Source organism: Artemia sp. Qi Xiang Cuo, chromosome 3, assembly GCF_049724085.1.
Source record: "Artemia sp. Qi Xiang Cuo chromosome 3, ASM4972408v1, whole genome shotgun sequence".
Classification (NCBI taxonomy): domain Eukaryota; kingdom Metazoa; phylum Arthropoda; class Branchiopoda; order Anostraca; family Artemiidae; genus Artemia; species Artemia sp. Qi Xiang Cuo.
This window is the reverse complement of record NC_142796.1, coordinates 90,283,327-90,351,430: the sequence shown is the minus strand read 5'-3', so window position 1 is coordinate 90,351,430 and position 68,104 is coordinate 90,283,327. Positions and strand designations below refer to the sequence as shown.

General features: G+C 33.8%; 1 protein-coding gene and 1 long non-coding RNA gene across 2 annotated transcripts; one reads left to right on the top strand and one right to left on the bottom strand.

The window, feature by feature from the left end:
- The first annotated feature begins 20,743 nt into the window (after positions 1–20,743).
- Positions 20,744–28,570, top strand: LOC148954732 (uncharacterized). Its single transcript, XR_016141588.1, has 2 exons — positions 20,744–20,960; positions 28,352–28,570. It is a non-coding gene; the product is annotated as an uncharacterized LOC148954732 (long non-coding RNA).
- Positions 28,571–29,006: 436 nt separating this feature from the next.
- Positions 29,007–42,021, bottom strand: LOC148954731 (uncharacterized). Its single transcript, XM_089086716.1, has 5 exons — positions 41,887–42,021; positions 37,561–37,676; positions 34,234–34,388; positions 33,041–33,179; positions 29,007–29,935 (listed from the first exon to the last, which is right to left on the bottom strand). The coding sequence occupies exons 1-5, from the start codon at positions 42,004–42,006 to the stop codon at positions 29,077–29,079; spliced, it is 1,389 nt and encodes a 462-aa protein (XP_088942842.1). The 5' UTR covers positions 42,007–42,021; the 3' UTR covers positions 29,007–29,076.
- Between the last annotated feature and the right edge of the window lie 26,083 nt (positions 42,022–68,104).

Here is a 68,104-nt window from a genome sequence, read left to right as displayed (position 1 = left end):
TTTGTCAGTGAGAATTTGAAAAAACAGGAACTTTGTCACATTTTTGTATGATTTTATGGACTTTGTCAGTGAGAATTTGAAAAACAGGAATTTTGTCACTTTCATGGATTATTGAGTCACTAACCGATCCGTTTCCGGGCAAAGTAAATGACACTTCCTTCCTGTTGTTGTTCGAGGCAAAGTTTGTTTTTGGCACGCTCTCAGCGAATGTTATGATCCGAGTATTTGTTGTTGTTGTTGTTTTTGGAACGCTCTCAGCGAATGTTATGATCCAGAAATAGGAAATAGATTGTTTCCGGGCAAAGTTAATTAATGTCTGACAGATGACGTCAAGTTAATTAATGTCTTTGGATTTCGACCAGAATTGTTTCCGAGGCAAAGTTTAGATCACACATGACAGATGATGTCATGATTGATTGAATTGCCTCCGGCGCGAAGTTTATTAATGTCTGGAGTTCTTCCAGAAGAACTGTCTCTGTGCGAATGTTTAGATCTTAGCGCGGGAATCAGGTTTCCAAATAATTTGAAATGCGCCAGCGCAGAGATGCCAAACAAGAGGAACTCGCTGAAATTACGTTTAGGGATAAATTTGGCGAAACCGTTTTAGCCATTTTATGGAATTATTTCGGCGAAACAGTTAGAGACATTATAAAAGATGATTTTAGAAAAGGTTTTAGAAGAGAATTTAATAGTAAAACTCTGTGGTCGTTATAATACACAAGTTCCATTTGAACAGTGTTGTGAGGTCCTCTACCCCAACCACAAGGGGTTACAATACCCCCCACCCCAACCCCAATAAAGTCGCCCCGCCGCAAATAGTGTCTGGACTTACAAAGGGCCCCCGGCGCCCCAAAAGCTCCTGAGCCCCCCATATAATACATTTTTAAGGCTTTATTATATCTTTTCAGAAAAAATTATTATTTTAGGGAATTATTTCGGTGAAACAGTTAAATACATTTTAAAATATGATTTTTGAAGAGATTTTAGAAGAGAATTTGAGGGTTAAACTCTGTGGTCGTTATAATACACAAGTTCCATTTGAACAGTGTTGTGAGGTCCACTACCCCAACCCCAAAGGGTTCACATCCCCCCCCCCCAAACCCCCAGGAATCCCCCGGGCCACCAAGGTTCGCTGGGGTTCCCAAGGGCCCCCCCGCCCCCCAAGGCCCTCCCCAGACCCCCAAAGGCCCTCCCCGGGCCCCCCAAAGGCCCATCGAGCTCCCAAAAGACCACCGGGGTCCCAAAGGCCTTCACCCGGTCCCCAAATGTCCCCCAGGCTCCCAACTGGCCCCCCGGACCCTCAAAGGCCCTCCCCCCGGCCCCACAGGGCCACCCGGCGCCCAAAGGGCCCCGGACCCCCCAAAACCCTCCCCCCGATCCCCCAAGGCCCACCGGGCGCCCAAAGGACCAATCGGTCCTCAAGGGCCTCCAGACCCACAAAGGCTCTCCCCGGGCTCCCAAAGGACCACCCAGCCCTTGGTTTAGTTTTAGTTAAAAGTATATAGTGTTTTAGCTTAGAGTCATAACTTAGAGTTTTTCTTGAAGTTCTAGTTTTGTTTAATTTTAGTTAAGAGTTTGATGTTTTAACTTTGAGTTTCAGTTAGAGTTTTAGTTTGGTTTAGTTTTAGTTAAGAGTTTGTAGTTTTAGCTTAGAGTCTTAGCTTAGAGTTTAAGTTAGAGTTATTGTGTAATTTAGTTTTAGTTAAGAGTTTAGAGTTTTACCTTAGAGTCTTAGCTTAGAGTTCTAGTTAGAGTGGAAGTTTAGTTTAGTTACAGTTAAGAATTTAGAGTTTTAGCTTAGAGTCATAGCCTAGAGTTTTACTTAAAGTTATAGTTTGACTAAGTTTTAGTTAAGAGTTTTGAGTTTTAGCTTAGAGTCTTAGCTTAGAGTTTTTTGTTAGAGTTCTAGTTTAGTTTAATTTTAGTTAAGAGTTTGATGTTTTACCTTTGAGTTTTAGTTAGAGTTCTAGTTTAGTTTAGTTTTAGTTAAGATTTTAGAGTTTTTATCTTAGAGTTTTTGTTTAAGTTCTAGTTTATTTTAGTTTTATTTAATAGTTTAGATTTTTATATTAGAGTCTTAGCTTAGAGTTTTTGTTAGAGTTCTAGTTTAGTTTAATTTTAGTTAAGAGTTTGATGTTTTACCTTTGACTTTCAGTTAGAGTTCTAGTTTAGTTTAGTTTTAGTTAAGAATTTAGAGTTTTTACCCTAGAGTCTTAGCTTAGAGATTTTGTTGAAGTTGTAGTTTAGTTTAGTTTTAGTTAATAGTTTAGAGTTTTAGCTTAGAGTCTTAGCTTAGAGTTTTTGTTTAGAGTTCTAGTTTAGTTTAATTTTATTTTAGAGTTTAGAGTTTTAGACTAAGCTAAAACTCTAAACTCTAAAAATAAAATTAAACTAAACTTTTTTTTGTTAGAGTTCTAGTTTAGTTTAATTTTAGTTACGAGTTTGATTTTAGCTTAGAGTTTTTTTTGTTAGAGTTCTAGTTTAGTTTAATTTTAGTTAAGAGTTTGATTTTTTTTTCCTTTGAGTTTCAGCTAGAGTTTTAGTTTAGTTTTAGTTAAGAGTTTGGCGTTTTACCTTAGAGTCTTAGCTTAGAGTTTTAATTTGAGTTCTAGTTTAGTTTAGTTTTAGTTAAGAGTTTAGAATTTTAGCTTAGAGTCTCAGCTTAGAGTTTTTTTTTAGAGTTCTAGTTTATTTTAGTTTTAGTTAAGAGTTTAATGTTTTTGTTGAAGTTTTAGTTTATTTTAGTTTTAGTTAATAGTTTAGAGTTTTAGCTTAGAGTCTTAGCTTAGAGTTTTTGGTAGAGTTGAAGTTTAGTTTATTAATAGTTAAGCGTTTAGAGTTTTAGCATAAAGTCTTAGCTTAGAGTTTTTGTTAGAGCTTTAGTTTAGTTTAAATGTAGTTAAGAGTTTAGAGTTTTATCTTAGAGACTTAGCTTAGAGTTTTAGTTTAGTTTTAGTTAAGATTTTAGAGTTTTAGCTTAGAGTCTTAGCAGAGAGTTTTTGTTAGAGTTCTAGTATAGTTTAGTTTTAGTTAAGAGTTTAGAGTTTTCTCCTAGAGTCTTATCTAAGAGTTTTTGCTAGAGTTCTAGTTTAGTTTTAGTTAATAGTTTAGAATTTTAGCTTAGAGTCTTAGCTTAGAGTTTTATGTTAGTGTTATAGTTTGTTTTTGTTTTAGTTAAGAGCTTAGAGTTTTTAGATGAGAGTAATAGCTTAGAGTTTTTGTTGTAGTTCTAGTTTAGTTTAGTTTTAGTTAATAGTTTAGACTTTTATCTTAGAGCCTTAGCTTAGAGGTTTTTTTAGAGTTGAAGTTTAGTTTAGTAATAGTTAATAGTTTAGAGTTTCAGCATAGTGTATTAGCTTAGAGTTTTTGTTAGAGGTCTAGTTTAGTTTACATACAGTTAATAGTTTGGAGTTTTACCTTATAGAACTAGCTTAGAATTTTAGTTTAGTTTAGTTTTAGTTAAGAGTCTAGAGTTTTTTAGCTTAGAGTCTTAGCTTAGAGGTTTTTGTTAGAGTTCTAGTTTAGTTTAATTTTAGTTATGAGTTTGATGTTTTACCTTAGAGTTTTTGTTGAAGTTCTAGTTTAGTTTAGTTTTAGATAATAGTTTAGAGTTTTAGCTTAGAGTCTTAGCTTAGAGTTTTTGTTAGAGTTGAAGTTTATTTTAGTATTAGTTAAGAGCTTAGAGTTTTTAGCTTAGAGTCTTAGCTTAGAGTTTTTTTAGAGTTCTAGTTTACTTTAGATATAGTTAAGACTTTGGAGTTTTACCTTAGGGACTTAGCTTAGAGTTTTCGTTTGAGTTGAACTTTAGTTTAGTAATAGTTAAGAGTTTAGAGTTTTAGCATAGAGTCTTAGCTTAGAGTTTTTTTTAGAGTTCTTGTTTAGTTTACATATAGTTAAGAGTTTGGAGTTTTACCTTAGAGACCTAGCTTAGAATTTTAGTTTAGTTTAGTAATAGTTAAGAGTTTAGAATTTAGCTTGGAGTCTTAGCTTAGAGTTTTTGTTAGAGTTCTAGTTTAGTTTAGTTATAGTTAAGAGTTTGGTATTTTACCATAGAGACTTAGCTTAGAGTTTTAGTTTAGTTTAGTTTTAGTTAAGATTTTAGAGTTTTAGCTTAGAGTCTTAGCAGAGAGTTTTTGTTAAAGTTCTAGTTGAGTTTAGTTTTAGTTAAGAGTATAGAGTTTTAGCCTAGAGTCTTATCTCAGAGTTTTTGTTAGAGTTCTAGCTTAGTCCAGTTTTAGTCAAGTGTTTAGTATTTTAAGCTTAGATCCTTAGTTTAAAGTTTTCTGTTGAATTTCTAGTTTAGTTTAGAGTTTTAGCTTATACTTAGAGTTTTAATTAGAGTTCTAGTTTAGTTTAGTTTAGTTTTAGCTTAGAGTCTTAGGAGTTTTAGCTTAGAGTCTTAGCTTAGAGTTTTTGCTATAGTTCTAGTTTTCTTTAGTTGTATTTAAGCGTTTGGAGGTTCAAACAATATGATTAGCTTTGAGTTTTAGTCTATTTTATTTTTACCTTAGATTTTAGAGTCCTATCTTTTGGTCTCAGACTAGATTTTTTGTTATAGTTCTAGTCTAGTTTAGTTTTAGTTAAGAGTTTAGTGTTTTTTAGCTTAGAGTCTTAGTTTAGAGTTTTTGTTGAAGTTTAGTTTAGTTTTAGTTTAGAGTTTTAGCTTAGACTTAGAGTTTTAATTAGAGTTCTAGTTTAGTTTAGTTAGCTAAGAGTTTAGAGTTTTAGCTTAGAGTCATAGCTTAGAGTTTTTATTAGAGTTCTAGTTTAGTTTAGTTTTAGTTAAGAGTTTAGAGTTTTAACATAGAGTCTTAGCTTAGAGTTTTAGTTAGAGTTGAAGTTTAGTTTAGTTACTTTTAAGAATTTAGAGTTTTAGCTTAGAGTCATAGCTTAGAGTTTTACTTTAAGTTATAGTTTGGTTAAGTTTTAGTTAAGAGTTTCGAGTTTTAGCTGAGTCTTAGCTTAGAGTTTTTGCTAGAGTTCTAGTTTATTTTAGTTTTAGTTAAGAGTTTAGAGTTTTACCTTAGAGTCTTAGCTTAGAGTTTTTGTTAGAGTTCTAGTTTAGTTTAATTTTAGTTAAGAATTTGATATTTTACCTTTGATTTTCAGTTAGAGTTCTAGTTTAGTTTACTTATAGTTAAGAGTTTAGCGTTTTACCTTGGAGTCTTAGCTTAGAGTTTTAGTTAGAGTTCTAGTTTTGTTTAGTTTTAGTTAAGAGTTTAGAATTTTAGCTTAGAGTCTTAGCTCAGAGTTTTTGTTAGAGTCCTAGTTTATTTTAGTTTTAGTTAATAGTTCAGAGTTTTAAATTGGAGTTTCAGTTAGAGTTCTTGTTTAGTTTAGTTTTAGTTAAGAGTTTGGAGTTTTTAGCTTAGAGTCTTAGCTTAGAGGTTTTGTTGAATTTCTAGTTTACTTTAGTTTTAGTTAATAGACTAGAGTGTTTGTTAGAGTTCTAGTTTATTTTAATTTTAGTTAAGGTTTTAGAGTTTTAGCTTAAAGTTTTTTCGTTAGAGTTCTAGTTTAGTTTAATTTTAGTTAAGAGTTTTATGTTTTTACATTTGAGTTTCGGTTAGAGTTATAGTTTAGTTTTATTTAAGAGTTTTGTGTTTTATCCTATAGTTTCAGTTAGAGTTATAGATTACTTTTAGTTAATAGTTTTGTGTTTCAACTTAGAGTCTTAGCTTAGAGTTTTTTGTTAGGTTTCTATTTTAGTTTAATTTTAGTTAAGAGTTTGATTTTGTACCTCTGAGTTTCAGTTAGAGTTCTAGTTTAGTTTTAGTTAAGAGTTTGGTGTTTTACCTTAGGATCCTAGCTTAGAGTTTTTAGTTAGAGTTCTAGTTTAGTTTAGTTTTGGTTAAGAATTTAGAATTTCAGCTTAGAGCCTTAGCTTAGAGTTTTTTTTAAAGTTATAGATTATTTTAGTTTTAGTTAAGATTTTAGTTTTTATCATATAGTCTTAGCTTAGAGTTTTTGTTTAAGTTTTAGTTTATTTTAGTTTTATTTTATAGTTTAGATTTTTAGCTTATAGTCTTAGCCTAGAGTTTTTGTTAGAGTCGAAATTTAGTTTAGTAATAGTTAAGAGTTTGGTGTTTTACCGTAGAGTCATAGCTTGGAGTTTTAGTTAGAGTTCTATTTTAGTTTAGTTTTAGTTGAGAGTTTAGAATTTTAGCTTAGACTCTTAGCTTAGAGTTTTTGTTAGATTTCTAGTTTAGTCTAGTTTTAGTCAAGAGTTTATAGAGTTTTTAGCTTAGACTCATAGCTTAGAGTTTTTGTTGAGGCTATAGTTTAGTTTAGTTTTAGTTAAGAGTTTATAGTTTTAGCTTAGATTCTTAGCTTAGAGTTTTTGTTAGAGTTTTAGTTTAGTTTAGTTCTAGTTAGTAGTTTAGAGTTTTATCTTAGAATAGTATCTGAGAGTTATAGTTAGAGTTGAAGTTTAGTTTAGTTATAGTTAAAAATTTAGAGTTTCTAGCTTAGAGTCGTAGTTTAGAGTTTTTTTTATAGTTCTAGTTTTGTTTAATTAAGACTTTAGAGTTTTATCATAGAGTCATAGGTTAGAGTTTTTGTTGAACTTGAATTTTAGTTTAGTCATAGTTAAGAATTTAGAGTTTATATATTAGAGTCATAGCTTAGAGATTTTGAAGTTAGAGTTTAGTTTAGATAAGAGTTTAGAGTTCAACCTTAGAGTTTTAGCTTAGAGTTTTACTTAGAGGTGAAGTTTATTTTAATTATAGTTAAGGGTTTAGAGTTTTAGCTTGGAGTCTTATCTTAGAGTTTTAGTTAGAGTTCTAGCTTAGTTTAATTTTAGTTAAGAGTTTAGAGTTTTACCTTAAAGTATTGGCTTATTGTTTTATTTATAGTTATAGTTTATTTTAGTTTTAGTTAATAGTTTTGAGTTTTACCCTAAATTTTTAGATTATAGTTTTAGTTAGGGTTGAAGTTTCGTTTCCTTTATTTATAGTTAATAGTTTATAGTTTTAGCTTAGAGTCTTAGCTTAGCGTTTTAGTTAGAGTTATTGTTTACTTTATTTTTACTTAAGATTTAAAGCTTTAGCTTAGAGTCTTAGCTTAGAATTTTAGTTACAGCTGAAGTTTAGTCCAAACTAGCATAACCACAAAATTACACAATATTGCATGGAAATACCAAAACCATAGGTTAGGCTAGGTCAGGTTAGAAGTTTGGTTTCTCCACGTCTAAGTTAGGTTAGATTAGGTTAGCTTATCATGAGCGCTCATGATAAGCTAACCTAATCTAACCTAACTTAGACGTGGAGAAACCAAACTTCTAACCTGACCTAACCTAACCTATGGTTTTGGTATTTCTATGCAATATTGTTTAATTTTGTGGTTATGCTAGTTTGGACTAAACTTCAACTCTAACTAAATCTCTTAGATACTATTCTATGCTAAAGCTCTAACTCTTAACTAAAAATAAACTAGACCATAAATCTAAACTAAAACTATAAGCTAAAATTGTAAACTCTTAAATATAACTAAACGAAACGGAACTCCAAATATAACTAAAACTATAATCTAAGACTCTAAGTTAAAACTCAAACCTATAAACAAGAACTAAAATAAACAAGAACTATAAATGAAACAATAATGCAAGACTTTAAGGTAAAACTCTAAACTCTTAACTAAAACTAAACTAAGCTAAAACTCTAAGCTAAGACTCCAAGCTAAAACTCTAAACCCTTAACTATAAGTAAACTAAACTTCAACTCTAAGTAAAACTCTAAGCTAAGACTCTAAGGTGGAACTCTTAACTAAACTAAACTAGAACTTCAAAAACTCTAAGCTATGACTCTAAGATAAAGACTCTAAATTCTTAACTATGACTAAACTAAACTTCAACTTCAACAAAAACTCTAACCTATGACTCTATGATAAAACTCTAAACTCTTAACTAAACTAAACTAGAACTATAACATAAACTTTAAACTACGACTCTAAGCTAAAAACTCTAAATTCTTAACTATAACTAAACTAAACTTCAACTCTAACTATAACTCTAAGCTAATACTCTAAGCTGAAACTCTAAACTCTTAACTAAAACTAAAGTAAACTAAAACTCTAACAAAAGCTCTAAGCTAAGAATCTAAGCTAAAACTATAAACTATTAACTAAAATTAAAATAAAATAAAACCCTAACAAAAACTCTAAGCTAACACTCTAAGGTAAAACACAAAGCTCTTAACTAAAACAAAACTATAACTCTAACTTAAACTCTAATTTAAAACACCAAACTATTAAGTAAAACTAAACTATAACTATAATTGAAACTCAAGGGTAAAAAAAATTAAACTCTTAACTAAAATTAAACTAAACTAGAACTCTAACAAAAAAACTCTAAGCTAAAACTCTAAACTCTTAAATAAAATTAAACTAAACTAGAACTCTAACAAAAACTCTAAGCTATTAACTAAAACTTAACTAAACTAGAACTTCAACAAAAACTCTAAGCTAAGACTCTAAGCTAAAAACTCTAAACTCATAACTAAAACTAAACTAAACTATAACTCTAACTGAAACTCAAATGTAAAACTCTAAACTATTAACTAAAACTAAAAGAAACTAGGACTCTAACAAAAACTCTAAGTTAAGACTCTAAGCTAAAATTCTAAACTCTTACCTAAAACTAAACAAAACTAGAACTCTCACTAAAACTCTAAGCTAAGACTCCTAAGGTAAAACGCTAAACTCTTAACTAAAAGTAAACTAAACTAGAACTCTAACTGAAACTTAATGGTAAAACATCAAATTCTTAACTAAAATTAAAGTAAACTAGAACTCTAGCAAAAACTCTAAGCTAAGACTCATCTAAAACTCGAAACTCTTAACTAAAACTTAACCAAACTATAACTTAAAGTAAAACTCTAATCTATGACTCTAAGCTAAAACTCTAAAATCTCAAAAGTAATTAAACTAAACTTCAACTCTAAAAAAAACTTTAAGCTAAGACTCTATGGTAAAACTCTAAACTCTTAACTAAAACTAAACTAAACTATAACTCTAATAAAAACTCTAAGCTAAGACTCTAAGCTAAAACTCTAAAATCTTAACTAAAACTAAACTAAACTAGAACTCTAACTAAAACTCTAAGTCTAAGCTAAAACTCTAAACCAAAACTAAACTAAACTTAAAAAAAACCTATAAACTAAGACTATAAGATAAGAAAAATAAACTCCTAAATAAAACTCAACTAAACTAGAACTCTAACAAAAAACATAAGCTAAGACCCTAAGCTAAAACTATAAACTCTTAAGTAAAACTAAAATAGACTAAAACTCTAAGCTGAAGTCTCTAAGGTAAAACACCAAACTCTTAACTATAACTAAACTAAACTAGAACTATAACAAAAACTCTAAGCTAAGACTCTAAGGTAAAACTCTAAACTCTTAACTAAAATTAAACTAAACTAGAACTCTAACAAAAACTCTAAGCTAGGGCTCTAAGCTAAAACTCTAAACTCTTAACTAAAACTAAACTAAACTATAACTTAAAGTAAAACTCTAAGCTATGACTCCAAGCTAAAACTCTAAATTCTTAAAAGTAACTAAACTAAACTGCAAATCTAACTAAAACTTCAAGCTAAGACTCTATGTTAAAACTCTAAACTCTTACCTAAAACTAAACAAAACTATAACTATAACAAAAAATATAAGCTATGACTCTAAGCTAAAACTCTAAACTCTTATCTAACTAAACTAAACTAGAACTCTAATTAAAAATCTAATTCTAAGCTAAAACTATAAACCGAAACTAAACTAAACTTTAGCAAAAAATCTAAACTAAGACTCTAAGCTAAAAACACTAAACTCTTAACTAAAACTAAACTAGAAATCTAGCAAAAACCTTAAGCTGAGACCCTAAGCTAAGACTCTAAACTATTAATTAAAGCTAAACTATACTAAAACTAAAAGGTAAGCATATATTTTAAAACACCAAACTCTTAACTATAACTAAACTAAACTAGAACTATAACAAAAACTCTAAGCTAAGACTCTAAGCTAAAACTCTAAACTCTTAACTAAAACTAAACTAAACTAGAACTCTAACAAAAACACTAAGCTAAGACTCTAAGCTAAAACTCTAACTCTTAACTAAAACTAAACTAAACTAGAACTCTGATTAAAACTCTAAGTCTAAGCTAAAACTCTAAACTAAACTAGAACTTCAACAAAAAACTTTAAACTAAGACTATAAGCTTAAAAAACTAAACTCTTAACTAAAACTAGACTAAACTAGAACTCTAACAAAAACTCCGAGATAAGAATATAGGCTAAAACTCTAAGCTCTCAACTAAAACTAAACTAAAATATAACTCTAACGAAAACTCTCTGCTAAGATTATAAGCTAACACTCTGAAGTCTTAACTAAAACTAAACTAAACTAAAACTCTAAGCTAAGTCTCTATGGTAAAACACCAAACTCTTACCTATAACTAAACTAAATCAGAACTCTAACAAAAACTCTAAGCTAAGACTCCAAGCTAAAATTCTAAACTCTTAACTATTACTAAGCTAAACTAAAAATCCAAGATATGTCTCTAAGGTAAAACTCTAAACTCTTAACTATGTGTAAACTAAACAAGAACTCTAACAAAAACTATAAGCTAAGACTCTATGCTAAAATTCTAAACTCTTAACTATTAATAAACTAAAGTTTGACTCTAACAAAAACTCTAAGCTGAGTTCCTACTGTAAAACTCAATAGACTTAACTACATCAAAAGTAAACTAGAAGTCTAACAAAAACTGTAAGCTAAGACTCCAAGCTAAAAAATCTAACCTCTTAACTAATACTAAAATAAACTTCAACTCTAAAAAAAAATCTAAGCTAAGACTCTAAGCTAAAACTCTAAACTCTTAACTAAATCTGAACTAAACTAGAACTTCTACAAAAACTCTAGGCTATGACTCTCAGATAAAAACTCTAAAGTCTTAACTAAAACTAAAATGAACTAGAACTCTAACAAAAAGCTCTAAGCTAAGACTCTAAGCTAAAATTATAAACTATATTCTAAAACTAAACTAAACTAGAACTTCAACAAAAAGTCTAAGGTAAAACACCAAACTCTTAAATAAAACTAAACTAAACTAGAAATCAAACGAAAATTATAAACTAATACTCTAATCTAAAAAATTCTAAACTCTTAACTAAAACTAGACTAAACTAAAATTCTAAGCTAGGTCTCTAAGGTAAAACTCCAAACTCTTAATTATATGTAAACTAAACTAGAACTCTAACAAAACTCTAAGCTAAGACTCTATGCTAAAACTATAAACTCTTAACTATTACTAAATTAAACTTCAACTCTAACAAAAACTCTAAGCTAAGACTCTAAGCTAAAACTCTAAACTATTAACTAAAACTAAACTAAACTAGAACTTCAACAAAAACTCTAAGATATGACTCTCAGCTAAAAACTCTAAGTTATTAACTAAAACTAAAACAAACTAGAACACTAGCATAAAACTGCAAGCTAAGACTCTAAGCTAAAATTCTAAACTCTTAACTAAAACTAAACTATAACTCTAAAAAAAACTCTTATATAAGACTCTAGTATAAAACTATAAACTCTTAAATAAAACTAAACTAAACTAGAACTCTAACAAAAACTCTCTGCTAAGACTCTAAGCTAAAACTCTAAAATCTTAACTAAAACTAAACTAAACTAAAACTCTAAGCTAGGTCTCTAAGATAAAACTCTAAACTCTTAACTAAATGTAAACTAAACTAAAGCTCTAACAAAAACTCTAAACTAAGGCTTTATGCTAAAACTATAAACTATTAACTATTAATAAACTAAACTTGAACTATACCAAAAACTCTAAGCTAACACTCTAAGCTAAAACTCTAAACTATTAACTAAAACTAAAATAAACTAAAACTACAACAAAAAGTCTAAAATATTAACCAAAACTAAAATAAACTAGAACTCTAAAAAAAAACTCTAAGCTAAGACTCTATGTTAAAATTCTAGACTCTTAACCAAAACTAAACTAAACTAGAACTCTAACTAAAAACTCTAAGCTAAGACATTAAGGTAAAACACCAAACTCTTAACTAAAACTAAACTAGAACTCTAACTGAAACTCAGAGGTAAAAAATCAGACTCTTAGCTAAAATTGAACTAAACTAGAACTCTAACAAAAAAACTCTAAGCTAAAATTCTAAAATCTTAACTAAAACTAAACTAAACTAGAACTCAAATTAAAACTCTAAGCTAAGACTCTAAGGTAAAACGCCAAACTTTTAACTAAAACTAAACTAAAACTCTAGCTGAAACTAAAAGGAAAAAAAATTAAACTATTAACTAAAATTAAACTAAACTAGAACTCTAACAAAAAAAACTATAAGATAAGACTAAGCTAAAACTCTAAAATCTAAAATAAAACTAAACTAAACTAGAACTCGAACACAAACTCTAAGCTAAGACTCTAAGCTAAAACTCTAAACTATTAACTAAAACTAAACTAAACTAGAACTTCAACAAAAACTCTAAGCTAAGACTCTAAGCTAAAAACTCTAAATTCTTAACTAACACTAAACTAAACTAGAACTCTAATTGAAAGTCAAAGGTAAAACATCAAACTCTTAACTAAAATTAAACTAAACTAGTGCTCTAGCAACAAATATAAGCTAAGACTCTTATCTAAAACTCTAAACTCTTAACTGCAAATACCCTAAACTAGAACTTCAAGAAAAAATCTAAGCTAAAGTCTCTAAATTCTTAACTGGAACTAAACTAAGCTAGAGCTCTAACTAAAAAACAAAGGTCAAACTTCAAAATCTGATCTAAAATTAAACTAAACTAGAACTCTAACAAAAAAACTCTAAGCTAAGACTCTAAGCTAAAACTCAAAACTCTTAACTAAAACTTAGTCAAACTATAATTTTAAGTAAAACTCTAGGCTATGACTCTAAGCTAAAACTCTAAATTATTAACTGTAAATAAACTAAGCTTCCACTCTAACTAAAACTCTAAGATAAGACTCTAATGTAAAAATCTATACTCTTAACTAAAACTAAACTACACAACAACTCTAAATTAAACTCTAAGCTAAGACTCTAAGCTAAAACTACAAACTCTTAACTAAAACAAAAACAAACTAAAACTCTAACTGAAACTAAAAGGTAAAACATCAAACTCTTAACTAAAATTAAACTAAACTAGAACTTAAAGAAAAACCCTAAGTTATGACTCTAAGCTAAAACACTCTATACTTTTAACTAAAACTAACCCAAGGGCTGGGTTGTCCTTTGGGGGCCCGGGGAGGGCCTTTGTGGGTCTGGTGGCCCTTGAAGAGCGCTTGGTCCTTGGGGAGCCCGGTGGGTCCGTTGGAACCGGGGGGTGGGCCTGTGGGGGTCCGGGGCCCGTTGGGAGCCAGGGGGACCTTTGGGGAAGGGGGGAGGGCGTTTGAGGGTCCGGGGGCCAGTTGGGAGCCTGGGGGACATTTGGGGACCGGGTGATGGCCTTTGGGAACCCGGTGGTCTTTTGGGAGCTCGATGGGACTTTGGGGGGCCGGGGGAGGGCCTTGGGGGGTCTGGGGAGGGCCTTGGGGGGCGGGGGGGCCCTTTGGAAGCCCAGAGAACCTTTGAGGACCGGGAGCTTCCTTCGGGGTTGGCTTGGGGGATTGGAACCCTTTGGGGTTGGGGTAGAGGACCTCACAACACTGTTCAAATGGAACTTGTGTATTATACCGACCACAGAGTTTCACCCTCAAATTCTCTTCTAAAATCTCTTCAAAAATCATATTTTAAAATGTCTCTAACTGTTTCACCGAAATAATTCCCTAAAATAATAATTTGTTCTGAAAAGATATAATAAAGCCTTTAAAAAGTATTATACTGGGGGCTCTGGAGCCTTTGGGGGCACGGGGGTCCCTTTGAAAGTCCAGAGAGTCTTTGCAGAGGGGGGGATTCCTTGTGGGTGGGGGTAGGGGGATCGGAACCCTTTGGGGTTGGGGTAGAGGACCTCAAAACACTGTTCAAATGGAACTTGTGTATCATAACGACCGCAGAGTTTTACCATTAAATTCTCTTCTAAAACCTTTTCTAAAATCATCTTTTATAATGTCTCTAACTGTTTCGCCGAAATAATTCCATAAAATGGCTAAAACGGTTTCGCCAAAATTATCCCTAAACGTAATTTCAGCGAGTTCCTCTTGTTTGGCATCTCTGCGCTGGCGCATTTCAAATTATTTGGAAACCTGATTCCCGCGCTAAGATCTAAACATTCGCACAGAGACAGTTCTTCTGGAAGAACTCCAGACATTAATAAACTTCGCGCCGGAGACAATTCAATCAATCATGACATCATCTGTCATGTGTGATCTAAACTTTGCCTCGGAAACAATTCGGGTCAAAATCCAAAGACATTAATTAACTTGACGTCATCTGTCAGACATTAATTAACTTTGCCCGGAAACAATCTATTTCCTATTTCTGGATCATAACATTCGCTGAGAGCGTTCCAAAAACAACAACAACAACAAATACTCGGATCATAACATTCGCTGAGAGCGTGCCAAAAACAAACTTTGCCTCGAACAACAACAGGAAGGAAGTGTCATTAACTTTCCCCGGAAACGATTTGGTTAGTGACTCAATAATCCATGAATGTGACAAAGTTCCTGTTTTTTCAAATTCTCACTGACAAAGTCCATAAAAACATACAAAAATGTGAGAAAGTTCCTGTTTCTCAAATTCTCACTGACAAAGTCCATAAAAACATACAAAAATGTGAGAAAGTTCCTGTTTTTTCAAATTCTCACTGACAAAACCATAAACCACGTGTTCCTCGTGGGATCAACAGGGGCATCTCTACTAATATTTAAAATAGCCTCTCCTTAGCTGAGGACGGTCTTTTTTGCGCATTAAAGGCTGCAAACCGGAAAGAAAAAGAATTGTAGGAGAACAAAAACTATGGTAAAGGTTACATAAGCCTTGGCGGCTGTACCTCCCTCTATGAGGCGAGATTTTACCATATAAGAAGCGAATACACTGCAGAGCACTAGCAACCAGAGACGAACATGTAGTCGAAAGTGTATCAGAGAAAGTAATCCCAAGCCATTTCATCTTTGAGACACACTTGAGTAGCATTTTACCCACATGTAAAGGAGGATCTGGCTTAGAAATATTAAAATACAGAAACTCGTATTTTGAAGCATTTACAGAGAACCAAATCATACTCAAAGCATTAATCAGAACATTTAGATTTTTGTGAGGCCTGACCTAGTATGACTAACTAGCAGAACATCATTTGCATAAGTAATATGACTAACAGCAGTATTTTCTAAAAACACTGTAGGAGACAGCTTTCGCAAACAGGCCGCAAGCACAGTTTTAAAAATACATGGAGACAGCACACCACCTTACCTGACTCCCTTCTTTACTGAGATAGGCTCAGATATATCATACATCTATTTTAACCAAACTAACGAATTTGAATGCCAATACTGAAGAGCTTTTACTACGGAAGATTAACTCCTGCTTTAAGTAAGGAGCGAAGTGCTTGCGAATGTGCAACGTTGTCAAATGCGTCTAAGATATCACCCGAGCAAAAATAATTTGGCCTTTTTTGAATTTTTGCAAATACTAAAAGCTGAACATTCACTCGTTTAGAATGAGCGCAATCGAACTTATCTTTAAACCTAACTCTACAATCAATAATATTGCATTTTGTCAAATCTTCAGGCAATACAGCATACTCGAACAGCTTGCTAATGAAGCAGGACACTGTAATTGGTCGATAACTGGAACACGGATCTGCGTCCTTTCCCTTTTTCAAAACTGATGTTACAATTCCCGAAAGAAAACTATCTAGAACTAACGACTGGGCTAAACATATCCGGAATAGGAGCTGCATGTGTGTTAATAGTAAAGGACTCTTAATGCTTAAGTGATTGTAGCATAGACCATCCATAACAGGAGCACTTGATTTCTTAACACTCTTAAAAGCCTGAAAGATGTCACCACTAGATATTGATAAAATATAATTGCCGAAGAACTCGAGAAATATTATTATTCAATAAGGAAGAAAACATTGACGGGATAGAATGATTAAATGTAGAAAAAACACGAGTAAAATGCGCAACAAAATCAGTGATTTTGATAATCGAAACGGTAGCAGGCACACACTTGCTGCTAATAATTACATTGTACCAAGACTTCCGATCCGAGGTGCCATCCAAACCGTTCAGGCGGGCTTGACACAAAGAAGATCTAAACTGACGTTTCGAATTTTGCTTAATTTTAAATACTTCACCAGACTTGGGCCGATCACAAGCAATCCAAAGGTGAAGCCAAAACTTCGCGCGTTGTTTAGCTTTTTTCACTTCTGGGCACACATTCCATAATGGAATGTGTCCTAATATGTTATAATATAATCCAAATAATCCTAATATGTTATATGTATGCACAAATTGCAGCTTTCACATATGTACATATTGTATTACGCATATGAACATATTACGACTTATTCGAGTCAGTAATATTCAGGATTATTTAGAGCATCAAATTTATAATTATCAAATTTAATCCATGTCAATTATCATTACCAATTCAATAGCTAAATATAATAAAGTATCAATTTAATCAATAATTAAAGTTGACCAGTAATTACGTCATTTTTCTCCAGCTTCATAATATGGAATAGATGGTCATAACAATTTGGAGAGGGCTCATTTAGTAGAAAATGCCAACATACCGTCCCTTCTTTTAAGGGAAGAAAAGAACTAGAGGGCTCCCAGTCTCCTCTTCGTATCATTTACGCCACTGGGGCCCTTTTGGTATCGATGTTCAATCCAAAAATGGCTATTTCAATCAAATTTGTCATGATTATGCCTATCAAGGGATGACATGCTGTAACCCGCCCTATGGGCAAGGAATCGAATTTTGAGAATAACTCACTTAAATAAGTCCTGAAGTAACTCGAGTCTCATTGCCTTCCCCCTTCCTATAAAATCCAGCAGAAATTTCAATTCGAATCCACAAGCCATTCCCGGTACTGCAAATATACTGTTTCGATAAACTTGGTATATATAGTGCCTTCTGACTTGCCTAGTTTTTCATCCTGTATAGACTTTAAGCACATAGAAGCTTACAATACAAGGACTAGGCGGCTCAAAGAAAACTAATTTTTGGTCCTCTTATCCAATTCATCTAAACACAAATTTAATCCCCCCCCCCTATAGCATGCTCAGGCTGAAAGGCCGTGAAATGGAGATCAGCATCATTGCTTAGACCATCGAGTCTGATGCATTATCCTTTACTTACTTGCATTCATTAATTATTAATTTAGTTCATTGATTACTTCTTATTCATTTTATTCCTATATTATGTACAAAATTATTGCAAGCTCAGAACAAACAACTCAACTTAAAAACTCAATATTATATACATTATTACATACGTTATCTTATTCCTAGCCTATAAATAAGAACTGATTCACTTGTGAAGGTTGATTTTAGCTTGAAGCATGTTTTTTTATGCATAAAGAAAAAAAAACAGATTGAAACTGAGTTCGAACCGCAATATAGTAAGCTTAACTCAGATAGATCAACTCGAAATACAAAAGACAATAAGCACATACAACCTGACTTATTAAACACAAACACCACTGTTAATAAGGACGACTCCACCCAGTCCCTCAGTAAATGAAACTCAGCATAGTCTGAACTTCACCCTAGGTTTAACAAAAATAAGAACATTACCAATAAGTTAAATTACATACCAAAATTTGTTAAGTTTGACTAGGTTCAGCATTATAGTGGGCTTTCCCAGTATTATGGTATAACAAGAAAAACTGCTTACAATATATTCTGCTTTCCTTAAAGCCCAAAAGCACTCTAGTCTTTGAGGCCTTTAATTTTTTATTATTTTGATAGGATCTAATACTTTTATTTTTCTCACCCTAACCATAACTTTCATTCCTGAATCATAACTACTGCATCGTGTTTGATTCAGTCACATTAATTATTCATCCACTTATTGCCAGAAGCCTTTAGTTCTGAATTAGACTACCAACTCGTCTCTGATTCAGCAGACGGACATCAACTCTGGAAATATCAGCGTCATTCCTATACCTTAAGTTATTTTCCTTTATATATATTTTTTATAAGGCTTTGCAGACTTAATAAGTCTTTATTTAAACATATTTACAACTAAATTTAATTTGACTACCTTACATATTATGCAGCTTTAGCTCTGAATTAAACTACAAACACGTCTCTGATTCAGCAGATAGACCTCAGCGTCATTCTTATGCCTTAAGTAATTTTTTCTTTATTTATAGTTTGTATCCGGCTTTGCAGGCTTTAAATAAGTCTATATGTAAACATATCTATAGCTCAATTTAATTTGATTACCTTACCCAGGATGCAGCTTTAGTTCTGAATTAGACTACCAACACGTCTCTGATGCAGCAGATACATATCATCTCTGGAAATATCAACGTCGTTTCCTATAACTTAATATAATATATATCTTACATAATATAGATAAACATATCTATAGCTAAATTTAATTTGATTACCTTACACATTATGCAGCTTTACTTTTGAATTAGACTACCAATACGTTTCTGACTGAACAGATACACATCAGCTCTAGAGACATCAGCATCATTCTTATGCCTTAAGTAATTTTTCATTTATTTATATTGTGTATACAGCGTTGCAGGCCTTAAATAACATATATTTAAACATATCTATATCTCAATTTAATTTGGCTACCTAACCCAAGAGGCAGCTTTAGTTCTGAATTAGGCTACCAACACGTCTCTGATTCAGCAGATGGACATCAGGTCTGGAAAAATCAACGTCGTTTCCTATACCTTAACACAATATATATTTAACATTATATAGATAAACATATTTATAGCTGAATTTAATTTGACTACCTTACACATTATGCAGCTTTAGTTCTGAATTAGACTACCAACACGTCTCTGATTCAGCAGATAGACCTCAGCGTCATTCTTATGCCTTAAGTAATTTTTCCTTTATTTATAGTTTGTATACGGCTTTGCAGGCTTTAAATAAATTTATATGTAAACATATATATATATAGCTCAATTTAATTTGATTACCTTACACAGAAGGCAGCTTTATTCTTATGCCTTAAGTTATTTTTCTTTATTTATATTTTTTATAAGGTCTTGCAGGCTTAATAAGTCTATATGTAAACATATGTATAGCTCAATTTAATTTGACTACCTTACAAAAGATGCAGCTTTATTTCTGAATTAGACTACCAGCACGTCTCTGATTCGGCAGATACACATCAGCTCTAGAGACACCAGCACCATTCTTATGCCTTAAGTAATTTTTCTTTTATTTATATCGTGTATGCAGGTTTGCACGCTTTAAATAAGTCTATATCAAACATTTCGCGGTAACGAACTGTAAGTAAGAAACGACCCGTTTCAGTATTAATCAAAACTCTAAAAAACGGAATTCTAGTACCAGTAGATACATCAAAAGAATCGGGTTTTTATGCTGGTTTCAAATATATAAGTTTCATCAAGTTTAGTTTTACCCAGCAAAAGTTACGAGCCTAAAAAAAAACCTATTTTCGAAAAAAGGGGAAACACCCCCTAAAAGTAATAGAACCTTAATGAAAATCACATCATCAGATTCAGCGTATCAGAAAACCCTACTGTAGAGGTTTCAAGCTCCTATCTGCAAAAATGTGGAATTTTGTATTTTTTGCCAGAAGAAAGATCACGGAAGCGTTTTTATATATTTTTTTATTTTTTTTTCAGATGTGATCATATCGATCAGGTGGGCCTATAATATCGTGAGAGGGCTCATTAGAACGGAAACTAGAAGTCCTAGTGGCCTTTTTAAGTGACTAAAAACATTGGAGGGCAACTAGGCACACACGCTCGTTTTTTCCCAAAGTCACCTGATCAAAATTTTTGGATAGCTATTTTATTCAGCAATAGTCGAAAATTTAATAAATATTTCTTTGAGGATGACTTCATCCCCCACAGTTCCCGGGGGAAGGGCTGCAATTTATTAACTTTGCCCATTATTTACATTTAGTATTGGTTATTGGGAAGTATACAGACATTTTCATGAGAGAAAATGTTTTTTTCTCGTGGGGGGGGGGGGTTGGAGGAGTTGGATACGTGGGAGGATATTTCCATGGAGGATTTTTTCATGGGGAAAAGGTAATTTCTATGAAGGGGGTGCTGAAATTCCCAGCATTGTTTAAAAAACGATCAGAAATTAAATAAATAAAGCAAGTTTTTTTTCAACTGAAAGTCAGGAGCAATATTAAAACTTAAAACGAACAGACAATATTACATATATGAGGGGGCTCACCCCCAGTCAATACCTCACTCTTTACGCTAAAGTTTTTTTCAGTACTTTCAAAAGAGCTATCTATTCTAATTAAACGGCCTTTGTGGTTCAGGGGTTTGTGATTAGAACAAAACTCGAACTTTAGCGTAAAGAGCGAGGTATTGACTAGGGGGCGAACCCCCTTAAATACGTAATAATTTCTGTTCGTTTTGAGTTTTAATGCTGCTCCTTACTTTCAGTTGAAAAAAAAATCTTAATTGAATTTAAACATAGCGCTGTCATTCATAGCGTGCGGCTCTACGGGACGGAGAGTGTATTTTGTTTGCTGACGCCGGAGTATTTTACTGTTTTGTAAAGTTTTGCTTGATGTTTTGCTAAAGCAGACTGTGAATAGTGGTGAAAGGTTACTGTTGACCAGAAATCAGTGAAAATTGCGTTAACGAAAGATTATTTCGACCGCAGAATGGATGATATGCAGGCAATTATTTTCGAACTTCCACACGAGAACAAATTGCTAAAAGATGAAAATAAGTGTCTACGGAAAGAGTTGACGAGTTTGAAATTAACTAGTGTTCATATGGACTTATATTCTAGAAGATCAAATCTAGTTTTTCATGGGTTTCCGAAATCACCTACTAGCGAGGATCTCGTAAGTACAGTAAAATCATTATTTGGTGATAAACTCAGTATTCAAGACAGTTCCGGCATTGATATTGAAAAATGCTATAGAATCACGAAAAAAGGACTTACTGGGTCTGATCGCACTACTTGAGCTTCGGGTTCAAAAACTAGTTTAGAGCCTATCTTTTTGACTTTTGCTCGACCTAATGATCGTGATATGATTATGCAAAACTGCGGCAAGCTAAAAAAACTCAGGAATTGGCCTGGCCGTGGATCTACCACCGGAACTTGCTAGGCGCCGAAAGGAGCTTTTATCTTTGGGCTTCAAATTGCGTAATTCTACTAAGAGTGACAAAATGAGGTATTATTTTTTTTGTTTCCATATGTTTTTGCAAAATTAGTCCAGTCGGTTTTTTATTTTTTCCCTCACAAGTTTCTCTTTCTTGCCAGTGTGACCTCCAGATTTATCACTGATCTTCCAAATTATCATTCAGAATTCCTTCATCGTAAAGAGAGAGAAAGGGGAACTAGCAATTTAAATAAGTGATTCTCTAAACTTCTTTCGAAATTATAGAAGAAGAAGAAGAAGAACTAAGAAGAACTTCTTATAGAAGAAGTTTTTGAATCTTTTTTATTGAAGTAAATGTAACTCATAATAAAAGGGTACTAATTGCTGAGATATACCGCCCTCCTTCTGGGTCAATCCCGGAATTATTTGCTCATCTGGAAAGTATTTTTGGGAGGATACACCAATCAGAATATATTGAGTTGTTCTTGATGGGTGATTTTAATATAGATCTCGGTCCTCCATTAAAAAAAGATGCAGTTGATTTTCTTTCAATAGTGTTTATGAGTTTTAAATTATTATTTGTCATTTTTATTTGTATTTGATTTATAAATTTATGGATTAGTAATAATATGATTATTAATGGTATAAAATGGTTTGGAAAAATTTTGAAGTAAAGTCAAGGAAGAAATGTATTCTATTAATGAGTCCTAAGCTATTATTCGTTTTTTCTTCTTCTTCTTCTTCTTTTGTTGTTTGAGGTGGGTGAAGGAGTATAGTGGATTATTTGGATAGTTTTTCATTTTTTTGTCGTTACGGTGACTCCAGTAGTAACTCAGCAAGGAATTATGTATTTTATTTATACACATATACATATTTTTTTATATTATCAGTATTTCTGGTATACTTAATTTGTGCTATAAATGAGCACTAATTTTTTTTTTCTTCTATTCCTGGCACGCCCCTAAGACAACTTGCTTTAGCAAACTCATGGGCAGGCTAGAAGATTTAGTTGAAAGACTTGTTTTTTTTCATGTATATATATATATATATATATATATATATATATATATATATATATATATATATATATATATATATATATATATATATATATATATATATATATATATATATATATATATATATATATATATATATATATAGTATATATATATATATATATATGTGTGTGTATGTGTGTGTGTGTGTATATATATATATATATATATATATATATATATATATATATATATATATATATATATATATATATATATATATATATATATATATATATATATATATATATATATATATATATATATATATATATATATATATATATATATATATATATATATATATATATGTATATATATATATATATATATATATATATATATATATATATATATATTTATATATATATATATATATATATGTGTATGCATTTTGTCAAGTTCTATTTTTTATTAATAAAACTAAAACTAATAATGGCTGCATTCGGATTATATCCGTCTATTATTATTCCGACGCGTGCGACACAAACGTCTCATACGATAATTGACAATATTTTTTTTTCAAGTTTCGCGACTTCTGCTTCTGTTTTAGTTTCGGATATATCTGACCATTACTTCATTTTGGGATCGTATTCAGTTCAAGAACATGAAATTTTAAGTCTCCAGATTAGCCAAAATTTCTGAATTTATCAGATGATGATATAAAACTTTTCAAAGAGGAAGTGGGTAAAATACATTGGTCGTTATTGTATGAAGAAAATAATGTGGATATCGCTTTCCAATTGTTTCATTGTATCGTTATGGGAAAATGAAAGAATGATGTGAAAAGTACAGTTCACAACTCCAGGAAGTTTTTCCGCCGGCGTCCGTGAGCTTCTAAAAGTCTTCTTTACTATATAAACAAGAAGATGAGAATGTGGAAGGGTTATTTAAGTGAACCAACAAAATTTTCATTAGAAGGATATAAATACAATAATTTGCTTCGTAAAATTCTAAGAAATGAGAAAAAAGTATTTTTTTAATAAATTCAAGATTTGTGGGAACAATGGTAAGAAAATATGGAGTGTTATAAAATCAGTTTTAAAACCTGGTTCTAAAAGTTCTGGTGTACCAAAAACTGATCCAAAAGGGTGTAGCTGTAGAGAATGAAAGCGAAATTCCATGGGTTTTAGCATCTTTATTTATTGAAGTTGGGAGGGAAATGATAGATGAAGTTCCAATCTCTCGACACAGCTATAAACATTTTCTTCCTCCTTCGTGTAGGGATTTGATAAGGTTCGTTCCAGTTTCAAATTATGATGTTGTCAACGAGGGGTTAACAACTGGGCATTTTGAGGGACACCTGGAGGCACGAGGCACGGAGGCATGCCTCCGGAGGCACGCCGGAGGCATATTCCGAAGGGCGCAATATGTAAATATATGCAGCTGCCTGTTATTCGGTATCTGTCGAATATTTCAGCACCTTCAAAAGCAATCTTTTAAAACTTGGAAAAAATCATTTACGGGTTTATTTGGCAAGGAAAAGAACCCCCCAAGACTGAAAACAACTGATATGTACCTAAAGAAAAAGAACGGAGGACTGCAAGTTTTTGATATCCATGCACAATCTAGGTAACCCTACGATGGCACTGATGGTGTCACTTTTTCCTATTACACATGCAGCGTTGCCACCAGCTCAAAAATAAGATTCCGATTTTCTTCAAAAAAAATCCCGAAATTTCAAAAAAATCCCGGAACACGGTTTTTAAGTTATACAACATAGGGCTGCGCAGTGATGACGTAAAAAGCAAGGTGCGAAATTCCAGGTACCGTGAAACGTGGTTTCTAGTTGTAACTAACAACTGATTGTCAATATTCCTAGTATTATTTCGACGTGAAAACGTTCTGGTGGATTAGTAGGATCTACGACAAACATTTTAGGCCAAAAGAATTCACCTAAGTTCCGAAAAAACGTGTCTACGCATCCACGTTTCATCGTTATTTGAATTTCCCGCTCAAGAATTGACGTCACGCTTCGCAGCCTTATTCAATATGGCTTGGCCAGTGGTAGAAGATCCACTTTTATCATACCTGCTTTTCTGTTTAGTGGCTGTGTCAAGATGCACCCTTGGATCTCGGATTCTTAATTGTACTAAAAAAAAAGGTATCTGCTGCTTTGACACGAAAGAATCCGGAAGAAACACAGATCCCTTATTCCCGAATGTACTTAGAATCAAACTTTCTTGGTATTAAGCACAGGCCTTCGTGTATTTGAAAAGAAAACTGTAAAGCAACAGTCAGAAAAACCGTTACTACCTAGTTATTAGTAAAAAACGCAAAGTAAAGCAACCAACAAAAAAAAATAACTAGCTTATCATATATGTACTGGTACATTTCAGTAATCATCTCGAAAATCACAGCTCAATTGGCAACCCTAAGAAACTGGACAAATGAGCTTCAGTAAATCAAACTAAGCTCGGTTAGCACAAGTATAAACACTAAGTCTTCTGCTACTAAGTCTTTTACTGAGCCAAAAATTTTTAAGTTGTAAGACTAAGCCTTTTGGAAGACGACCATCAAAATTCAAGTTCTTGTAAGTGAAAATTGAAGGATATACAGTTCAGGAAGTGGAAGAAAAAATGACACCGGAAAAACGTCTTCTCGAGGGAGACAGATGTGAAGAAACGGGGGGAATAAGATAGATTTGGCAAGAAAAAAGTTAAATGGTAGTGTGCCTTCATGTCCACTAATGCATTGACTGGTATATAATAATTCTTTTTTTTTTAAGTTTAGGTGATATGATAACGTATAAAGTTGTAAGATTTATATGTTTTTGTATTAAAATATCACTGAGTGGAGAGGAGGAGCGGAGAAAAAAAAATAACAACTACCTCTGAAAATGTTAAACAAAATTCCTTCTGTTGACACACAGAACATGGCGATGGTGGTGGTTATGGTCTTGAGGTCAGTTTTGGGTTTAGGTGCCATTTTTAACATGATGATTGCGATGCTGACGTGACATCAAAAAAGTGGAACCCTTTCTTCTGGATAAATGAATTCAGCTTTGTGATGACGTCTGAGTCAAAGCCAAAGACAATGTTGGTGCCGATTTCCATAGAAACGGGCTCTGCTAAATGCATGATATACAGGCTGGAGTCACAGTAACCCTGGTCTACCAATGTGGCAGTTAATGTGAGACCAGCATTCAGCCGGAACCACTGGCACAGAATTCCTATGTCGTCAGGGAACGGCATCACCATATTCTGAGTTTCAACAGAGTGGCATCTTCGCCCAGACAAGTAGCCAAACTGTATGACCCGCCCAACTAATACTCTCTTTCCCCTGCCGACCGGTCTGTAAACGCACCATTCACCGATACGCAATTCCGATTTCACACCGACCTCTGCAATGGTTTGTGGCGACTCACGTAGTCCTACTCGTCGACCCTGGACCATCACCCGTTTTAATCAGTCACTTCTCAGCTTCTCAGAGCTTTCCCTCAGAAGCCACAACAGCGTGGATTTTTTTTATTGGTGTTATGGAGCCGTCAGAAGTCTTGACAAGACAAAACCTAGAACTCTTCATATTCGTCACAGGCTAACTAATCCAATTTTTCTCAACTTGGTGTTTCACACAGTGAGCAATCACTGGCAAATCTTCAAAGATGCCGTTACTTTCCGAGCCCAATTCAGTGTCAGTCGCGGAAGCCTTTTCCTGCTTATCGGACAGAGTATTTTCCTCTGAGTCATCGTCTGAGTCACTGTAGTGAAGTACAGAAAGACGAACATTCGGTACTTGGTGATCGAAAGCAGAAAGTACGTCGTAGGGTATCAAGGCTTTCATTATTCGCTGGCTTTTAATACGAGCTCGCCCTAGCTCGAGCTTGATTTCATCGTCCCCGGACAAAGAAAAATCGGAACTGACAGACACAACACCAATGGATCTAACTCACTTGGCCTTGGGCAAGGACAGCTGTTCATTAGAATATTGAGCTTCAAAATCCGTTGTACTTTCATATTGACGAATTCGATGTAGAAGTTGGAGGAACAAAAAGTTTATTACAGTACTGCAAGTGCTGGTTTGAGACTGCATCTTCCTAAAAAAACCTTCACACGGTTGGCTATTCATGTCGAAGAGTTTGAAAAGACGTTCGAGCCCAAGCCGTTTGAATCGACGAATGAGAAGCACTAGGGAATGCATATTTATCTCTAGGCAATGGTAAAGGTTTGTGGTAATAAAATTCTCGTTCAAAGCATAATGTCCACTTTTTAGGACCCAGGATCTCCAATGTCAAACGCAGTAAACAAAACGACCAAGTAAAGATAACCTCTCCATAGGAGAAATTTTGCCTTCGTAATAAACGCGCCGTACGCTTTCCGTAAGCCAAAGATAAAACTGTGTTCCTTCGCTTCCAGGAACACGCTGTTTCAGGTGTGCCGGAGGCACGGAGGCACAGCCAGAGGCACGAAGGAAGGGACACCTTCGACGGTCAGTTATTAGCCCCTCGGTTGTCAATATAAAGAGAATCTGAAAAGTAGCTCTTCATCAGGATATGATGGAATTAATGCCAAAATTGTGAAGGGAAGCACTCAAGTTCTGGTTGAGCCACTTATTTTTTATTGAACCTTTCGTATGAAACAGGTACTTTTCCGGAGGGTCTAAAAACAGGGAGAGTAATTCCTATTTTTAAAGGCGGAGATCCATAAGATGCGCTTAATTATAGGCCAATTTCACTTTTATCTACTTTTTCTAAAATGTTAAAAAACCAATACATAAACAACTTGCAAATTTTTTGGAATTAAGGGGTTTTCTGTATTCAAAATAATTTGGTTTTCGTCCCGGCCACTCTTCAGAATATGCTTTTTGTTTCGCTTTCCCTTTTTAGGAATAAAATGATGGATCAGAGTAAAATTCCTATGGCAATACTTTTGGTCATAAAGAAAACGTTTGATCGTATGTCCCATGATATCCCGCTTGGTAAGTTAGACAATATTGGGGTGAGAGGCTATCTTTTTTTATGGTTTCAAAGTTATATAGAAAATAGAGTAATTATAATTGGGAATTATCATACATCTCCAAAGACAATGAATTGCAGGGTGGCCCAAGGTTCTATTCTTGGCCCTCTCTTATTTATTATTAACGATTTGCGGTTGCTCCCCAGTTTGTTGCTGCAATTTGTGCCCTCAGACTTCATTGTCTAGCACAAGTTCGGGTTCAAGTTCTGACGAAATGTTACAGGGCTTTGCAGATGACACAGTCATTGTATGTGCTAAAGGTAATTTTGAGGTGCTGGTTTATAGACAGCAGCAGAAGATGGAGCATGTTTACTTGTGGATGGATGCTGACAAGGTGACTTAAAATGTCAAGAAATCCCACGTTTTGCAATTTTCACGAGTAGGAAAGCTCTAGCCCTCTTTCACAGGTCTCCAAAAGACTAGAGGCATAAATCAGAGACAAGAAAATGAATTTGTAAAGTGTCTGGGTGTGTGCATTGATGAAAATTTGTCTTTGAAACAACATTCTGCATCGGTGGGCCTTGAAATCTTGGAATATTAAAAAATTGCAGCATTTTCTCCTGTTAAGATCCTTCATCTTCTTTATTTTTCGCTGATACAGTCCAATATTCGGTACTGCTCTCTTGTCTGGACGGTAGGCCGCTGACATTTAAATCCCATACAAATATGATTAACAAAACAGATTCTTTATTTTCTTTAGATAGTTTGGGAGTTTGTAATTGCTCAGTTTTGTTTACAAATACTTTCATTCCCTACAACCAAAATGCTTTTTTAGGAATTTTTTCTGTGGTTGAAACACGCCAGGGAAGATCACGTGATAGAAGCCTGTTGGTTGTTCCGTATACGCCCTGTATTTGGTCTGATTTTTTCACTTGTCAGTGTTTGGAATGGCCTACCAGAGGCAATTCGAAGTAAACCGAGTCTTGCATTATTTAAGATAAATCTAAAAAAACATCTAAGCAAGAAGTGTTAGGTAATACTAAGCATTTTAAACTAATATCGAATAAATGCAAAAGAATTAAAGACGGATAATTATTTATTATTTTAGTATTAATTTTAGGAGCAATATCAGATCTTGTTTTTTCCCGTTGAGATTGAAATTTAAGTTTTGTTTTAGTGTTTTTTGACTGAATTGTTTGGAGGCAATTTGAGCTGATGCTGGATGGCAAATGGAGGACCACCACTATATGACGTAATAAACAGTGTTATTTAGTGTTTCCTCAACAGGATTGTCCTAGAGGGCCAAATTAATATGGATTATGGGCCATAATTTATTTTTTTAAAGTATTTGTGAGTGTATGTAATTTAAATTTGATCAATTATTAAAACTGATCTGAATCTGGATCTATATCTCAATTTAATTTTATTACCTAACCCAAGATGCAGCTTTAGTTTTGAATTAGACTAACAAACATGTTTCTGATTCAGCAGATACACATCAGCTCTTAAGACATCAGCGTCATTCTTATATCTATAATTCTATAATTTTTCCTTTATTTAAACTGTGTAAACGGCTTTGCAGGCTTTTAAATATTTCTATTTAAACATATCTATAGCTACATATTGAGTATGCAGCTTTGCAGCCTTTAAATAAGTCTATATTTAAAAATATCTATATCTTAATTTAATGTGACTACCTTATACAGGATACGTCATTAATGCCTTCTGGGAAACTTAAAATGGGAACAGTTTAAAAGGCTTTCTGCAATAAAAGAAAAAGATGAAGAGATGAAATAAAGCATTCAGTTATTTAATACACAGAAATAAATTAATTAAGAAAAAAAATTTATTATACATACTCGAACATATAACAAGTTTTACAAACCAAGAATTTAAAAATGTTCATTGTAAAATTAAAATACTTCCTATTGTAAGGACAAAGGCAGAAACAGCAATTTTAACTTCTTCTGCACTATTGTTATAGCTGTTCCTCTCTCTCGCTTCATTGAATGAAGATCCAGGTCTAGAATTCAAATAATTTGGGTCATAGCTACCAGAATTCGGGTTTTGGGAGGGATCGTTTCTCCAACTATTTCTACTATCATCACCGTAAGGATTGTTAGGCATATCTGGCCTATTCCAATTGCTATTAGGATTTTGTTGGAAACCATTTTGGTTGGCAAAATTTCTTGCATTAGAGTCTATATTTGGATTGAAATAGTTGGAGTTGTTATAAACTCTTGGAGTCACTGGATGATTATGGCTCCTATCGTTTGAAAAACCAGAATTGAATTGGTTCTGATCTTGAGGATTTTGGCTGTTAAAACCAAATTGGTTATTCATATCACTGGGTTGTCCTTGACTACCTGAAAAATAGTTGTCAAAACCATTTTGAGGACGTGATGTCGCATCACGTGAGAACTGGTTATTGGGAGGAAACTGTCCGTTACCATTATTAAAGTTATTTCGATTTAGACCAAAATCTTGTGAATTAAAACCAATACGGTCTATATTTGTTTGTTGGTTTCGATTGTAAGAGTTAGGGTCAAGATTGTCAAGCGACGGGTGTTGTCTAACGTTGAAGTTTGGAAGATCTCTAAATCCAATGGGAGGAGTTCTTCCGAAAACATTGCGATCGGCACAAGCGACGCTTTCAAGCAGAATGCCAATGTATGTCTGGAAATGCCTTGGGGCGTTGCCAATACACATGCTGCTTTGATTGAATGCATTCATATAGCACCTTTCTGTGGTCACCAGGAAGCTAAAAATAAACAATATTTTTACTCTTTGCATATAATTGTGTAACAAAAGTTATTTTTGCAATTAATTTGTAAAATATTCCCCCAAAGGCTGAAACAGACATAATAATGCATCAACAATGATGTCAAAATACAGTTTTGACAGTTGCCCCAAGTTTTTTTTTGTTTCGTAACATAACTAAATTTGTGAATATATAATAGAAAATAATTTTTGCCCCGGGCATGACCAACCCTTGAAATGGTCCTATAAATTGCATCTAGGAAATAAAAAAATCAATGCCAGAAGTCACTATATATATATATATATATATATATATATATATATATATATATATATATATATATATATATATATATATATATATATATATATATATATATATATATATATATATATATATATATATATATATATATATATATATATATATATATATATATATATATATATATATATATATATATATATATATATATATATATATATATATATATATATATATATATATATATATATATATATATATATATATGTGTGTGTGTGTGTGTGTGTGTGTGTGTGTGTATATATATATATATATATATATATATATATATATATATATATATATATATATATATATATATATATATATATATATATATATATATATATATATATATATATATATATATATATATATATATATATATATATATATATATATATATATATATATATATATATATATATATAGTAAAGGCGTTAGCTGTAAAAAGTAATGAGTAATAAATCAGTTGTAATAAGGAGTAATATGGCTTCTAAGGAGAAACTGGCCTGAATGCATTTGTAGAAAAGGCGTAAGCTGCAAATAACCTTTTAAAATAAAGACGAATGAGTAATAAATCAGGTGTAATAAGGGGTAATATGGCTTTTGAGGAGACAATAGCCTGAATGCATTTGTAGAAAAGGGGTATGCTGTAAAAAAAAGTTAAATAAGGAGTAATGAGTAATAAATCAGTTGTAGTAAGGAGTAATGAGGCTTCTAAGGAGTTAATGGCCTAAATGTATTTGGAGGAAAAGCGTAAACAGTTAAAAATCCTCTAAAATATGGAGTAATGAGAAATAAATCAGTTGTAATTAAAAACAATATGGCTTCTACGGAGATAATGGCCTGAATGCGTTTGGAGAAAAGGCGTTAGCTGTAAAAAGCCCGTAAAGTAAGGAGTAATGAGTAATAAATCAGTTGTAATAAGGAGCAATGTGGCTTTTAAAGAGATAATGGCCTGAATATATTTTTATAAAAGAGATAATCTGTAAAAAAAAACGTGTTAAAATAAGGAGAAATGAGTAAAAAACCAGTTGTAATAAGGAGTAATATGGCTTCTAAGAAGATAATGGCCTGAATGCATTTGTAGAAAAGGCGCAAGCTGTAAACAACCCGTTAAAATAAGGAGTAACGAGAAATAAATCAGTTGTAATAAGGATTCATATAGCTTCTAAGGATAAAAAGCCCGTTAAAATAAGAAGTAATGAGTAATAAATCAGTTGAAATAAGGAGCAATAAAGCTTACAAAAAGATAATGGCCTGAATGCATTTGCAGAAAAGGCGTAAGCTGTAAAGAACCCGTTAAAATAAGGAGTAACGAGTAATAAATCAGTGGTAATAAGGATTAATATAGTTTCTAAGGTGATAATGGCCTGAGTGTATTTGGAGAAAAGGCGCAAGCTGTAAAAAGCCCTTTAATATAAGGAGTAAGGAGTGATAAATCAGTTGTAATAAGGAGCAATATGGCTTTTAAGGAGATAATGGCCTGAATGTATTTGTAGAAAAGAGGTAAGCTGTAAAAAAAACGCTTTAAAATAAGGAGTAATGAGTAATAAATCAGTTGTAATAAGGAGTAATAAAGCTTATAAAAAGATAATAGCCTGAATGCATTTGCGGGTAAACGACCCGTTAAAATAAGGAGTAACGAGTAATAAATCAGTTGTAATAAGGATTAATATAGCTTCTAAGGAGATAATGGCCTGAATGTATTTGGAGAAAAGGCGTAAGCTGTAAAAAGCCCGTTAAAATAAGGAGTAATGAGTAATAAATCAATTGTAATAAGGAGTAATATGGTTTCTAAGGAGATAATGGCCTGAATGCATTCGTAGAAAAGGCGTAAGCTGTAAATAACTCGTTAAAAAGAAAGAGTAATAAGTAATACATTAGTTGTAATAAGGATTAATATGGCTACTAAGGAGATAATGGTCTGAATATATTTGGAGAAAAGGCGTAAGCTGTAAAAAACGCGTTAAAATTAGGAGTAATAAGTAGTAAATCAGTTGTAATAAGGAGTAATAATGCTTATAAAAAGAGAATGGCCTGAATCCATTTGCAGAAAAGGCGCAAGCTGTAAACAACCCGTTAAAATAAGGAGTAACGAGGAATAAATCAGTTGTAATAAGGATTCATATGGCTTCTAAGGATAAAAAGCCCGTTAAAATAAGAAGTAATGAGTAATAAATCAGTTGAAATAAGGAGCAATAAAGCTTATAAAAAGATAATGGACTGAATGCATTTGCAGAAAAGGCGCAATCTGTAAACAACCTGTTTAAATAATGATGCAACGAGTAATAAATCAATTGTAATGAGGATTAATATGGCTTCTAGGGAGATAATGGCCTGAATGTATTTGGAGAAAAGGCGTAAGCTGTTAAAAGCCCGTTAAAATAAGGAGTAATGAGTAAAAAACCAGTTGTAATAAGTTGTAATAATGTAATATCTTCTAAGGAGATAATGGCCTGAATGTATTTGGAGAAAAGGCGTAAGCTGTTAAAAGCCCGTTAAAATAAGGAGTAATGAGTAAAAAACCAGTTGTAATAAGGAGTAATATGGCTTCTAAGAAGATAATGGCCTGAATGCATTTGTAGAAAAGGCGTAAGCTGTAAATAACCGGATAAAAATAAGGAGTAATGAGCAATAAATCATTTGTAATAAGGAGTAATAAGGCTTTTGAGGAGATAATTACCCTAATGCAGCTGAAGAAAAGGTGTAAGATATGAAAATCCCGTTATAATAATGAGTTATGAGTAAAAAATTAGTTATAATAAGAAGTAAAAAGGCTTCTAAGGAAATAATTACCTGCATGCATCTGAAGAAAAGGTATAAGTTGTAAAAACCACATTAGTTGGTCGTCTTGAATTTGATGACGTTGAAGGGCATTCGTTCCAATATCGAATCGTATCTTGAACACATTGAGGTCCATTGTTTAAAATCAAATCTGAAAGTAAATGTAAAATCGAACGTTGAATAATAAAAATGACCAAATCTAATTTTGAAATATAAAAGTGGGAAATATTCACTTTGGCCATGTCCTATGCTTGGCATTTTTCATATAAATCTTTTAAGGATAATGGCAGGAATAAAGAATAGTGATGATGGCCACATGCTGATACTTAAAAACAATTTACTTTTGTCACTACAAATTTGATTGGGGAGTTGCCTCCTGCTCGAAACCTCGCTCTTTGCGCTAAACTTGGAGTTGTCTCTTAATTCTTTAAGATCGACTTCTGAAACCTTAAGTTCGTTTAATTGAAACAATAAGACGCTTTTTTCAAAAATACTAAAACACTATAGCGAAAGGAGTGTGGTATGCAAGAGGAGGCAACCCCCTTCCTAAACGGAATAGTTTCTACTCGTTTTAAGTTTTAAGGTCGCTCCTTACTTTCAGTTAAAAAAAACTTTTTTTTTTATTTAATTTTCATCAAGATCACTTACTCTTTTGGGAGCTCCACCTCTCATTTGAGAATTAGGCGAATTTTCTCAGATTCTTAATTTTTTGTGGATCACTTAAAATTTGATATTTTGAATCACAATTAATAGTCTATCCTTTTGATGTATATATTGTTATCCAAACCCCTTTTTTTAGGGTTTAAGCTGCTAATAGCACGAGAAGCTACTTATTTGTAATTCATAACCACAACTGCTTGATTTATATTAACATTTGACTACCCCAAGACCAATGAAGATGTGCTAAAAAAAATGGCGCATGCTCTGGGTAACATACGAAATTGTGTTATACATTGGGAACTTGGTGTAATCAACTGCATCAACTGCATCTACTGATGAACTGTAGATGCTAAGGCTGCCATGCAATGAACAACATGCTAAAGAAAAGTATGACAAAATTTTTGAATAAAAATATGATGTTGCATTAATTGGACGTACATTAATAAAAAATTACTTTGTTCATTACCTTAAATAAATGCATTAATTAATTATCTTAATAGTCACATCACTATGGATCATTTTTGATGAATAGTCTTTGTTCTTACCTTTTAGATTCGCTCCTGCATTTGCGCAGAAATATTCATGACCTGCTGCCAAAGCTACGCTCTTCTTAAATGTAGCATACTCTGCAGCGTCACTCTGCTTGATTTCCTTCTCAGTACATGATTGGTTTAGTCTGGAGACGATCATTTCGAAATTCCTAAAAAAAGAAAAAATTTTACACAAAATGTTTAATGAGAAACTGTTTACTATGACCTTTTGCTCAATACGATCAAACAACGACATAAAAGCGAGAAGTATTCAGCACCGCCATCCTAAAAAAAGCCTTTATGTTTTTATAGATGCCCTTAAAGTACTGCACAGCACAGAACCAAACCTGTACAAAGAACAGACTAAATTAGTGACAGACGCGAGAGTGTGGTTGCGCTGTAAGCATGCTACAGAAGTAGGGCTCACTTCCAGATCTGCTCTATTTTTCTTTTCTCAAATAATTCTCTAGTTTCAGCCATTAAAAGGTGATTTCTTCAATCATTTCAACAGTTATACTTGTTTTAGCTGATAAATAAAATGACATCATATCAAATCTCAAAACGAAATTTATGTTTTATTTAAACATAAAATGTAAAAAAAGTATCCTAGGCCTGCAGCAATATCATTCAACATTGCCTTCAAGGAGTATCAAATATATTAAATAATTAATTGAGGGATAGTAACACTGAAATGAGAGAAGGTTTGAGACACCAGTTCAGTATTTTGACCTAAGATTTCCTCTCTTATTTCCCAATTCATTAGCAGCCAGGTATGGGGCTCGTCAACTCTCCAAACGAGTGTGGCCCATTATACGGTTCTAGGCATTTACCCCCTGGTAAATACCCCTTCCCCCGGAAAATACCCCCCCCCCCCTTGGAAATTAAAGTTTTCCAATTTTGAGAATTCTATTTGAGCTTTATTGTTTTTTTTTTTATTTCTGCAGGGGGAACGACTTTTGGTACTTGTGTATTATAAGCCACTCACTCAAGTTGACGCTGTGCAAAATTCGAGAACACACCAGTTCGTTCGTTTTTTCGTCATTTTAGAAATAAATTTGGGCTATATGTTTGCATATTAGAGGGAGGGGGGTAAAGCATAGCGGGTCTGCAATAAAAATGTGTTTTGTACAATTATTCTGCATATTAGATAGATAGACAGAGAAGTGTATTTTAAAGCCAAATATACGGCCATGAACATAATTCTCAAATTTAGAAAGCCTTATTTTCTACGGGGGGGGGGGGAAGGGTATTTTCCGTGTGGGGGATATTTCCCAGGGGGGTATTTTCCGCGGAGGGTTATTTTCCGTGGGGATTATTTTCTTGGGGGTATTTTCCGGGGGGTAAACGCCGGCCACCCTATTATACAATAAAAAGAAAAAAACTAAAATGTCGGTTCCTGAGAAGGAAAAGACCGTTTTTTCGCAAGGAGGTCCCCTTTTCCCGGCTCAGAGCTAAGCAATATACTAAGAAAAATAAATAAATATTGTTCTTCTACAGTCTTACAAAAAAGAACAATCCGCTTATATTTTAAGCAGAACGAAACACATATGTTGAAATACCATTATATTTGACATAATTTTCAGCAATATGAACCGTGTAGCGTTAACGACTTAACAACCATCAGTATGTTAGGATTTTGCATATTCTATATACTGCAACGCTAAATTAAAGTTACCAACCCCCCTCCAAAATCACTTTCATTTGGAAACTCATACAGGTAATGACCAGTATAACCAGTTTCTTCGTATAAGATAGCACTGTCATAAAAGCGACTTGTGCCGACCCTATGAATACGAGCAAAATCCCCCAAAAGCACAATTTTTCAAAAGAACTAGCTCTGAAAAATGGGCTGATTTGAAAACTTTAATGCCCCAACGGCTTCTAAAAGTGGCCAAATGGCGTAAATACATCTGGAAATGTAATATTGGTGACAACACCGCTGGTATTTAAGTAATTTGACAACGGTCTTTCAGTAAAACTGCCCAATTCATTCATACAGAGGTCGTCTAAGACGTGATACCCGTGGAAGCCAAACCCATTAACATACATTTCTGTCGTCGCTACCGCCTAAAAAAAATAATACGAAGTACCCGGATTCAAGAAGAGAGTTTTCCGACATAAAAATAGCGCGTCGTCACCTATGTGGTACGCTAGTTTGATAATGCTCATGAACAATAGCGTGGGATTCTTAACATATGGAAATTGGAATTTTGCAAGATACGCTATTTTGCACGTTACTATTTTAATAAAGTTTATTTTTAGCGTAGGCCATTTTTGACTTTGGAACGCTCTCTTAAGTTTTCTTTAATACCATATTTTGCGTGTTTTGACTTTTGCCTCAGGGGGACTTTTAGACTCTTGCCACATGAGAGCTTTGGTTTCTGAACCACTTCACAACACTGTTCATCATCTTGGCTCTGCTTTTCAAAGATCTAGTATCTGCATTTTTCAAGTGTTTTAAGAATCGCAAATACTAATTATATTTTGTCTCTTGTAACGCAAGAAATAGATGAAGATACAGAACTATGTAAACATGTTTTCTGAAGTTCGTTCCCTTCCTGTCTTTCGACACTTCGTTTTCTGCCGGACGTAGAAACTGCATTTTGTAACCTTAAAATTGCCGTATAAGGATTTGGCCGTGGAAATCTTTTCACCCCTAAAGACACTAGGTTGAATGTCAGAAACTAGAGCAAGTACAAATATACTGACCCGCCATTTGAACTCACTGAGTCAAGATTAAGGGGGGTATTTCCCTGAACTAAAAATCAGCTTTTTTGTAGATACTAATTTCCGACAGCGGACATCTAGTAAACTTGATTTCCTAAGATTGCTAAAGTCTTGTGTGGAAGTAAATGTGGCAATGTTGGGAGAGCTAAAGCAAAAGGATGAAAGATAACAAAAATATACTTTATAAGAGTAATGTGATGTCAAAATTACCGTCATGTTACCACTATTTTGCCATCCATATCATGTCAACAATAGTCAAACACAGGGGGTAAAAACCACGACGTTTGAAAAAGGTACCAAAACACAGATGATGCCCCGCCCCCACAGATTATGACTTGTGTCAAGACACCCTAAAGGCCCAACTGGGACACTTTTCTGCTTCCCAAAAATTTGACTAAGATCAAACTGGTCCGAGGCTCAGGCCTCATGGGGCTCCCTTGCCTCCATCCCTCCTAAAAAAATAAAGCAAAAAAAAGAATTTCAGTAGATATTTTGCTGAGAAACATTTATCTTCAGTAACAATATTTTTAGCCGACGGCATAGCCGAATATATACAGTCGAAATAAATGTAGCAAAAGTAAATACTATATAAAAGTCTCGCAAATAGCGGTATACCTGCAAGTCCGAAACACCCAATCATTAAGCTGCCCTCTTGAATACGACAGTACCTCGATGGAGTCCATGATGAACGTCTCAGGGCTTACCTCGTCAAGAGAGTTTAACACGGTGCTCTAAAAATGAAAAAAAAATTGCACTATTCACTCCATTCTTGGTCTACTCACAGTCTATTACTTAATTATCATTTTGATAAATAACTCACAATATTAGTAACTTGCAATGTGCTTGAGTTAATTTAATGAAACTGTCTGTTTAACGACTGCCACAAACGTTTCTATTTGAAAAAAAAACCCACCGATATCTTTAAACAAGAAAACGATGTTTTGATAAGCATCTGGAACTTCTTTAAAGAGGAAATATAAACAAAGCCGGTACTGTTGTACTAAACGGACTCTTTTATATAGCACTAGTTTGGTTAATGCTAATGAAATAAAATAATAAAGGGTGAATATATAATAGTTTAGAAACAAATTTGGGCTATATATTTGCACATTAGGAGGGGGTGGGGGGGGCAAAGCATACCATATATTAAATACGTAACCTAACCTAATCTATGTACCTCCCCCCCCCCAAAAAAAAAAACCAAAAAACAACAATTTAAATATAGTTCTTGCCTTTGTTTATATCCCAGAAGGCATTGTAAACCTGTTTTCATCACTCGTCACAGTCTATTTCGTGACTGGTATGCATTGCCGTAGATAAAAGAGTCCCTTTAGTATAACAGTACCACAAAGCCTAATATATCAGAAAAATAAGTTAGCTAGGCTATTGTAAAAAAAAAAAAAAAAATGAAAAAAAAATACAGTTTGAAGAAGACTGCAATCTTTTAATTTATGGAGCGTTACATATTACACAAGTTATATATTATGTTATTATGCTTATTTATAACACTTACACATCTCCACGTAGGTGCTTACGGCATCTTTGTGTAATGTTCCTGGAAAATGCATCTGGTGCATTGAAAGTCTTTTAACCCATTGACAATGTTACACTGACAGTTTACTGTTTACTACAGGACTGTTTTTTTTGTCAGTTCTATTTTTATCAGTTCTGCTTTCCTAATTCTGCTTTTCTCTCCATATGATTAAACTCTGAGTATCCTCTCAATCATAGGCAGCGCATTAGCGCTGCCTAAGTAAAAAACGATGTAGGCACAATGTGTTTTTGGTTTCTCCATACCCGGGCACTTCGTATCGAAGGAGTTGTCGTAGAAACTTCGAAAAAGGCTAATTCGATTGGAAATGGAAGTGGTTAGAGCCTTTTTTAATAGTCGAAAGTGATTGGAGGGCAACTAGACCCCCCACGCCCATCATTCCCCCAAACACAGCCAATCAAAATTTTGAGATAGCCATTTTGTTCAGCGAAGTTGATTTCCAGACAGAAAATGAGTTTTGAGGAGGACACTCCCCCGCAACCCTTAGGGCAAGGGTTTTAAGCTATGCCCGGTGGGCAAATAAGGTTTTTATAGAAAGTGCTGTCGTAGAAACTTCAAAACAGGCTCATTCGATTGGAAATTCGAAGGGATAGTACCCTTTTTAATAGTCGAAAGTGATTGGAGGGCAAATAGCCCTCCCCACGCCCTCATTCACCCAAACACATCCAATCAAAATTTTGAGATAGCCATTTTGTCCAGCGTAGTTGATTTCAGGACACTCCCCCACAACCCTCAGGGCAAGGGTTTTATGTTATGTAAAAAATACAAATGAATGTATATTCTCAGTTTAATATACATATACTGATGTTTAGTAACTAAAGTTTTAGTATTATTTGCTTCATTAAAGTTATAAAAGTAAAAACATTTATATTTTTTTCAGTAAAGTGCAAATTATCTTCTGGCCTTGAAAAGGAATAGGGGTTTTGATCACAACTCATGTTTATTTCTGCTCGTTTTGAGTTTGACTCGGTTAATTATTGTAATTTCTGTTTTGGGTTTCATTTATTTATCGATACTGATTTGTGGTAGTTTCACGCTTGGTAGATTATTTGATTTTATTTTTGCTCATTTTTTTGTTTAATGGAGTTCTTTACTTTTCTTTGAAAAACTATTTTGTGGAAAAAGTTTTTTTTAATTAATATGAGTAAATCGCCAATGACGCAGCAGGCTTTAGACTTTGACAGTTAGGGAAGGGGGCAGTAGCCAAAATCTTACTTGTAGTGATTTTTGTTTGTTGTAAGTTTGAGCTGGATATTCAAATTAAGTTTTACTCGCTTTAAGATTTATTTATAAATTTATATTAGTACCTGTTGTATGTTTGTTCGCTATGATTGTTTATTTAATTTCTGTTCGTTTTGATTTTCATTCATTTTTTAATGGTAATTTCTGGTCGTTTTAGTTTCAATTATTATAGGAATTTGTTTCTGCTGATCTTAAGTTTATTATATCCTTTAATTTTATTTGAAAAACTACTTTTCAGGAAAGTTCTTTTTTAAATTAATCTCCCTTCGTTTTTTATTGCTGAAGTTTCAAATTTTTCAACTTTCCGCATTTCAAAATCAATTTTTTTTTTTAACATCAAAGTATCAAAACTAGTATCAAAGTAAATAAAGTATTCAAGTAACAATAAGCAACTTGTATAACTCACAGCCCTTTCCCTGGGGGCTGGGGGGTTCAAACCCGGAAGTATAGTTATTTTGCCTTTGGACTATTTTGAACACAATGGCTATCTCAAAATTTTGACCGGATACATTTGGGGAAAGGGGTCGGGAGGGGACCTGGTTGCCCTTTGATCACTTATGACTCCTAGAAAAGGAACCAGAACTTCCAAATTCCAACCAAATGAGCCTCCTCACAACTTCATACGACCACCACTCCCTCCATGGAAATCTTATATACCCCTGGCATAACCCTTGCCCCCGGGCTCTGGGGCGTTGTTTCAACCCTAAAGGGATTGTTTGGGCTATTTTAAACAAACTGGCTGTCTCAAATTTCAATCGGATAAAGTTGGGGGAAAGGGGGTGTGGGGGGATAGTACCCTGGGCTTTGTATCAACCCTGAGGCATTGTAATATTATCTGTGGGCTATTTTGAACAAACTGACTATCTCAAAATTTCTATCAGATGTATTTGGGTAAGAAACCGAGGGTGGGGGGGTGCTCTCCTATCACTTTTGACTCTTAAAACGGGAGTTAGAACTTTCAATTTTCCAATCAAATAATCCTCCCTCGAGGTTTATACTGCCACCCCGTCCAAAAAAACACATACAACCCTTGCCCTAGGCTCAGGGGAGATGTCAACCCTGGAGGCATTGTTATATGATCTTCGGACTATTTTAGACAAAATGACTATCTCAATATTTTGATCGGGTGCATTTGGGAAAAATAGGGCGGGGGGCTAGTTGCTGTACAATCTCTTTTGACTTTCAAAAAGGGAACTATAACTTTCAATTTCCAATCAAATGATCATCCTCTAAACTTTATACACACCCCCTTCAATAAAACCATATAAACCCCTGGGTTCTACAGGTTGTCCTAAACCCGGAGCCATTATTATATGGCTTTACGACTATTTTAAACAAAATGGCTATACAAAAAGTTTAGATCGGATGCATTTGGGGAAAAGAGGGAGTGGGGGGATATTTGCTTTCCGATACCTTTGCCCTCCGGGCATAACATACAATCCTTACCCACGGGATCTGGGGGGTTGTGTCAACCCGGAGGCATTGTTATATGATTTTTGGACTGTTTTAAACAAAATGGCTATCTGAAAATTTCGATCAGATGCATTTGGGGAAAAGAGGGCGTCGGGCAGGGGGGCTAGTTGCCCTCTTATCACTCTTGACTCTTAAAAGGAAAGTGGAAATTATAATTTCCAACCACATGAGGCTCCTCCAAAGTTTATACGACCACCCCTTCCATAAATACCTTATATGCCCTCGGGACTTAACTTACAACACTTGCCCCCTGGTTCTGGGGGGTTACGTTGACGATGTAGTTTTTGTTATCTGATCTTTGGACTGTTTTGAACTAAACTGCTATCTCAAAATTTTGATCAGGTTCACTTTAGGAAAAGAGGGAAGGGGGGGGGGGCTAGTTGGCCTCCAGTCACTCTTGACTCTTAAAAACGGCGCTAGAACTTCCGATTTTCAATCAACCGAGCCCTGTCAGAAGTTTTACGACTATCCTTCCACATGAAGCGTCTCTGGAAAAAAAAAAAAACACAAAAAAACATGGAAGCCTTATGGCTTTTACTCTAGGCAACGCTATAACGTTGCCTCCGATTATATATAGTTTATGGCATTGAGCATCCAAAGGAGAAAAGACTGCATTAAATTCTTGTACACTTAAATTTTAGGCTACGCAAGGAAAGTAAGGAAGAAAAACATACGTTGAAGGAGATTTCACATACTCCACCAGATGGTGTGGAAGACGACCACCAACTCTGACAAAGTGCACCTAGAATAATAGGGTGACAATTAAATTCAAAAACTGCACAAACACTTCCCATTCTTCAAGCCTGAGCAGGGGCAGGGGTTAGCTTCCGCCCCCCGGAATAGAACGTCAAAATTAGACTATGGATAACGCACTAACGAAATGAGGGGAATAAGAAATAAGGGAAGGGAAGATACAACCTTTAAATATTTCTATATACGATTTCAGAGAGTAGGCCTAGGCATCTCCAACAAGGCTACTACTACTACTACTATTACTACTAACAACTCACCAAAACACCAAGGCGCCTGAGGCCAACACAGCTACGCGCGCTCCTCCTCCATCCCAGTCTATTCAAAGCTCCTTCTTTACACCCTCCGAGGAAGTTCCTATTTCCTTTAAATCTTTCTTTATGACGTCCTCCCACCCCAGACGAGGACGACCTGTTTCCAGTTTAGTCCTAGACGGTTGGCCGAAAAGGACAATCTTCGGCAATCTGTCATCCTTCATCCGCACAACGTGCCCTAGTCACCTCAACATTTCTTTCATTATAGCCCTAGAAACAGGTATCAAAACACATTTTTCGTACAGCCTACTGTCTGAAATAATCTACTGTCAGCCGGTTACCCAGAACAATCCGTAAGCCATTTCTCTGGAAAACATCTAGCAGATCTTCATCCACTTTTCGGAGCACCCATGCTTCAAAGCCATATTCGACCACTGTGATTACTGTAGCTTCTAATATTCTAGTCTTGGTTTGCAGACTTATCTTCCTTTTCTTCCAAACTTCTTTTAACTGTGAAAAAACACCCTGATCCTTGGCTATTTTACTTTTAACAATCTTCACTGCTCCCACCGTCCTTACTAATAATACTACCAGGTAAGAGAAGCTACCCACCTGATCAATTTTTTCGTTACCCAATGTCACCTTTTCATCTTCACTTATTCCTAGCCTTAGTGACTTAGTCTTCTTGACTTTAATTTTCAAATCTATTCTAGCACCCTGAACTCGCAAGACCTCCAAAAGTTCATTCATTTTGCTCACACTTTCATCTAGGATACTTAAATTCTCAGCATAATCTAATTCCAGGAGACTTTTCCCTCCCCATTTGATTCCGTGGTCTCCCATTGCCTTTCCTGTGCTCCTTAAGACAAAATCCATCGAAATAATCCATATAAAGGGGTATAGAACACAACCTTGCTTAACTCCTGATTTAACAAAAAACCAGCTACTAACCTCATTTCCTACCTTAACCGCAGCAGTGTTATTCTCGTACATAGCACTAATCACTTTAATGTATTTGTCTGATATACCATACAAGGATAAAACCTTTGCTAAAGCTCTTCTATCAACAGAATCGAACACTTGGTCATACTAGGCTGCCTCTCTAAAAAAGGGGGCGCTACTATTTCGACTAACGGTCACAAGCACTAAATGTCATAATATCTAAAAGAAAAATCTGTCAGGACCACTAACCGTCATAACATCTAAAAAATTTATAAGTTTATATAATAGTAATAAGTATATAATAGTTTAGAAACAAATTTCGGCTATATATTTGCACATCAGGGGGGTTGGGGTAAAGCATAACATATATGAAATTTGTTAACTAAAGTTGAAAAATTTTAGATGTTATGACGGATTTTGTAGACGAAATTACGTTAGTGCTCCTGACGGTTAGATGTTATGTTATGACGCCTTCCAATAAAAAAAATTATAATAGATTTTAAAATATCCCAATATTTCATATTCAAAATTAATATTCTGGAGTTTAAATGCCTTTGCATTTATTACCTTTTGGTCCTCACAGGTCTCCTATCTTCTCTTTTACGAGATTTGGTCATAAAGACCGAAAAAAATAGAGGTCAGATTCACAAAATTCTTCGGTCAGGTTTTGCAAATAATCCTGAGTCATACTATTCAGGTTTTACTCTCTATGACAAAGGGAGAATTGAATAGACAGCGCAAACAAGCAAGTACCGGGCCTTTATTTCTTTTTTTGTTCTCTCTATAGGCTGGGTTAATCACACTTGCTATCAGAGACGTACGTGGGGGGTTTCGAGCCTCCCCCCAATCCTACATTGTCGCAAATATAAGGGCCGAGGGATTGCTCACTCTCAGAAATCCTGAAAGCTCAACCAGGTGGCGTTTGTCAAGCCCCCACCCCCATCCCCCCGAAAAAATTCTAAGTAAGTGCGTGTCTGTAATAGTAAAACTCGAAAACGAACCCTAAATGAAGATCATATTTTCAATATGATCCTGCGCAATTTCCATGCTATTCTGTTAACCTTCAACATTGTTCATTTGAATCCCAAAACTAGTTTTACGCTAAACGATTTTTTAAGTTCATTGGTACTTATGCTATAATTATACTTACACTTATGGTACTTATACTTACACGTATGGTACTTATACTTATGTTACAAACGAAAGAAGTCAAGTTTGGTTAATGCTAAGGAAATAAAATAAAACAGGATGAAAATATAATAGTTTAGAAACAAATTTGGGCTATATATTTGCACATTAGGGGGTTGGGGGGTTAAGCATAGCATATATTAAATACGTAACCTAACCTAGGTACCTCCCCCCAAAACACAATAGTTTAAATATTGTAAACGCAAAGAGAAACCACGCATCGCGATCCATTTATCCATTGCAAATACCCGTTTGACTGGATTCCTTTAGTATTTCCCTATACAGTCTATAGGGGTGTGTAAGATATAATGCCAGTCAGACGAGATTGTTCATTAGACGAGATTGGATCGATACTAGCTTAGGTTTGACGTTCGATGTATTTCTTCCATTACATCGGAAAATTCGAAGCCATCCATTTTCTATCACAATCATGTTCTTTATTAGGCATATTGACGGCTCATTTCGACTATTAGGGCTTTCAAACAAATGGATTGTCCAAAAATAATCACTTGTTTAGTTCTTTGCTCTTTCCTTCGATAGCAGCAAATAATAGCGTCAAATAGACGCGCTTTGGTCGAGGATGGGCATGACTCTATAACGGCTGCGTAAATATAAAACCCATACAATTGTTCTGAGACTTGAGAAACAACAGGAGATGTATCAAAGTTGGGAGCCCCTAGCTCCCCATAGGTTTTGCACAAAAACGTAGTGATCTTGCAGATTGCGGACGGTTTCATACCAACCTTTTTTGACGAAAATCATAAATTTAAATGCGTTGAAATTTTCCAATGGATGCAAGAAAACGTGCTCAGAAATAAAATGAACAGCTGATTGCTCAATTGTTTATAAGCCGTAGTATGTAAATTACAATTCTTTTCCTTCTACGTTGAAAATTATCTTTTTTCTTATGTCAAGTTTGGTTTGCATGGATCCACGTTAATAGGATAAGACCCCTCAAATCAGAAAATATTCCATAAATTATGATTTAAAATGTTCCCCTCTTTGCTCTTGAAAAAGATGCACTTTTTCACGGGCGATTTCAAGCGAGGGTTACCGACTCTCAGAAATCATATACACCAGGTGGCCTGGGCCAATCGTGGCCGAGCTGTGCGGCCCCCCGTGGCGTTCCGTGATGTACACCCGGTGGCGGGAAGTCGGTAACCCATTGATTTCCATTAATTTTAGATATATTTATGGGTAAATTCTTTTCAGCATTTAGACGCCAAAAACATTTCAATTGCTCCAAAGCTGAGGATTTGCCTTTTTTCTATCTTTTCTAGTATACTGCGACTAGACCCCAGCGCCACGCCGATAAGGGAAGACCGGCAGCGGCGGGGCGAAAACAGCGTGCCGCCGCCGCGCCGCCGGCGCGATCAATGTTGACCGCAAACATTAGTGTTTTCTTCAGTTTTTCTCAAATCACAGCTTAAATTTACAACAGATTCGAGCCAAATCATGAGTTCAAAAATTCATAAGTCGCCGGCTGGAAACTGGTCTTCTTCGTTATTCAACAAGAGAAGTACAAATGTGGTAGAAAAGAAATGGCTGTGACGTTTCAGAACCCTTGCATAATACGAGTAGTTGAAGTACCTATTAGCTATATCTTCTTAGCATTAATAGTTATCAAAATTAGTAGTTTTTTTTCATCGAGCATTGCTGCATACAAAACCTCAAATACTGTATCACAAAATTCATCAGTTATCTGGGTAAAAACTTTGAATATAAATATGAACTTAGAAGCTTAATTTTTCATAATGCCCTTTGCCTATATCTGTTTTGTCACCTTTAAAACAGATGAAATGGACGACTTTGATATTGATTGTTTTTTTTTTTGGCTCTTTTGGATTCCTAAAAAAACTTCTTGTATTAAAAACTGGTTTTGAATAACAATTTAAAAAAAATACACTTTAAAGTTTTTTTGGCTTCTTTATAGAATATATTCATGTAGGCTAAGGCTGAACTGCTGCTTTTTTATTGCTTTTGGCTGCTCTTTTGGATATTATTCATTTTTTTTTCGTTTGGGGATTCATTCCAAATTATAAACTCATAAATACCTAATATCAGTCGAATTATAAACTGCATCTAAAAGGAGTAAATTTATCAAACTGAAAAATACATGATGAACATTTCACATGAGAACACTTCAATTACAATGAAACAAAAAACACTTAATGGGTTATTCGGTATGAAGAAAAATGCAGTGCCAGCTATTTTGTTAGGTCAAAAATGAAAATCTCATCCGTTTTAAATATAATTAAATGAAATAATATGTAGACTGAAATGGCTCCAGGAAGATGTTGAAATTTTCTTCCTAGTTTGTCACTTTTAATCCAAGCAAAATGCTAGGATACTTAGTTATTGAGTTTGAGCTTTGATTTCCAAATGCTCAAAAAAAAATTACCAAATTTAAGAAATTGCAACAATAAGTCACCTGTGGTCAAAATACTCAAAGACTCCTCTTTGATCCCCACCCAGGCTCAAAGCTTCGGCTTTGGTCACATCCATGGAAATCTCCAAAGAGTTTCTTTTTATAATAGCTTTCAAGCGTAGTTAGGGCTATTTAGCCTTTTTTGCTTTTCTTCAAAGCTTTGAAAAAAAGTGTTAAAATATCCCAAATGTTACATTTGTTATATTTCTGCATATTTTTGGTAATCATTTGTGGGGTGATTGAATTTTTTAAACAACTGTAGAAACGTAAGAACGTTGCAACATCTAGCACCCTGAGGTTATAAGACTATCAAAGACTCCTCCTTGAACCTCCCAAATTGAAAGCTTTTATTTACCTGACCTTTTAATGTAACTTGGGCGCTGGATCAAGGGCGCCATCGTCACTCGAGCGCAACGTTAGGTGGGGATGTCGATATCGCTTTCGTCACACCAATTCGTTTTAGTGTGAATCTGCCTGGTACTTATGAATGAATGTTTTAAAAGTAAACTCGTTTCATCAATAAGAAAAAAACGGGTCGGACGCATGTGTCCCTTTCCCCTTGGACGATAAAACTATACAAGTGCTGCATCAAGTATAACTCACAAAAATCTTGTTAGTTTTTGTCAAGTTTTCAACTTTTTGGCATCCCTGCTTTCAATAAAAAATAAATCAAGGTACTATTACTTAAATATAATAACTCCCTATGCCCTCCCTCTATGGATACCATCTTGATAGGATACCATCTCTGCTTTAAATAGTAAAAAATAATTATATTGGCATACCTGCTTTAAAAAAAAATCGAAATATTATCATTTAAATTTGATAGCTCACTACCCCCCCCCCCTCCTCTGGATACCACCTTGATAGGATGCCGTCTCTGCTTTAAATTAATAAAAAATTAAGTTTTTGGCATCCCTGCTTTCAATAAATAAATTTCGAGATATTATCATTGAAATATAATACCTCCCTAACCCCCCTCCCCTCTGGATACCACCTTGATAGGATACCGTCTCAGCTTTACATTAGAAAAGTAACTTACTTAATAATTAACAAGGTTACTATATAGTTCAAACAAACACGCAAAATAACGTCAAAAAGCTTAGTGTTCCTTGAAAAAAATTTTACGGTATGATTAAAGGGGTACAAAGACAACAACAAAAATGTCGAAATTATTCAAATATACCTCAAATTATTGGAACACTGAGTCATAGATTTAAGATCCAAAGAATCTAATTAAAAGGGAGCACACACAAAAGCCAAATTAGGCCAGTAGCCTATGAGAAATCACAAAATACCCAAGACAATGAACAAGTCTCAATGGGGGGCCCTGGGTCTATCAAAAATTTCAATGGTTTCCCAGGGAATTTGATATCATTTTCTTCTGTCTTCACTTTAAATGAAAAAAATAATTATGTTTTTGGCATCCCTGCTTTCAATAAAAAAAAATGAGGTATTATTATTTAAAAATGATAGCCCTCTACCCCCCCCCCCTATAGGCAATAATTTACTATTTATTTATGAATCATATTTTTGGGGTAACTCTCGTTTCAATCTTTAATTCCCTAACCTTTTACATAGCTTACAAAAATCAGGCGTACAAAAATTGGGTATTAAACATTGAGAAAATCTTATCTAAAAAGCAGCAAAAAAAAAAATTCTGCAAACTTACAATTCCGCTATAGAAACAGTCTGTCGGCTGTCAATTTCAAAATCCCACTGAAGGCTGAAGCTGTATAGTAGTGAATGCATTCTATAATTCTATTCAACTTGAAAATAAGATTCTTGACTACGATTGATGTAAGAAATAGCGATTGGGAAACTGCATTCGAAATAATTTAAACTCATTTCATAAAGAAGATACTTTGGCAGGGAAAATCACTGGTGATAAATCGCTAGCGGTGGCACGGTGATTGCGTGATTTTCGGGGATTCAGGGTACCAAATTTTTTTTCGGGGTGACGCATAGATTAGTAGAGATGGGGGTCCGACTCGTGTCACGCACCCCTGCTGCCACCTACAACTTTTTTTGCACCCCAAATATGGGCATGGCCTCCCTAGGGAGAAAGATTGCGTAATCGGTCAATGACCTCTTTTTCCAAGGTCAATTTATTTGATGTTTCTATGTGTAATAACTCCGGGACGAAGGTTGCACATGCGCATTGAATTCTAACGGGAGCAATGTTATTGATCTAGGACTCGAGGGGAAGTGAATTTCCGAGAAATTGATTGCGTAATCGAAGGGGAAGTGAATTTCCGAGAACTTGATTGCGTAATCGAGGGAAGTGAATTTCCGAGAAATTGATTGCGTAATCGAAGGGAAATTGTTGATTCACGAAGAGGGAATTAAGAAACAAACATGGCTTCTTTAATCTGTGATTTACATAATCGCTAGGGGAAATTATTGATTCACGAAGGGGATAATTATGAAACAAACATGGCTTCATTGTTGTTTGGTTAGCTTAACCTGAGAAATTGATTTACATAATCGGCGGGGAAATTGTTGATTCACGAAGAGGGAATTAAGAAACATTAAGGCTTCTTTAATCTTTAGGCCTGAGGAAGGTGGTAATTAAGAAACAACCCTGGCTTCATTGTTGTTTGGTTAGCTTAACCTGATAAATAGCACATGTGAACTTGATTTACATAATCGCTAGGGGAAATTATTGATTCACGAAGGGGAGAATTAAGAAACATTAATGCTTCTTTAATCTTAGGTCTGAGGGATAAACATTCTTTAGGACAGAGATAAAAATTAATATTATATTTTTAAATAGGGCTTCATTGATCTTTAGTGTCAGGAATCATAATTGACATCACATGTTATCTTGGAATTATGCGGGAGTCTAAAGAGATAGAAATTCTATTTTTAAATACGGCTTCACGGAGCTTTAAGTCGGAGAGATAAATTGATATTCTAATGAAACCCTAATAGTTTAGCTAGGAAAATTTATGAGATGAAGAGATTAACGTAGGAAAGGGTTTCCTAGAAATTTGAAATGCGTTAGCGCAGAGATGCCAAACAAAAGGAACACGCTGAAATTACGTTTATGGATTATTTGGGTGAAACCGTTTTATCCATTTTATGGAACTATTTCGGCGAAACAGTTTGAGCCATTTGAAAGAAGATTTTAAGAAAGGTTTTAGAAGAGAATTTGAGGGTGAAACTCTGTGGTCGTTATAATACACAAGTTTCATTTGAACAGTGTTGTGAGGTCCCCTACCCCAACCCCAAAGGGTTCCAATCCTCATACCCCAACCCCGAAGGAAGCCCCCGGTCCTCAAAGGTCCACCGGGCTCCCAAAGGCCCTCCACCGGTCCCCAAATGTCCCCCAGGCCCCCAACTGCCCCCCGGACACTCAAAGGTCCCCCAAGCTCCCAAAGGGCCACCGGCACCCCCAAAGGCCCACCCCAGACCCTCAACGGCCATCCCCGGGCCCCCCAAAGGCCCATCGAGCTCCCAAAGGACCAACGGGGTCCCAAAGGCCATCCACCGGTCCCCAAATGTCACCCAGACACCCAAAGGCCCTCCCTGTGCCCCAAAGGCCCTCCCCCGAGCCCCCCATCCTCCTCCTCCCCCACCTCCTCCTCCTCCCACCTCCTCCTCCTCCTCCTCCTCCTCCTCCTCCTCCTCCTCCTCCTCCTCCTCCTCCTCCTCCTCCTCCTCCTCCTTCTACCTCCTCCTCCCACCTCCTCCTTCCTCCTCCTCCTCCCCTTCCCCCCCCATTCCCTCATCATTTTTTATACTTTTTTGTGCATTGAGACACAGAACGACCCCCTGCCCCCGGCCCCTCCCCCTCCAAAGGTCTGATTTTTTCAAAGTTCATTTTGAATTTCTTTCATTGAAATGCAAGAGTTGGAATATTTCAGTAGTGTTTGGTTGTGGTTTACCTTGTCACAGTTACATTTTCTTGATTTTTCAAAGTTCATTTTGAATTTCTTTCGTTGAAATGCAAGAGTTGGAATATTTCAGTAGTGTGATGTTGTAGTTTACCATGTCACAGTTACATTCCCTTAATTTTTCAAAGTTCATTTTGAATTTCTTTCGTTGAAATGCAAGAGTTGGAATATTTCACTAGTGTGATGTTGTAGTTTACCCTGTCACAGTTACATTCCCTTAATTTTTGATAGTACATTTTGAATTTCTTTCGTTGAAATGCAAGAGTTGGAATATTTCAGTAGTGTTTGGTTGCGGTTTACCATGTCACAGTTACATTTTCTTGATTTTTCAAAGTTCATTTTGAATTTCTTTCTTTGAAATGCAAGAGTTGGAATATTTCAGTAGTGTGATGTTGTAGTTTACCATGTCACAGTTACATTCCCTTAATTTTTCAAAGTTCATTTTGAATTTCTTTCGTTGAAATGCAAGAGTTGGAATATTTCAGTAGTGTGTTGTTGTAGTTTACCCTGTCACAGTTACATTCCCTTAATTTTTGATAGTCCATTTTGAATTTCTTTCGTTGAAATGCAAGAGTTGGAATATTTCAGTAGTGTTTGGTTGCGGTTTACCTTGTCACAGTTACATTTTCTTTATTTTTCAAAGTTCATTTTGAATTTCTTTCATTGAAATGCAAGAGTTGGAATATTTCAGTAGTGTTTGGTCGTGTTTTACCTTGTCACAGTTACATATTCTTGATTTTTCAAAGTTCATTTGAATTTCTTTCGTTGAAATGCTAGAGTTGGAATATTTCAGTAGTGTTTGGTTGCGGTTTACCTTGTCACAGTTACATTCCCTTAATTTTTCTAAGTTCATTTTGAATTTCTTTCGATGAAATTAAAGAGTTGGAATATTTCACTCGTGTTTGTTTGTGGCTTACCTTGTCACAGTTATATTCACTTAATTTTTCAAAGTTCATTTTGAATTTCTGTCATTGAAATGCAAGAGTTGGAATATTTCACTAGTGTTTGTTTGCGGTTCACCTTGTCACAGTTACATTTTCTTGATTTTTCAAAGTTCATTTTGAATTTCTTACATTGAAATGCAAGAGTTGGAATATTTCAGTAGTGTTTGGTCGTGGTTTAACTTGTCACAGTTACATTCCCTTAATTTTTCAAAGTTAATTTTAATTTCTTTATTTGAAATGAAAGAGTTGGAATATTTCAGTAGTGTTTGGTTGCGGTTTAACTTGTCACAGTTACATTCCCTTAATTTTTCAAAGTTCATTTTTAATTTCTTTCTTTGAAATGCAAGAGTTGGAATATTTCACTAGTGTTTGGTTGCGGTTCACCTTGTCACAGTTACATTTTCTTGATTTTTCAAAGTTCATTTTGAATTTCTTTCATTGAAATGCAAGAGTTGGAATATTTCAGTAGTGTTTGGTCGTGGTTTACCTTGTCACAATTACATTGAATTAATTTTTCAAAGTTAATTTTTATTTAATTAGTTGTAATGCAAGAGTTGGAATATTTCAGTAGTGTTTGGTTGCGGTTTACCTTGTCACAGTTACATTCCCTTAATTTTTCAAAGTTCATTTTGAATTTCTTTCGTTGAAATGCAAGAGTTGGAATATTTCACTAGTGTTTGGTTGTGGTTTACCATGTCACAGTTAAATTTTACTGATTTTTCTAATTTTATTTTGAATTTATTTCATTGAAATGCAAGAGTTGGAATATTTCACTAGTGTTTGGTTGTGGTTTACCATGTCACAGTTACATTTTCCTTATTTTTCAAAGTTTATTTTGAATTTCTTTCATTGAAATGCAAGAGTTGGAATATTTCAGTAGTGTTTGGTTGTGGTTTACCTTGTCACAGTTACATTTTCTTGATTTTTCATAGTTCATTTTGTATTTCTTTCATTGAAATGCAAGAGTTGGAATATTTCAGTAGTGTTATGTTGTGGTTTACCTTTGTCACAGTTACATTTTCTTGATTTTTCAAAGTTCATATTGAATTTCTTTCATTGAAATGCAAGAGTTGGAATATTTCAGTAGTGTTTGGTTGTGGTTTACCTTGTCACAGTTACATTTTCTTGATTCTTCAAAGTTCTTTTTGAATTTAATTATTTGAAATGCAAGAGTTGGAATATTTCAGTAGTGTTTGTTTGTGGTTTACATTTTCATAGATACATTTTAATGATTTTTCAAAGTTCATTTTGAATTTCTTTCGTTGAAATGCAAGAGTTGGAATATTTCAGTAGTGTTTGCTTGTGGTTTACCTTGTCACAGTTACATTTTATTTATATTTCAAATTACATTTGAATTTCTTTCGTTGAAAGGCTCGAGTTGTAATATTTCAGTAGTGTTTGCTTGTGGTTTACATTGTAACAGTTACATTTCAATGATTTTAAATTAACATTTTGTATTTACATAGTTTAAATGAAAGAGTTGGTATATTTGAGAATTGTGTGTGTGTGGGTTCTATTGTCACAGTTACATTATCTTGATTTTTAAAAGTTCATTTTAATTTATATAGATGAAAATCACGAGATGGACTATTTCGGTAGTGTTTGATATTATGGTCACATCTCACAGTTACATTTTATCTATTTTTAAATGTTCATTTTCAATTTATTTCTTTTAAATGAACGAGTTGGACTATTTCAGTAGTGTTTGTTCGTTGTTTACCGTGTCACAGTTAAAATTTATTGATTTTTCAAAGTTAATTTTGATTTTATTTCTTTGAAATGCAAGAGTTGTTCTATTTCATTCTTGTGTGTTCGTTTATTACCATGACACAGTTACATTATATTGAATTTTAATAGCACATTTCGTACGACTTTATTGGAACTTCAATTGATTTAATATTACTGGATAGTTATGTCGTGTTTTAACTGTTAAAACGAAAATTCTCGGTATTTTAAAAAGTAAATTGTTAATTATGTAATTTTAATTAAATTTTTTGACTAATTAATAATTTGTTTGTTTTGGTTTTACTTGTCACACTTAAATTTTATTTTTATTTATAATTTAATTTTTAATTTACTTCGTTTTAATTAAAGAGTTGGAATATTTCATTAGTGTTTGATTGTGGTTTAACTTGTAACAGTTACATTTTATTGATTTTTCAATGTTAATTTTGAATTTATTTAATTGAAATGCAAGAGTTGGAATATTTCAGTAGTGTTTGTTTGTGTTTTACCTTGTCACAGTTACATTTTCTTGATTTTTCAAAGTTCATTTTGAATTTCTTTCGTTGAAATGAAAGAGTTGGAATATTTCAGTAGTGTATGGTTCTGGTATACCGTGTCACAGTTACATTTCCTTGATTGTTAAATACTCATTTTTAATCTCTTTCTTTGAAATGCAAGCGTTTAACTTTTTCAGTATTTTTTGTATTTGTTTTACCGTGTAACAGTTACATTTTCTTTATTTTTCAATGTTTATTTTGAAGTTCTTTCACTGAAATGAAAGAGTTGGATTATTTCAGTATTGTTTTTACGTGGTTTACCATTTCACAGTTACATTTTCTTTAATTTTAAAAGTTCATATTGAATTTAAGTAATGGAAATGCTAGAGTTTTACTATTTAAGAAATGTTTGGTTGTGTTTTACATTGTCACAGTTAAATATTAATGATTTTTAAAAGATAATTTTTAATTTAATTTGTAGAAATGCAAGAGTAGGAATGTTTCAGTTGAGTTGGGTTATGTTATAAATTGTCAAATATACATTGTCAGTATTTTACAAATTTCACTTTTAATTTCTTTAGTTTAAATTCATTAGTTGGAATTTTTAAGTATTGTTTTGTCGTGGTTTAAAGAGTAACAGATACATATTAATGATTTTTCAATGTAAATTTTGAATTTATTTAGTTTATATGAACGAATTGTACTATTTCAGTAGATGGTTTGTGTGGTTTAACTTGTCACAGATAAATTTTATTGATTTTTATATGTTAATTTTGATTTTATTTAGTTGTAATGAAAGAGTTTGACTCTGTATTGTCTTTTTTGTTTTGGTTTGTAGTGCCAAAGCTAAATTTTAGATATTTTACTTATTTCTTTTTTTATTTCTTTAGTTGAAATTAAAGATTTTTAATAGATCATGAGCGGTTTTGTGTGTTTTAAATTTTCAAATTTAAATATTAATTACTTTTAAATTTTCATTTTGAATTTCTTTCGTTTTAAGTAAAGAGTTTTACTAGTTCAGGAGTGTTTACAATGTGTTTAAATTGTCAAAATTACAGTTTAATTATATTTAAAATTTTAATTTTAATTTATCTAATTGAATTTCATTATTTTGTATATTTAAGTAGTTTATGGTAATTGTTTAACGTTACACAGGTTATTTTTATTGATATTTAAAATTTACATTTTGATTTAATGAATTTTAAATGAAATTCTCTGATTATTTAAGTATTGTCTTAGGTTTTGGTAAATTTTCAGAGTAACAGTCTATTTATTTTTCATTTCTATTTTTGTATTTCTTTAGTTGAACTGAAAGATTTATACTATTTCAGAAGTGTTTGATATTTTTTGAAATTTTCACATTCAAATTATATAGATTTTTAAAATAACATTTTTTATTTACTTATGTGATATGAAATAGATGAAATAATTCAGTAGTTTTTGGAAATGTTTTACATTGTCACACCTACATCTTCTTCTTTTTAAAAATCTAAGAGTGAATTTATTTCGTTTAAATGAAAGAGTTGGAATATTTAAGTCGTTTTTGGAAATATGGTACCTTGACAAAGTTAGAGGTTCTTTATTTTACATATATAATTTTCATTTATATAGTTTAAATTAATGTGATGTTCTATTTATGTAGTGTTTTTCTTTTTTTTAAAGTGTAACGCTTAAATTTGAAATATTTTTAATTGTTCATATTGAATTTCATTCTCTTAAGTTCACGAGATTTAATATTTTAGTATTGTTTTTTTATGGATTACATTGTCAAGGTTAAATATTCTAGACTTTCAAATGTAATTTTTAAGTTATATCGTTTTAAATAAATAGTTTGAATATTTAAGTATTGTTTTGGTGTCGTTTAAAATGTCAGAGGTAAATTTTATTGATACTTAAAAAGTTCTTTTTAATTTCTTTATTTTAAATTCTATAGTTTGACTATTTCAGTCGTGTATTGTTGTGGTTTACCTTGTCACAGTTAAATTGTATTTATTTTTCTAATATAATTTTTTAATTTATTTCTTAGAAGTGAACTAGTTGGTATAGTTCACTAGTGTCTAGTTGGGGTTTACATTGTCTCATGTACACACGGGTATACACATGTACACACATGTGCTTATCATGATCGATCATGATAAGTTAACCTAACATTTTCCGGTGAGTGGGATTAGGTTAGACTCGATTCAGCTAGCTTAGATTAGACTAGGTTAGGTTAGCCTACGTACGCTTCACTTAGGTTAGCTTAGGTTAGGTGAGAGACATGCGAAAAGTTAGGTGTATGATTAGGTTAGGTTAGGTTAGATTAGGCTAGGTTAGGTTAAGTTAGGCTAGGTTAGCCTACGTACGCGCGCGTACGTAGGCTAAATCAAGAAAATGGTACGTAATCAAGGTACGTAAATCAAGAAAATGTAACTTTGACAAGTTAAACCACAACCAAACACTACTTAAATATTCCAACTCTTTCATTTCAACTAAATAAATTAAAAATGAACAATTAAAAATCAATAAAATTTAACTTTTAAAATTTAAACCCCATCAAACCGCTTCTGAAATATTCCAACTCTTGAAAGTAAATTAAATAAATTCAAAATTAAATGTGAAATAGCAAGAACATGCATCTTTGACACGTTAAACCACGACCAAACACTGCTGACATATTACAACTCATGCATTTCGACGAAAGAAATTCAAAATTAACTGTGGCGAATCAAGAAAATGTTACTATGACAATTTCAAACATAACCAAACACCACTGAAATAGTCAAACTCTTTCATTTCAAAAAATGAAATTAAAAATTAACTTTTAACAATCATTAAACTGTTACTGTGAGAAGTTAAACAACAAAAAAACATTAATGAAATAGTCCAACTCTTTCATTTCAATTAAATAAAATCATTATGAAATTTGAAAAATCAATATAATGTAACTTTGACATTTTATACAAACAAAAAACAATACTTAAATATTAAAACTATTTAAATTAAGTTTAATAAAATCAAAATTCACATTTAAATATCAAGAAAATGTAACTGTGACAAGTTAGAAAACAACCACAAGCTACTGAAATAGTTAAACTCTTGCATTTCAACGGAATAAATTAAAATTGAGAATTGTAAAATCAAGAAAATTTAACTGTGACAAGGCATACCATAACCATACACTACTGAAATACTCCAACTCTTGCATTTCAACGAAAGAAATTAAAAATGAACTTTGAAAAATCAAGAAAATGTAAGTGTGACAAGGTAAACCACAAACAAACACTACTGAAATAGTCCAACTCTTTCATTTAAATGTAAGAAATTCAAACTGAACATTGAACAATCAAGTAAATTTATCTCTGACTATTTAAATCACAATCAAACAATAATGAAATAGTACAACTCTTTCATTTCAAATATATAAATTAATTACGAACTTTTACAAATAAATAACATTTAAGTTTGAAACGTTAAACAAAGACAAAAATATAATTAAATAGAAAAAATATTCACTTTACACTAAATAATTAAAAAATTAAAAATTAAAATAATGAACATTAAAAATTTAAAATTTCAAAAACTACAAAAAAATAATTTAATAGACCATATCTTTAATTTCAAAGAAAGACAATCGACCTTATCTTAGAAAAATCACGAAACTGTAACTGTGAAAATGTAAAAAATGACAAAACACTACTGAAATAGTCAAACTCTTTAATTTAAAAGAAAGAAATTCAAAATGATCTTTTAAAAATCACGAAAATGTAACTGTGACAATGTAAACCATGAAAAAACACTACTGAAATAGTCCAACTCCTGCATTTAAAAGAAATAAATTCAAAATTAAATATGAAAAATCAATAAAATGTAACTGTGACATTTTCAACTACTGTCAAAGACTCCTGAAATAGTCCAACTCTTTCATATCGACTAAAGAAAATAAAAATTAAATTTGAAAAATCATGAAAATGTAAATGTGACAATGTAAACCAAACCCAAACACTATTGAAATAGACCACCTCTTGCATTTAAAATAAATAAATTAAAAATTAAATTTTAAAATAAATAAAATTTAACTTTTAAAATGTAACACACAAGCAAACACTACTTAAATAGTACAACTCTTGACCTTCAACTAAAGAAATTCAAATTAAAATTTTAAAATAAAGAAAATGTAACTGTGAAACTGTAAACCACAATCAAACAATACTGAAATATTTCAACTCTTTCATTTCAAAGAAAGAAGTTCAAAATGAACTTTGAAAAATCAAGAAAATTTATCTATGAAAATGTAAATCAAAACAAAACACAACTTACAAATTAAAACTCTTTCAATTCAAAGAATGATATTCAAAAAGAACTTTGAATAATCAAGAAAATGTAACTGTGACAATGTAAACCTCAACAAAACACTACTGAAATATTACAACTCTTTCATTTCAAAGAAAGAAATTCAAAAAGAACTTTTAAAAATCGAGAAAATGTATCTGTGACAAGTTAAAACACAACATCACACTCCTGAAATATTCAAACTCTTGCATTTCAATGAAAGAAATTCAAAATTAACTTTTAATAATCAATAAAATTTAACTGTGACAATGTAAACCACATCCAAACACTACTGAAATATTCCAACTATTGCATTTCAATGAAAGAAATTCAAAATAAACTTTGAAAAATCATTAAAATTTAGCTTTGACATGTTAAACCACAACAAAACACTAGTGAAATATTACAAATCTTGCATTTAAATGAAAGAAATTCAAAATCAACATTTAAACATAAGGACAATGTAACTGTGACAAGGTAAACCACAACCAAACACTAGTGAAATAGTCCAACTCGTGCATTTCAAAGAAATAAATTAAATATGAAGTTTTAAACATTATGGGACCGTAACTGTGACATTGTAAACCTCAACAAACCACTAATGAAATATTCAAACTATTGAAATACAAATAAATAAATTCAAATGAACTTTGAAAAATTAATTGACTTTAAATTTGACAAGTTAAACCTCGACCAAACACTACTGAAATATTCCAACTCTTGCATTTCAATGAAAGAAATTAAAAATGAACATTGAAAAATCAATATAATGTAACTGTGACAAGGTGAACAGCCACCAAACACTACTAAAATATTCCAACTCTTGCATTTCAAAGAAATAAATTCAAAATTACATAGTAAAAATAAAGTTGATGTAACTGTGACACGGTAGACCGCCACAAACCACGAGTTAAATAGTCAACCTCTACAATGTCAACTAAATAAATACAAAAGAAATTTGAAAAATTACGTTAATTTAACTTTGACAATGTGAACCACGAACAAACACTACTGAAATATTACAACTCGTGCATTTCAAATAAAGAAATTCAAAATTAACTTTTAAAAATAAATAAAATGTAACAGTGACAAGGTGAACTGCAAAAAAACACTACTGAAATATTCCAACTCTGGCATTTCAAAAAAATAAATTCAAAATTAACTTTGATAAATGAAGTGAATTTAACTGTGACATGTTAAACCACAACCAAACACGAGTGAAATATTAAAACTATTGAATTTAAAATAAAGAAATTCAAAATGAACTTAGAAAAATTATGTGCATGTAACTGTGACAAGGTAAACAGCAATCAAACACTACTGAAATATTCCAACTCTTTCAGTTCAACTAAAGAAATTCAAAATTAACTTTGAAAAATCAGGAAAATGTAACTGTGACAAGGTAAACCACTACAAAACACTACTGAAATATTCCAACTCTTTCATTTCAATGAAAGAAATTCAAATTGAACTTTGAAAAATAAAGTAAATTTAACTGTGAGAAGGTAAACCGCACCCACACACTACTGAACAATTCCAAATCTTGCATTTCAACGAAAGAAATTCAAAATGGACTATCAAAAATTAAGTGAATGTAACTGTGACAGGGTAAACGCCAACCTCACACTAGTGAAATATTCCAACTCTTGCATTACAACTAAAGAAATTCAAAATGAACTTTGAAAAAATAAGTGAATGTAACTGTGACATGGTAAACTACAACATCACACTACTGAAATAGTCCAACTCTTGCATTTAAACGATAGAAATTCAAAATGAACTTTGAAAAATCAAGAAAATGTAAATGTGACATGGTAAACATCCACCACACACTACTGAAATATTCCAACTCTTGCATTTCATCTAAAGAAATTCAAAATGTACTATCAAAAATTAAGTGAATGTAACTGTGACAGGGTAAACAACAACATAACACTAGTGAAATATTCCAACTCGTGCATTTCAACGAAAGAAATTCAAAATGAACTTTGAAAAATTAAGGGAATGTAACTGTGACATGGTAAACTACAACAACACACTACTGAAATATTCCAACTCTTGCATTGCAACGAATGAAATTCAAAATGAACTTTGAAAGATCAAGAAAATGTAACTGTGACATGGTTTAAGAAAATGTAGCTCTGACGTGGTAAATCACAACCAAACACTATTGAAATATTCCAACTCTTGCATTTCAATGAATGAAATTCAAAATGAACTTTGAAAAAATCAGACCTTTGGAGGGGGAGGGGCCGGGGGCAGGGGGTCGTTCTGTGTCTCAATGCACAAAAAAGTATAAAAAATGATGAGGGAATGGGGGGGGGGGAAGGGGAGGAGGAGGAGGAGGAGGAGGAGGAGGAGGTAGGAGGAGGAGGAGGAGGAGGAGGAGGAGGAGGAGGAGGAGGAGGAGGAGGAGGAGGTGGGAGGAGGAGGAGGAGGAGGTAGGAGGAGGAGGAGGAGGAGGAGGAGGTGGGAGGAGGAGGAGGAGGTGGGAGGAGGAGGAGGGTGGTCGGGGGAGGGCCTTTGGGGCACAGGGAGGGCCTTTGGGTGTCTGGGTGACATTTGGGGACCGTTGGATGGCCTTTGGGACCCCGTTGGGCCTTTGGGAGCTCGATGGGCCTTTGGGGGGCCCGGGGAGGGCCGTTGAGGGTCTGGGGTGGGCCTTTGGGGGTGCCGGTGGCCCTTTGGGAGCTTGGGGGACCTTTGAGTGTCCGGGGGGGCAGTTGGGGGGCTGGGGGACTGGGGGGGACGGGTGGCGGGCCGGGGGGAGCCGGGGGGACCGGTGAGTCCCGGGGGGCTTCCTTCGGGGTTGGGGTATGAGGATTGGAACCCGTTGGGGTTGGGTTAGGGGACCTCACAACACTGTTCAAATGGAACTTGTGTATTATAACGACCACAGAGTTTCACCCTCAAATTCTCTTCTAAAACCTTTCTTAAAATCTTCTTTCAAATGGCTCAAACTGTTTTGCAAAAATAATCCCATAAAATAGATAAAACGGTTTCACCCAAATACTCCATAAACATAATTTCAGCGTGTTCCTTTTGTTTGGCATCTCTATACTAACACATTTCAAATTTCTAGGAAACCCTTTCATACGTTAATCTCTTCATCTCATAAATTTTCCTAACTAAACTATTAGGGTTTCATTAGAATATCAATTTATCTCTCCGACTTAAAGCTCCGTGAAGCCGTATTTAAAAATAGAATTTCTATCTCTGTAGACTCCCGCATAATTCCAAGATAACATGTGATGTCAATTATGATTCCTGACACTAAAGATCAATGAAGCCCTATTTAAAAATAGAATATTAATTTTTCTCTCTGTCCTAAAGAATGTTTATCCCTCAGACCTAAGATTAAAGAAGCCTTAATGTTTCTTAATTCTCCCCTTCGTGAAGCAATAATTTCCTCTAGCGATTATGTAAATCAATTTCACAGTTGCTAATTCTCATGTTAAGCTAACCAAACAACAATGAAGCCATGTTTGTTTCTTAATTCCCCCCTTCCTCAGACCTAAAGATTAAAGAAGCCTTAATGTTTCTGAATTCCCTCATCGTGAATCAACAATTTCCCCGCCGATTATGTAAATCAATTTCTCAGGTTAAGCTAACCAAACAACAATGAAGCCATGTTTGTTTCTTAATTCTCCCCATCGTGAATCAATAATTTCCCCTAGCGATTATGTAAATCACAGATTAAAGAAGCCTTAATGTTTCTTAATTCCCTCTTCGTGAATCAACAATTTCCCCTTCGATTACGCAATCAATTTCTCGGAAATTCACTTCCCCTCGATTACGCAATCAAGTTCTCGGAAATTCACTTCCCCTTCGATTACGCAATCAATTTCTCGGAAATTCACTTCCCCCTCGAGTCCTAGATCAATAACATTGTTCCCGTTAGAACTCAATGCGCAGGTGCAACCTTCGTCCCGGAGCTATTACACATAGAAACATCAAATAAATTGACCTTGGAAAAAGAGGTCATTGACCGATTACGCAATCTTTCTCCCTAGGGAGGCTATGCCCATATTTGGGGTGCAAAAAAAGTTGTAGGTGGCAGCAGGGGTGCGTGACACGAGTCGGACCCCCATCTCTACTTAGATTTTCGGGAAAATACACCAAAATTCAGGGACAGTGCAAGTCCTGCTTGATTTCTAATCAGGAAAATCGAAATACTAAACCACACGAGAAGGAAAAGCTCCACTTTGCGGTTGACGCAATAAAGAATTACCGCAAAATTAATTTAAAGTCGACCGAACGCCGCCGCCTCTGCCAGCTGCGGAGCGCCTGCGGAGAGCCGATGGCGTTGTGACACTTCGGTGGCGATCGACCGGGCCTCTCGTCGGTGGCGTTCGGTCGATCCGCCGGCGTGGCACCGGGGTCTAACTGTGACTATAGTGTCAATTATTACACGGCCCATGCTTACTCATTATTTTATTTTATGGGCCGAGGAGGGATTGTATTGGAACGGGGCGGGGGGGGGGTAAGAAAAATAATTTGAGAATTTGAGAAGTGCCCATAAATGCTTTTTAGATTTTTGGAAGGGGAAGAGGTTGGGCCCTGATCCAATGGCGGTTCTAGCCTCTCTTGCGTCCGGGACATATTATAGATTAGCCCCTTCCCTGTCCCCCAAAAATTTTAAGGCGAAATTTTAACAAAGTTTTCATTTATTAACACAATTTTTCACTTATTTGAATCTGACTTTTCTTACTTTGTATGGGAAAAGACATGGGAAATTGAAAATTTCGGTTTCAATTTGCTTATATTTACTGTCAACTGCACCCTCTACTTTATCTTAATAAAAATAGAATGCCAAAACTACAAAATGATTACAAATGTTAAATCATTTATTTGAAATTTTTTGCCTCTAAAATTTCTGCGCCAGGGGCAAGTTCTCCCCCTGTCCCCCTAAAACGGCCTCTGACCTGATCCCTTCCCATTGTATACGTGACTGACCTAGGTATGTCTTAATTCGCGTTGGTTTTCCCGATTTCTTCATAGGGAAAAATCTTAATTTCTATAATGTCGACAAGAATACACAAACCGAAAATAACCATTTTTCCCTTATGTTTAGTCATGGCGTGAATTTTCCTTATACATCGGTTGTAATATTTAAATTATAGTTGCAACAATAGCTGCAATCTAGCAAAGATGGAACCATGAGCAATAGAAACTAAAAGCTTAGAAAGCTGTTTTCCAAAAATCTGGCCAGTGTGAAAAAATTAACAATAACTGTTTAGTCGGAAATAAGAACTATTGCTCAGATTTAAAGAAGAATAATCTGCATCTTTCAAAATTTTTGAAAAAAAGCAATTTTAGTGCGAAAACAAATTTTCAACAATTTTCTAAAGAGTTTGAAACTCCTTGAAAATGATAGCAGATGGAAGTGGTAAGTGCAGCATCGGGATCACCAAGGTCTGAATCAAGAAAATAGAGTTTAGAGCCCCCCCCCTTCCTGAAAAACAAGGAAATTGCTTTATTTGCATTGGGCAGCTGTCATTTGCCTCCTTTTTTATTATTTTTTGTCTTAGGCATATCTCTAATGACTTATTTGATTATTTAATGTTAAGATAATTAATATGTCTTCTTTCAGAGACTTGGTGAAAGCAAAAGTAACGAATACTTTTGAATAGCAAATGGAAAATTAACACCACAATTTTTTTTTTTTAATGACATTTAATGGTGAAACGGTTACGGGAATTGTTGTGTCAGGAGAATGTTCTCAGTTCGAGCACAAAGTTCAGAAAATATTCAATTCTCATTCCAACTAATCGTCTGGTCACTGCTTCTTTTCTATTTATTTCTTTTATAATGGCCGTTGGCCATAATTTTTCATTTCTATTTCCTAAAAAAAACAACAATGGTTTTAAAAAAAACCTAAAGCTATTACAGCAGGATGGTCTGTGATGAAAAACATGAAAGACTTTTTGGGAAAAGTTTAATAATCTATTTTAAGATTCACCATCCCAAAAATTCCACTTTGTGGATCTAATGACTTTGTGGATCCATAAACATGGATAACGTTAAATTCGATAGAAAGTGTTAGTCTACTTGCCAGCGACTAGGTCACGGACAAAACATAATTCCGAAGATTTGTTAACGAAACATATAGTCAAAAGTTATGCTAGAGTAAGAGCACCATAAGACGCTTTGAGTAGGCCAGAAATTGAACAGTTATGGCCATTTTTCCTTTGCCAGGATGTTATCTCATATTTGACCATTAAGAAAAAAAGAAAATAAAAAACGGAGGCATATCACTATTTTCCATGTTAAAAAATGATTTCCCTTGTTCCTCAAGATGGGGAATTATAATTCTTCTAAATAGGAATTTCGGATATGATGGTTCTAATAATGCAGTTTCATTCCCAAAATAATTTTCAAGGGGTTCCAGTCTAGTTTTCGAAATTCCCTTAAATTTGTTTCAGCAATACATTTTTGCAATTAAGATTAATCGAAATGATAGTTACCATTACAGAAAACAGCTTCAAATGTCAATTTTGCATAACTTGACAACTTTTTTTTTTTTAACTCGTTTTAAATTTTCGGTTACTATGGGCTAGAGTTCGTTGTTTACTAAATGGTGCCGCCACCAGGATGCAGATACTAGCCTCTCCAACTTTGTACTATAATCCAGGGTTGCCAACTGGGCATGTTTTATGTCAAAAGGACAGATTCCTATGTGCCAGGACCCAAAGACATAAAACGCGAAAACAGTGAAACATTTTGAAATTTGGGACATAAAAGCGCAAAAAAGGGACACATAAAGTAAATTTTTCAATAGCGACAAAAAATATCCCATTTGCATATGTATTTGCTAAAAAAACGTCACTTTTCACCAAAGCACTGGTTTTCTCTCTCTTCCTTTTTTTAGCTTTTAGGTTTTGCCAGAGATGTGAGTAAAGGATTTTCTCCAAAGTAAGTGATTTACATGTTTATGTGGGTTCTGTCTTTTCACACTAAGTCATTTTGCATAAAATGTTTTATATAGTTTTTTTTTTTATTTTCAACTTTGAAATTGGTTAACAAAACGTCTTTTGGTCAATAATACAACTGGCAAAACAAAACTCTAGTTTTTGAGATTTCTAGATCGACACAGTTTACCTAAAAATGACACATTTTTGAATAATCAGGGGACATATTCAAGGACAAAAAAGTTGGCAACCCTGATAAATTATATACAGAAGCTTCTGAAAAACCCTGACATGGTCTGCTTTTCTTGCATAAAGTAAATTAGGATCAAAATAAAAGAAAATCGTCTACTAAACTATGTATGTTGTTTGAATAAAAGTATCAGGGTTACTAATCACCTTAACTACTAGTTACAAGATACTAGTTACTCGTCAATGAAAAACAAATCAACACATGACAGCAGAAGCATCTATATTGTTATATCCAATTTAAACACAGAACCACGTCTACATTCCTACAGTACAACAGTACAAGGAGAGGGAGTTGCGACTGTATTGAACTTGGATAAAAATTATGGAAGCTAATCCTGCTTGAAGACTACTTAAATCCGTACAATGACTAAAGAGTGGTATCATCGGATTTCCCATTCAACATTCTTTTCGAATATACTGATTGCTAACGGGACAATAGCCCCCCCCCCCTAATTGGGCCACATGTAGCCCTAGGCTATGTATAAAACTAAAGAAAACGCTATAACATTAAATTTTTACTTCATAATCGGAAGAAAGTTTATATTAATAAGATTTTCCTAGTTCCTTCCTTTTTCATCCACATTTTTCAATCTTTAAAAATAAAGTAAATAGATTGATCACCGTATACACGCGTAATAACACACATAGCATAATAAAAATTCATATCGTATATTTATGCAATTGTTCTCATTAGGGCCGTTCTTTTACTCATCTTTGCGATAAGACGTAACATCTATTGACAAAGAACGCCTGAAAGTGAAATCTTAGCACTAAGATCTTACATCTTATAGCGTTGTTTTGCAAACGTCTTCCGTTTCATCATTCTGCTCTGGTCAGCGGTCTAAGAACAATAGGTCCGTTCTTTTGCACTGAGATCTTACATCTAAGATCTCACATATTTCTGCAAAGATTTCCGTTCTTTTAACTCGTCTTTGTTCTTAGATCTTACAGCTCATAGATCTTAGCAAAGTGTGAAGAATGCCATTTTTCTGCCAAATACAACAACGATGAAAGAAGTTTAGTGTTATACTCATCATTTTTCTTAGACCGCTGATCAGAGCAGAATGATGAAAGACGTTTGCAAAAGAACGCTATAAGATGCAAGATCTTAGTGCTAAGATTTCACTCTTAAGCGTTCTTTGTCAAAAGATGTAAGATCTTAGCACAAAGACGAGTAAAAGAACGGCCCTAATGATGAGTATATCATCAAAGTTCTTTCATCATTGATCTAAATGGCAGAAACATGTTCACACTTCACCCTTCACACTTTTTGCTAACATCAGTGAGCTGTAAGATCTTGAAAAAAGATGAGTTAAAAGAACTGAAATCTCTGCAGAAAGATGTAAGATCTTAGTGCAAAAGAACGGCCTATTGTTTCAAAACGTGATGCAATCATTAGGCAAAGGATAACTTTCCCAGTTGATGCAGATGAGATTATTGTTGCAGTAATGAAAAACAATGGATAAATATGTCTTTTAAGGTTATATCTGGCACTATTAGGTCGGGGAGCATTGTCACGATAGCAATCAGTATATTTGGAAAAAAGTGTTGAAGGGGGAAATCAATGGTTATACTTTTTGTTATTATAATAATGATAATACATTATTTACAACCCATTATTCAGTAAAAAAGAAGTGGAGTAACTGAAAAAAGAACAATGCGCAAAATTAACAGCAACACACTAACTGTCTGACGAATGAGGCGATGGTACGGGCCTAGCACAAAAGGAACACTTTTACTTAATTCGTGACTCAAATGGTTAAAGACTGAAGCACTCTCTGTGGCATGGTACTTCCTAAGAAGCCTTCGGTTCCGATAAGACTTAGGAATAAAAAGAAGAAATTTGCAATATCGGAAATAATCAATTCGCATACGTCAAATATCGTCACTATTGAAGATTGGGTAAAGACCAGTATAAAACAAAATAGAATGGTTACAATAACTCGAGAAAAACTTTTTCAAGGCTCTCCGGCTGTAATGGCCACGAAACGGAACAATTTTATCATAACCAATCTTTAATTTTGTTTTAATATCAACCAGAGTCTGATGCCTAATAGAAATAATGGTACTACAGACAGTTAAACCTAGAGAACTAGAAGTACCGCAGGGGATACAAAAACCACTGCCATTTAAATTCTCAGATGAAGAATCACTAATAAAAATAAGATACTCACATTTATCAACATTTAATTCTAGCCCTATATTATGCAACGTAGAAGCGACCTGGTGCACGGAACGCGAAAGCCCAAGTTTAGTGCGGCTAATTAGTGCGGCTAATTAAAAGCAAGTCATCGCCATAAGCTAAATATGCTACATCGGAAAGATACGAGAAACAAGTAGTCAGAATACAAGAAAGCACACTCAGCACAGGAATTAAATATATATAAGTTTTTTTTTTAGTAAAAATGAGTAAAAATCTGGAGCACCCATAGGCTGAATTCCATGAGGGGGGGGGGCTTACCTGGTCTAATTGGCACTTTTAATGCTATATAATAGAAATCTAAAAAAATATATAAAAAAATAAGGCAGCATCATTCATCCAGGAGGAGGCTGTCACTCCTTCCTGCCCCCCCCCCCCTTATGGGTGCCCATGGTAAAAATGTAGATGTTGGCTCGTTCTGTGAGGTAGATAGGGTACTGTTCTAAAATCCAGGACACATGCGAGAAGTAAAGTTTGGTTAATGCTAATGAAATAAAACAAAATATGATGAAAATGTAATAGTTTATGAGCAAATTTGGGCTATATATTTGCAAATTAGGGGTGGGGTGGGGGTAAAGCATTACATATATTAAATAC

What these genes read in the sequence shown, in the direction of transcription:
- LOC148954731 (XM_089086716.1), bottom strand. Translation starts at nt 42,006, where the DNA reads ATGGGAAGTGTTTGTGCAGTTTTTGAATTTAATTGTCACCCTATTATT. An exon ending in TATGTGAAATCTCCTTCAAC is followed by an intron (nt 37,677 to 41,886) that starts GTATGTTTTTCT and finishes TTTCATTTTTAG; the next exon opens with AGCACCGTGTTAAACTCTCT. An exon ending in TGGGTGTTTCGGACTTGCAG is followed by an intron (nt 34,389 to 37,560) that starts GTATACCGCTAT and finishes TTCTTTTTTTAG; the next exon opens with GAATTTCGAAATGATCGTCT.